The 72,089-nt window shown below is 36.8% G+C and overlaps 2 long non-coding RNA genes and 1 pseudogene across 2 annotated transcripts; 2 read left to right on the top strand and 1 right to left on the bottom strand.

The window, feature by feature from the left end:
- Window positions 1–14,646: 14,646 nt before the first annotated feature.
- Window positions 14,647–15,528, top strand: LOC149234285 (LEAF RUST 10 DISEASE-RESISTANCE LOCUS RECEPTOR-LIKE PROTEIN KINASE-like 1.4 pseudogene; annotated as a pseudogene).
- Window positions 15,529–33,541: 18,013 nt separating this feature from the next.
- Window positions 33,542–34,356, top strand: LOC149234284 (uncharacterized). The gene is made up of 2 exons (XR_016268213.1): window positions 33,542–33,878; window positions 33,965–34,356. It is a non-coding gene; the product is annotated as an uncharacterized LOC149234284 (long non-coding RNA).
- An 18,279-nt stretch (window positions 34,357–52,635) lies between these two features.
- Window positions 52,636–53,600, bottom strand: LOC149234283 (uncharacterized). The gene is made up of 2 exons (XR_016268212.1): window positions 53,262–53,600; window positions 52,636–53,133 (listed from the first exon to the last, which is right to left on the bottom strand). It is a non-coding gene; the product is annotated as an uncharacterized LOC149234283 (long non-coding RNA).
- Between the last annotated feature and the right edge of the window lie 18,489 nt (window positions 53,601–72,089).

Genomic DNA, 72,089 nt, shown 5'->3' with positions numbered 1-72,089 from the left:
TTTGGTTAAGAGCTTATATATATTTGAGATATCTTCGATATATAACAGATACAAATTTACTATAACCAATGTACAGCAAGCAAAAGTCCATTCCAAATTTGCTACCAACAATGTACACAAGTCAAAGTCCATTGCACCGGAAATGGATATCTCCTCACCCACTACTTAGTGGAGGTTGCTTCTACCTTAAAAAAAACAAAACATAAGATATTTGGGGGAAGAAATGAAGCGTAAGATATTTGGATTGTTTCCTTTTTGTGCTTGCTTGGTATATTTGGGTTCAAATTTTGTTGGGAAGTCAGAATTTTCCTCAACTTTCTGCATATTCTTTTTAAGAATTCAGTTGATTAAAAACACACACACATAATTGAAAATATCGAAACCACAAAAATAATCCTCACCTACTCCCCGAAAAAACTGAGTCAATCTAAGATACCCCAATACAATTCTCCCGCATTATATGTTGGTCCGAAGTTGACGAAGCTGTCGGTCATTCTGGTCCGATGTTCACGAAGCAAAGGATAGACTGGCCCGAAGTTCACGAAGCTGTCGGTCATTCTGTGAAAATGGTTATTGTCCTCAAAGACTTTTTCATGGCTTTTCGAAAAGATTTATCAATAACCATCATCTTCGTGGTAAAATTCCGCTAATATCTACCGTCTCGTCGATATCACAGAATATCTTATGACAGAAAATCCCAATACTGCTTTTCACAGCATCTTCTGTAGATGTTTTCTTTCAAACTTACCTCTTGAAGTGATTAATTTATGGAATGTTAACGAGCCAGCGAAAGATTGGGATCCTCTTGTTGGGAAGGGGGAAGAGATGGATCTAAATTAAATTATTTGGGGTTTATGTTAAAAACTAATTCAAATGATTAAGTCGATCTCGTTGAGTTTAACAGACTAGATAACACTACCTACGCTTCATTGTCGTTCATTCCCAAAACTGATTCTATGCTTATCATCGCATCTTCTTCCGATGGAATTATATGCTCGTCGCCTTCATCCGTCTATGGATGGAACCCTGTTCGTCGTCATCCTTAATGCCTGCTGTGCCTCTCTATTCCCCTGCTACTTATGCTTGGACCTGCAATACCAGTATTGCCAAAGTACTAGTAGATGTGGTGTTACAGATATATCGTATCCTTTAGGTGTAGGAAAGCATGGATGCGGTGACCCTAACTTTCAGATCGACTGTGTGCAGAAGCTAACTCCAATAATCACAATTCAGGGCCAGAAATACACAATATTAAAATTTTTCCACCGTTATAAGATCTTCTGTATTGTCTGGGGCAACAAGTGTAAATTCTTAGAAGATCCGATTGACATGGAGATACCGTATCCGAGACGTACAGATACCGCCAAGATAATGTAAAATTTAGCTACTAACAACTAACAGCCCAATGATCATCAATACCGAATATTTCACAAATAGAACTTTATATGAGATGACATACCTTGATTAATCGCGGAAGATGTAATGGCTGTCATTTACTTTGATCTGACTCCTGACTATTCCTCTTCTTCAGAATTCGGTTTCTCTCCTCTTGCCCTCACTTCCTTTATGTGCTTCTTGATGGAGAAGAATGCAACTCTTGTGTGTGGGAGAGAGAGGACCCAATTCTTTATATATATCATTTAACTCTTAATCTGGTACGTCCATCATATACCAACTCAACGCTTTAATGCTTTAATGCATGCTTTAATGCTTTAATGCTTTTAACGCTTTAATGCTTTAATTATAGCATGATTTATTTATGACTTAATTAATCGGGTCACATTCAGATTTAGAAACTGCAGATTTCTAACATTCTCCCACTTGACCCGACTATTCATAATATTAAGCGTTGAACATCATACTATGATAAATTGCTGAGAGTTATGGCGGTTGTGCACTATTAATTCAATGCATTCCCTTCCATATACTACAATACCAGCAATCCATCAATTCATACTCATAATTTATATAAAACAGCATAATGGTCCACATAATGTCTTATATCATAATGATTAAACATAATATCTTTATAAGACTCTCTCTTGTTTAAAATTACATAAAATACGTACTACTTCATTAAAACAAGAGACGCATAATTGTATATTAGAAACACATAAAAGAGCTCAGAATGTCACACATCAATTATCATTAATACAACCAAGACCCATTCTTTGAACATGTTCCTTAAATTGTCTTGGTTGTAACCCTTTCGTCAAAGGGTCTGTAATCATAAGTTATGTCCTGATGTGCATGATTGACATTCTTTGTTTCTGAACCTCATCTTTCACAACAAGATACTTCAGTTCTATATGTTTGGCACCTTTAGAGTACTTGTCGTTCTTTGAGAAAAATACTGCTGCAGAGTTATCACAATAAATTTTCAGCGGCTTGCTAATGGTGTTGACAACCGCAAGTCCTGAAATAAAGTTCTGCAACCATAATGCATGAATTGTGGCTTCAAAACATGCCACAAATTCTGCCTCCATAGTGGATGAAGCAACGATAGTCTGTTTCGCACTTTTCCATGATATGGCACCTTGAGCAAACATAAACAGGTAACCAAAAGTCGATTTTCTAGTATCGATGCATCCAGCAAAATCTGAATCGCTATATCCAATCACTTCCGATTCATTGGATGAGCATGTAATCTTTCGTTGAGAGAAATTCCTTAGTCTCATGCAATATACTTAAATTATTTGCAGCAAGCAAGACGTCATGAACATAAAGGACCAGAAAAATAAACTTGCTCCCACTGATCTTTTGGTATATACAGTGATCAACCGTATTTTCCTTAAAACCAAAAGATGTAATAATGGTATTGAACTTAATATACCATTTCCGGGATGCTTGTTTAAGCCCATATATTGACTTCTTAAGTTTACACACCAATTGTTCTTTATTGACTTCTTAAGTTTACACACCAATTGTTCTTTACCTTCTACAGAAAAACCCTCAGGTTGATCCATATAAACATCCTCATCAAGATCTCCATTCAGAAAGGCTGTTTTCACATCCATTTGATGCAACTGCAAATCATAATGAGCTACTAATGCCATTATTATTCTTAGTGAGTCCTTTTTCGAAACTGGAGAAAATGTCTCCTTGTAATCAACACCATCTTTCTGAGTGTAACCCTTAGCAACAAGTCTAGCTTTATACCGTTCGATATTACCACTAGAGTCGTGTTTGGTTTTAAAAACCCATTTTCATCCGACTCTTTTACAGCCATGTGGTAATTCAATGAGATCCCAAACTTCACTATGTTGCATGGATTTCATTTCTTCTTTCATGGCATTAATCCATTCTTTTGACTCTTTACTTTCTGTAGCATGTGAAAACGAAACTGGATCCTTATTGATTCCAATATCATAATCTGATTCTTGCATATAAACCACATAATCATCAGAAATAGCTGACCTACAATTTCTTTGAGGTCTTCTTAATGCTACTTGTTGTGGTTCATGCATATCAGTATTATGTAAGTCATTTCCTTCAGGAAGTACTTCTTCATTTATATGTTGTTCATTATCATCATGCTGTTCTACAACAGCTGGAACAACATTTGGAGTAATAGTAGATGGAGGAACTATTCTAGGCAATGTAACATTTACCCTTGTTTCCTTTATTTCTACTATTTCTCTTCTAGTACTCCCACTGACTTCACCATTCTCAATGAATCTTGCATTACCAGTTTCTACAATTCTTGGACTATGATTAGGACAGTAAAACACATACCCTTTAGATTTCTCAGGGTAACCTAAAATTACCCACTGATCGTTCGAGAATCTAATTTCTTTTCATGTGGATTATAAATTCTCGCTTCCGCTGGACAACCCCAAACATGCAGGTGTCTTAAGCTAGGTTTCCTGTTAGTCCATAACTCAAAAGGAGTCTTTTGAACAACTTTACTAGGAACCCTATTCAACAAATAGTTAGCAGTTTTGAGAGCATACGACCACAAATTCTTAGGTAGTGTAGAATCTGACATCATACTCCTAATCATATCCATTAATGTCCTATTGCGCCTTTCTGCTACACCATTTTGCTGTGGTGTACCTAGCATTGTGTATTGCGCACATATGCCATGACTTTCGAGGAATTTTGCAAATGGACCTGGACACTGGCCTGACTCATTATATTTACCATAATATTCACCACCTCTATCAAACCTTATGATTTTCACCTTTTATCTAATTGCCTCTCAACTTCCTTTACAAACGTCTCAAGGACATTCACAGATTGAGACTTTTCATGGAGCAAATAGACATAACCATAACGGGAAAAATCGTCAATGAAAGTGATGAAATACTTTTCTCCATTAAAGGCTGGAGTGTCCATAGGTCCGCAAATATCAGTGTGTATTATTTCAAGAAGCTAGCTGCTTCTAGTGGCTCCTTTCTTATTATGTTTGGTTTGTTTACCTTTAATACAATCCACACATAATTCTAGATCACTAAAGTCCAAATTTGACAAAATTTCATTACTTACTAATCTCATCATTCTTTCTTTGGATATATGACCTAGTCGTTTATGCCACAAGAAAGCAGAATTTTCATTCAACCTGCTACGTTTACATCCAACATTATTTACTACATTCAACAAGGAATTTGCATAAGTGTCATTCAGTTTCAATTTATATAAACCATCAATTAGAATACCAGAACCAACATTATCAGTATTCTTATATAAATCAAAACAGCCAGATCCAAACATACATCTAAAACCAAAATTATCCAACTTACTTACGGAAATAAGATTTCTAGATAATGAAGGTACATAAAGGGTACTGTATAAGTCTAATAAATATCCACTTTCTAGAATTAGACGATAAGTCCCAATGCCTTCAATTGAAGATTTCATTCCGTTTCCCATAAAGAGAAAACGATCTTCATTTGGATTTATATTAGACATAATAGTATAATATAGCACTCCTTTGGGTAGATACTATCTTATACTTAACATAATTAAATACCAAAACATAAGTAGGTAATAAATATATTCAATTAAATAGAACTGACATCTTTGGATGATCAATATTTATTTAATCAAAATATCTATCAAACCTCATCATGTCAACTAGTTATAGAACAAGACTTTCCTTTGGGTAAGTTCTCAGGTTCTATCATTAGTGACGCCAGTTTTTAATTGGTATTATTATAACTGGCAATTTCTATAAATAATCATTATGTCACTTATGCACTAAATGATTATTCTGATTTTGACCACTTTGGTGATTAACAAAATCATAAATCTCATGTGCACAAATAACTTATAACACATACCTTATGCAAAACAACATTCTGATTTTGACCACTTTGGTGATTAACAAAATCATAAATCTCATGTGCATAAACAATCATTAATGTACGCAAAACAATCATTCATAGAGCAATTACTTTTATGCCCAAATTTCAAACAAGGTCGAAAACTTCATATCCGACGGTAATATCTACCATGGTTGACATGCAACCTCAAAATTTCCAGAATCCGGATCATCAATGTATCATTATATCATATAAAACATGAACTCTACACTCAATAGAGTAAACAAGGCCATATGCTAATCTTGAATCACTTTCGGCATTCTTCTACATTGATAATTCTCTAATATTTTGTGCATGAGTAAAGCGTTGGAAAGGTTGAAACATTTAAATATACATGTTAGCGTTCAATTAACCGGGGCGTATCTTCCCTTCACAACGCTCTTTGATTAGCAAACAATTATTTTGGATTTCCATTACTGGAAAGGCATACGAATGCGTCATTTAAACAACAGATTGGACTTTCATTACCGGATCGGGATTCTTTATGCCGGAAACACATGAACGGTTCATTCAAACAACATATTGGACATGCATTTCCGAAAAGGCATTCTTTATTCCACTGCAAGTGTAACACTGTCCAGATAAAGGCAAATTTTATGCAGCCTTTTGTGCTCTTTCTAATTATCGGATAACTACCCCACATGAAATTCAAAGAATTGTGGTGGATCGATAAGGTACTATGATAAATACGAATATTCCGTAACCTAAAAACTCCATTCACTAATATTTCCGTCAACTCACGGCTTTGTTGAAATCTTGATGGAAATCGCGTATTCGAAAGACCAGTGGGCAACATGCATGCAGGGAAGACCGGGCATTATTCTCTTAAAGCTTTGTAATCCTTTATATAAATACCAGTGATCAGTTTTAATATGAGTCTTCACTCCCAGACTAGCGTCTGATTCGGTTTTATTCATTACTGTGTTTTAGATTGCTCATTGCCAAGATCTGAAATTATGAAATTCTTGTTAAACCAGAAAGACACGTTAAGTTCAATAACTTGAATATGTGAGTGATAATTTTACTCAGGGAAACGATGCCCTTTCTTTAAATTAATGAATATTCGGTTTGTTATTCCATCACATTAATGAATAATTAGCCGTTTAACAAGACGGAATCCTAATGGTCTTCACCTAACGGCGGCGTAACCTTTCAGTTTTGCCTTCCCAATGACATGAAAAATTGCGGTTCTTCACATTTAGTGAGAGGAAAGAAGGCTGTAATGGCGATGGTCACGTTTAACGAGAGGTCCCGGGTTCGAACTTGAGAATCCGAGAAGGCAGGCAGAGACAGAGGCTAACCCAGGTCAGAGGATCGAATCCATTGCATGGTTCGATTGTGGATTTCGATATTGCTTGCGGTGGATTTGTTTCATTTCATGAAACCCCCACAATTTCCCGAAGGCTCAATCATATGAGTAAAGCACAGAACAGATCAATTGCAATCATAGGAAATATTCAGTTATTGATTGTGGCTCTGATACCAAATGTAAAATTTAGCTACTAACAGCTAACAGCCCAATGATCATCAATACCGAATATTTCACAAACAGAACTTTATATGAGATGACATACCTTGATTAATCGCGGAAGATGTAATGGCTGTCATCTACTTTGATCTGACTCCTGACTGTTCCTCTTCTTCAGAATTCGGTTTCTCTCCTCTTGCCCTCACTTCCTTTATGTGCTTCTTGATGGAGAAGAATGCAACTCTTGTGTGTGGGAGAGAGAGGACCCAATTCTTTATATATATCATTTAACTCTTAATCTGGTATGTCCATCATATACCAACTCAACGCTTTAATGCTTTAATGCATGCTTTACTGCTTTAATGCTTTTAACGCTTTAATGCTTTAATTATAGCATGATTTATTTATGACTTAATTAATCGGGTCACATTCAGATTTAGAAACTGCAGATTTCTAACAGATAATTGGTAGAGAGAACATGACTTTGTACCTGTACAAGTGTAATAAGCAGGGTCAATTGAACTATGCAACAATGCTTGACAGGAAATGCAATTCTAGTGTTTATTACAGTTTGTTCGACAGCGGGAGTTCGATTCCGGGATGTTTCAAGACACAACTAATGGTTGATGTGCTATTAATGCAACCCGGTTACAATGATACAAAGAGAGATGAAAGCTGTAGATCATGTCACCAAAGTCAAGGGATATGTGGTTACCGTTACAACACTTCGGATTCAACTGTACCGTTCGTGTGTTATTGCAAGGATGGACCCCGTACAGACAACTGCCACAGCCACGGTATGTTCTATTTTTAAATTTTCGGAAAACTGCATGCAACTGCTGCTTCATATGTTATGAATTTAATGATAGGCACCTAAGAAGTAGAGTTGTTATAGGTACAAGTGTATGCCCAATCTTCATAAACACGAATATATTGTTATCTGTATATGTGAATCCTTCCCGTTATTTACGATAGTTGTGTTATGGCCGCATTAGAGGTCACCAAACAGCTATCATGATAGGTAAATTCATGAGTTCTTCCTATTATGTTTCTCCGCTTTAACTCTAGGGTGAATCAGTGTGTATATATATGTGAATCCTTCCTGTTACTTATGATAGCTGTGTTATGGTCGTGTTACAGGTCGCCGAACAGCTATTATAATAGGTAAATTCATGATTTCTTCCGATTCAGTTTTTCCGATTTAACAATACTGTGCATTTATTTCATATTCTTTTCGGGGTAGGACAAAGACCACATTGATATCAATCCCTTCCTTCCAACGCAAGTTGTGCCGTTGGAGGCGCTGCACTACTAGCGGTACTGTCCTTGACATATCATCTGAAGAACAGAAAACCTCCTCCTTGCGAGGCTCTTCCTAGACATTTGCTTGGGCGTGAGATGGGCAATTTGCCAATATTCTCTTACGAAGCACTTCGTTAGTCTACAAACGGGTTTCACGAGGAGAATGAACTTGGGGTTGGAGGGTTCGGGTCGGTGTATATCGGTAAACTTTGGGACGGACGAATTGTTGCCGTAAAGAGACTTTATCAGGATAACTCTAGGAGACTCGACCAGTTCATCAATGAGGTGCAGATATTTTCGACCTTGAATCATCTACACGTTGTTCGTCTTTATGGTTGCACTCTGTTGGGAATTTATGAAAATTCTATAACAGACAGACAACAAAAATGCTCTGTTTTTATACTCTGTTTTAACACAGAAAACTCAAAAAAACAGAAAAAAATCGTTCTCTGCCCTGGTGTTGCAGCAACGTAGTTTGGTGTTGCAGCAACGTTGTAACTGGTGTTGCAGCAACGCAAAAAAAAAAAAAATTCTGAAAACTGAATTTCAACAGTGCACAGCAAAAGGGTAGTTGTATTCATGTATAATACTTCCTCTAACAGAGGGATTTCTACAAGGCTACTTTAAAGAAAGTTCAAAACTTAAAAAAAGACTTCAAGCTGTAAACAGAAAATACATTACTGTGTCTGCACTGCTGTACATCACAGAAAACAAAATACTCTGTCTCCTCTGAAAAATCAACAGGCTGTTTTTCACTGTTGTGTCTGCACTCTGCATTACTGTGACTGCACTCTTGTGCATCTACAAAACACTCTGTTTCTGGTCAGAGCTAATGTTGCTGTAACACTCTGTTTCAGCTCAGAACGCTGCTGTAACACGCTGTTTTTTCCTTGAAACATTTTACACTGCTGTGTGTAAATTACATTCATACATTCACGCTGCTGGATACAAAAAAAAACTTCTACACTGCTGTGCATTACAAAGAGAGCTCTGTCTCTGTTCCAAAAAAAAACTAACACACTGCTGTGTCTACATACATTTTTCAGATTCAACAGAAAACTGAACTTCACTTTTTTTTTACTTGCCGTAAAAGCAAAACTATACCTGTGAATTAAAATAAAATAAAATTAAAAATCCTACCTACATTTACCAACTACAGCAATAAATTACCATCATTCCGTGAGTGACCACCATTCCGTAATAAATTGCTGTGTAATAGCTGATTCAGGAAAAGACTGGAGCTGCGGCTGTTTAATGGCAGATTCATCAATGTAGAGGTTTGGCTGTTGATTCATCAGTACAGGAGTATGGCAAAGGACAAGCCTTGCAGTTGAAAATAATATTTCAACACTCCTCTTTAGTTTCAACTGCTGGGTTATCAGTCATACCCAAACATTTCCTCAAAAATTCAAAACTTTTCTGTCCCAAAGGCTTGGTTAGAATGTCTGCAACCTGCTCCTGAGTTTTGCAATGTACTAAGACAATTTCTCCATTATTTACCAACTCTCTGATATAATGAAACCTTGTGTCAATGTGTTTCGTTCTCTTATGAAACACAAAATTTTTGGATAATGCAATAGCAGAACTGTTGTCACAATAAATCACAGTTCCTTTTACCTACTCTTGGCCTAAGCTCCTTAACATCCTTCTCATCCAAACTGCTTGACATGCTGCTGCTGTAGCTGCCACGTACTCTGCTTCTGCTGTAGACAATGCCACAATTGGTTGTTTCTTGGAAGCCCATGAAATGGCTCCTGAACCCATATGAAAAACATAACCAGAAGTGCTTTTCCGATCATCTACACTTCCAGCCCAATCACTATCAGTGTATCCTACTAAATTTGAACATTCTGAAGTAGTATATAAAATTCCAAACCTTTTGGTACCTTTGACATACCTCAGAATTCTTTTTGCTGCCTGCCAATGTGCTTCCTTTGGCCTCTCCATGAATCTGGAAATTAAACTAACAGCAAACATAATGTCAGGCCTAGTAGTTGTTAAATACATAAGGCTGCCAACAATACTCTTGTACAAACTAGGATCAAATCCTTGCTGCTATCCTCTCTGCTGAGTTTTAATCCCATTACTGTGGGAGTGATCGCTGTTTTTCATTCTTGCATGTTAAATCTGTCCAACACTTGATTTACATATCTAGCTTGTGAGATAAAAATTCCTTTTTCATTTTGATCTACTTCTATGCCTAAGAAGTATCTCAAGAAACCCATGTCAATCATTTCAAATTCCTCTCTTATGACTGATTTAAAATTCTCAATGAGCTGATCATCATTACCTGTGAAAATAACATCATCAACATATAAAACAACAATTAAAATTTTACCATCTTTTTCTTTGATGTAGACGGTGGGTTCTCCTTCACAATTGTCAAATTCATTATCCAATAGATAGGAATCTATCCTGCTGTACCATGCTCTTGGCGCTTGCTTCAGCCCATAAAGAGCTTTCTTCAATTTGCACACTTTGTGCTCTTCACCTTTCTTCTTATAGCCTAGAGGCTGTTCAATGTAAACCTCTTCCTTTAACACTCCATTTAGGAATGCTGACTTCACATCCATTTGGTAAACTTTCCACTTGTTTTGAGCTGCTATGGATAGCACTGCTCTCACGGTTTCCATTCTTGCAACTGGTGCGAAAGTTTCCTCATAATCTCTCCCATATTGCTGCTTGTACCCTTTGACAACCAGCCTTGCCTTGTGTCTTTCTATTTTACCTTCAGCATTGCTCTTGGTCTTGTAAACCCATTTCACTCCAATGACTTCTTTGCCTTTTGGTAGCTCAACCAAATCCCATGTTTTGTTTCTCTCTATGGCATTCATCTCCTCATCGATAGCTTCTATCTATTTCTTATCTTTAATTGCATCTTCGAAATGAATAGGGTCTTCAACATGACAATATAAAGCAAATAAAGAATTCATACCTTCATTTGCTGCTTCGTGTTCATAAATTTCATTTAAATTTCTGAACTTCTTACCTCTTTCATTTGGTGTATAAGTGCTTGAAGAAGCACTTGAATTTCCTCCTTGTGGTGTGCTTGAAGAAGCACTTTCATTTCTTCTCAAGGGTGTCTCTTGCTATTCTGTTGTTGGTGCTGCTGTTTGGAGTGTTTCAGCCACTTCCTCATCATCATCATCATGAGACAAACAATTTTTAACATTCATTGTTTTCTCTATGCTTCCATCCCAAGCTTCCTCTTCAATGAATTGAGCATCTCTGCTGACAAAAAATTTCTTGGTAGATGGGATATACAACCTGTAAGCTTTGGATTCCTCACTGTATCCAATGAAGATACATTTCTCCCCTTTGCTGTCCAACTTCCTCCTTAGTTGATCTGGGATGTGTGCATAGGCCACACATCCAAAAACTTTCAAGTGCGTGACACCTTGCTTTCTCCCACTCCATGCTTCTTCCGGCACTTTGTTCAACACTGCTTTTGTAGGACACCTGTTCAAAATATACACTGCACAATTTACAACTTCAGCCCAATAATCATTTGGCAAATGCTTTGCCTTCAGCATGCTCCTCGCCATATCCATGATGGTCCGATTCTTCCTTTCAGCAACTCCATTTTGCTGTGGGGTGTACCTAGCTGTAAACTGTTTGTGAATTCCATTTTCTCTACAAAATCGTAGGAATTCCTTGGAGATATACTCACCTCCTTTGTCAGTTCTCAAAACTTTTATATGCAGCCCGCTTTGGTTCTCCACAAGTGCTTTGAAATTTCGAAATTTCTCAAACACTTCACTTTTGTTCTTAAGGAAATATACCCAAGTTTTTCTTGTGAAGTCATCAATAAATGTTAGGAAATATTGGCTGCCTGCTAATGATGGAGCTTGCATCGGTCCACATAAATATGAGTGGATGATCTCTGAGGGTGCCTTTGCCCTTATGCTTTTACCTGATGGAAAACTTTCTCTATGTTGTTTCCCCAAAATGCAACATTCACAAAGGCTGTCCGGTTTCTCTATCAATGGCAATCCTCTTACCATTCCTTTTCTGCGTAACAAGTTTAGACCTCCAAAATTGAGATGTCCAAATCTCAAGTGCTACAACCAATTTTCATCCTTTGGCACGCTTTGGAAAGCCTCTTGTGTCACTGCTGCAATTTCTTCTTTATTTTTCAAATCTGCTCTTATTCTAAGAGGGAACATTCTGTTCCTTGTCATCTTCACTTCAGCAATGCATCGCTTGCTGGGTGCTCTGTCCATGATGGTGCATACATCATTCTTAAAGAAAACATTGTACCCCTTATGGACAAGCTGTCCAATACTCAAGAGGTTACACCTCATTCCAGGGACATAGTAGACATCTGCTATGGTTTTCTTTTCTCCTTGCTTTGTAAATATTTTAACTTCTCCTTTTCCCATAACAGAAATTTTGCTATCAGTTCCTAGTGTGACTTCTGATTTCACATTTTTATCTAGGGCAAAAAAGAAGGCTATGTTTCCTGTCATATGGTTGCTGCAACCTGAGTCTAAAAACCATATGTCTTCACTGTTTGTTTCAACCATATTACAAGCTAGCAGCACATTATTTTGGCTCATATTTTCACTAGTAATGTTTGCATTAGATCTATTGATCATATCATGCTGCTTCTTTTTACATTCACTGGCATAATGCTCATATTTTTTACAATAATAGCATTGGACATTGGATTTTTCATACTTTTGTCCTTGAGCATGATGTTGTCCTCTTTGCTGACTGTTGCTTTGGCCTTGGTTCTGATTTGGATTGCTGCCTCTTCCTTGAGCATTTGCTGGGCTGTTCCTTCCACCTCTGTTTTGACCTCTGCCTCTTCCTCTCTTGTTTCCTCTGCCTTGACCTCTTCCTCTTCCAAAAGACATCTGGGTCTTGAAGGCTTGCTCTAGAGATGAGTTTTCATTTCTACTCAACCTCTGCTCATGTGTTATCAGTGATGCATGTAGCTCATCAACTGAAAAGTTTGAGAGATCCTTTGTCTCTTCAATGGTGGTGACAATCGCATCAAACTTTGAGGGTAAGACCCTCAATATTTTCTCCACAATCCTCCTTTCTTCAATGGTTTCTCCATGAGTCCTCATCTGTGTGATCAGACCAATCACATGTGTGAAGAATGAGTCAATGTTGTCTGACTCCTTCATGTTCAGATTCTCAAAATCCTTCCTGAGCAATTGTAGTTTTGCTGTCTTCACTCTCTCCATGCCTTGATAGGCTGTCTTGAGAGTTTGCCATGCTTCATTGGATGTCTTAGCTGCTGCTATTCTTGGAAATACACTCTGTTCCACTGCTTGATACGACAATACAATGGCTTTTGCATCCTTCTTCCTATTGCTCTTCAGCATTTCTTTCTCTCCCTGAGTTAAGTTGTTAAATTGATTTTCATCCGCTGGTTCTGCAAACCCAGATTCAATTAATTCCCATAAATCTTGAGAGATAAACACGGCTCTCATGGTTATGGCCCAATAGTCATAGTTTTTCCCATTAAACTGTGGGAGCTGGGTGTTAAACATACCCATACTAGTGCTGGTGCTAGCCATTCTTTCAATACTTGACTGTGTAAAAAAATTCACTGACTCTCTTCACTCTGCTGGTGAAGTTGCTACAGCAATAAACCCTTCCTTCAACTTCTTTGACACTTCAAAGAGCCTGGACTAGCTCTGATACCATGTTAGGAATTTATGAAAATTCCATAACAGACAGACAACAAAAATGCTCTGTTTTTATACTCTGTTTTAACACAGAAAACTCAGAAAAACAGAAAAAAAATCGTTCTCTACCCTGGTGTTGCAGCAACGCAAAAAAAAAATATTTTCTGAAAACTGAATTTCAACAGTGCACAGCAAAAGGGTAGTTGTATTCATGTATAATAGTTCCTCTAACATAGGGATTTCTACAAGGCTACTTTAAAGACAGTTCAAAACTTAAAAAAGGACTTCAAGCTGTAAACAGAAAATACATTACTGTGTCTGCACTGTTGTACATTACAGAAAACAAAATACTCTGTCTCCTCTGAAAAATCAACAGGCTGTTTTTCACTGCTGTGTCTGCACTCTGCATTGCTGTGACTGCACTCCTGTGCATCTACAAAACACTCTGTTTCTGGTCAGAACTAATGTTGCTGTAACACTCTGTTTCAGCTCAGAACGCTGCTGTAACACGCTGTTTTTTCCTTGAAACATTTTACACTGCTGTGTGTAAATTACATTCATACATTCACGCTGCTGGATACAAAAAAAAACTTCTGCACTGCTGTGCATTACAAAGAGAGCTCTGTCTCTGTTCCAAAAAAAACTAACACACTGCTGTGTCTACATACATTTTTCAGATTCAACAGAAAACTGAACTTCACGTTTTTTTTACTTGCCGTAAAAGAAAAACTATACCTATGAATTAAAATAAAATAAAATTAAAAATCCTACCTACATTTACCAACTACAGCAATAAATTACGATCATTCCGTGAGTGACCACCATTCCGTAATAAATTGCTGTGTAATGACTGATTCAGGAAAAGACTGGAGCTGCGGCTGTTTAATGGCAGATTCATCAATGTAGAGGTATGGCTGTTGATTCATCAGTACAGGAGTATGGCAAAGGACAAGCCCTGCAGTTGAAAATAATATTTCAACACACTCCTGCAGACAGTCCAGAGCTACTGCTTGTATATGAGTTGGTCCCAAATGGAACCCTGGCCGATCATCTTCATGGCGATCGCAAAACGCCCGAGGGATTACCTTGGAATACTCGCTTGAACATTGCTATTCGAACTGCCCATGCCTTCACTTTTCTTCACGCCCTTGATCCGCCTATAATCCACAGAGATGTGAAATCCTCTAACATTCTATTGGATGAGAATTTGGATACAAAGTTGGCTAATTTTGGGCTTTGCAGGCTTGTTCCTGTGGATGCATCACATGTGACTACTATCCCACAAGGCACACCAGGGTATGTTGACCCAGAGTACTATCAGTGCTATCAGCTGACTGAGAAATCCGATGTCTACAACTTTGGCGTCGTTTTGATGGAGATCGTCTCCCCGAAAATAGCGATGGACATAAATCGGAACAGAAGGGAAATAAACCTTGCTAACTTGGCGATAACGAAGATTCAGGAAGGGGCTTTGCATGAACTAGTGGATCCGCAGCTGGAAATTGAAGTGAATCATGAGGTGAAGGTAATGGCAAGAGCAGTTGTAGAATTGGCGTTGAGATGCCTAGCGTTCGAGAGGGATGACAGACCGGATATGGAGGAAGTCGTTGCTGAGCTTGAAAAAATCGGACGTTCCAGTGTTACGTCAAACGGTGCAGGTGAAGAACAGTGGAGGTCGTTTTCCAAGATCAACCAGCAAAACACAGCACCGTTATCCCCCTCCTCTGTGCAGGACAGGTGGCCCAGTATAAACTCCACTCCAAACATAAGCACATCAACTTTTCCTTGGTAGTCTTATCTACAACTTTAGGCTTTACGGATATACACTATGAGCTTTAATACTCGGGAGTCGCAGCTAGTGATCGTTTTTGTATTTTCTGATGTTTTATCAATTTAATAGAATTAGTTTGGATTAAAATGTAAAGTAAAAGACTTTATATTGATATTTTTTTATTATAACTCTCGATTTAATAAAATTAGTTTAGATTAAAATATAAAGTAAAAGTGGGTAAAATATTGTGTACCATCAACCTTTCCTTATAGTTTAATCTTAATTTTCCATTTAATAAATATCCAGTATATTAAGTATACAGTATCCGATTTAGTGTTTTCTTTTGTATTTTAATCCTAATTTTCCATTTACGGATTGATTTTGTATTTTATAATAATTTTTCTATTTTACTTGATTTAATAAATTAACTTTTATTTGATAATGTTTTATTTATTTTATTGTGTTTAATAAATTTAATTTGGAATTTTAGGTTTTTTTTGGACTCTGACATTTGTATTTAAACATTCTCGTGGCAGACCTACCAATTAATGTGGACATTAAAAAGGAAACAAATAATTTGAAATCTTATTTTTAATATTAAAATAGATTAGTTTTCCCATCGAGCATTAAAAAATCTACTGAAAATTGAATAATTTACCAATTCACAATTAGTAATGGATTATAGGCCAATGGTGATTTGGTGTTTTTCATTATAATTAAAAAGTAAATTTAAAATTTTTACTAATAAATTTTATTTATTTAATTAAATTTTTAATAAATATTAATTATGAGATTTGAAAGATGTTTATCTACCATATAAATCCTAAGAATTTCAGATTTAAAATTATAATTTTTTTAATAAATATTAATTATGAAAATAAAATTGTTATTTAAAATTTAAAATAAATTTAATAAATAAATTATTTATAATTTTATTACTATAAAATTTCTAAAAATGTTAAAATTAAAAATTAGAATTAGAATTTTACAAATACAAATAAATGGTTTCTATCCTATCCTAATATGATGCATGTCTCAAATACACTTAAATCTGCTGCTGCTTAACGTTGTCAATAAAAATGTTAAAACCGAAGGGTTATTGAATTTCCAATTCCTGTACTGCTTAGAATTCGATTGATTAAACATTTTCATAAATATTAATTATGAAAATAAATTATTATCCTGTAGTCCTGACCGTATGATGCAATCGATTTTGCGTTGACGGACTATTGGTTAGGGCAATAATGTGATTTTTTTTAATTTATCAAAGTTTAACTTTATAATTAGTTTTTTATTTTTTATAAAAAAATTAATAATATTTATATTTGTTACTATTGGTTGAAATTTTAGTAATGTTATTGTTGTGGTGGTGGTGGTGGTGATGATGATGATGATGGTAGTTAACGTCCACTCAGACCAAATTGATCTATCAGACCTATAATTTCTTCTTTCTTGGCGAGATTGGTGTTGTAGCTTTCTTTTTTTTTCTCTACGGTCTTCCAACTTCCTTTGTCTTGCATCTCCTTCATCTCTTTTGGTTCTTGGGACATTGGTGCCTTAGCTTCGCGATCTATTGTGTTAGTCCTTATGAAGATAGTCGGAGAAGAAGTTTGGTCTAGGAAATCTGCTTTGCTGTTAAATGAAGATTTATTTTGTGTAGTATTAGAATCCTCATAAATGTTGATGCATCGTAATTCGCTTACCATTGTTTGCCGTCATCATATTTATTGGATGTCATATCTCCACATGCTTATAGAAATGTAAGATAAAAAAAAATAGAAAAAATCAAATGTTTTCCAATGGTCATAATTAAGCATTGACTAGAACCTAAGTATGTTTATCATTGTATTAATTATTGGCTCATGAGAGTTTTTATTATGGGAACTCTCATTATGGGTGAATTCTTGATTCTTTAGCATGCTATGGTTATTGTTTTCGTTGGTTAATTATTAGTTTCTTTTTAATCATTATGTAGGTCAATTATATATACAGTTCATGGAAATAAACCTTAATATACTTAGGATTTTCTATACAATTGTTGGCATGTATTAATTTATATCACTCATTAGCTATACCACACCCCCTTTAGGTTTGGCGGGACCGGGCCTTTGGAGTCTTCCTATGCATTACAGTTTGTAAAAAATTTGTATGTAGGTTAACCCAATAATGCAATATAAATCAAAGCAAAATACTATAACCTATTTCTACTATCAATTTGCAGAAGCTTTAAAAATCGAGCTGAATAATATAACCAGAAGAAGAAGAATCAATCACACAATACACATGAAAATACTTTGGAGAAAGCCTCAGCTAAAAACCCCACTATCTGTATTGTCATACATGGTGGAAATACATAGGAATTATACAAAGCCTTAGCTCTCATAGCTAGCCAGCTCTCAGTACGATCCTCACATATGCTCACAGGAAATCCTGGCTTCTCTCAAGCCTTCCTCTTTGCCCTCCAAGCTCCTATTTCCTTACGTTGTTCCTCTGGGATGATTCTCCTTCAACCAAGTGGAAAACCTCTTCTACCTAGTGGATGATCACCTAATCGCACACACTGTTAGAACTGTGCAATCATCAAGGAATGATTCCTTTACTGCATGCATGAGTTTTATTTATAAGAAAACACATGCAACTGATAGTACACTGTCCTTGACTTGAATCTCAACTAGATCTTTCTCAGAATAGACATGCATGAGTTTCTGATGATGGAATCTTCAGTTAGCTGGAGTACACTAGTTGAGTGCATGCATGCATCAACTGTCTGTTAACTCTCTATTAGTTCCTCAAACAGTTTGGAACTAATTTAACTAGACTTAACTCAGTAAACTGAGTTAACTAATTACAACTCAAATACAACTCAATCTTATCTCCTTAATTTAAGGGATAATTGTTGCATGACTTCAGAAAGACTTCTAACTTGAATTTCTCCAACTAATTAATTCAAAATGAATTAATAAATTATTTCCAAGTAGCTGTTAAGACTAAATTCGATTTTAATTCACAATTTAATTCAAGGACAAATTAAATTGGAATATTCTTGTTGCCACATTTCAACACTCCCTCTCAACAAGAAAGGGATTATCTGCCACCTCAATCCTGTCTCTGTGGAACTCGAATTTACACTTTGACAATGCCTTTGTCAAAATTTGAGCATCCTGCTCCTCTGTCGAAACATACTGCAGCAACATGATCCTCCCATCATCAGCAGCTTGCTTTACCTTGTAAAGCCAATGGGAACTCACAATTGACTTATTCTCTGGTATCAGAACCATGTCCCAAACACTGTTACGAACTATGGAGTCATACTCCTCCACCATAGCATCAACCCAAATTGGCTGCTGCACTGCTTCCTCAAAGGAAGATGGCTCGGTCTCAATGCACTCCCCAACAAGGGCTATGTATCCAGTGTATCTCTCAAGTGACCTCCTCTATCTGCGCTGAGAAGATGGTGCTCCCACATTCTCTCTCGCGTCCTTCAACAATCTGTCAGCTTTTCTTGTGCGCTTTTGTCCATCTCTTGAAGACTTTACTTGAGTGGATGTCTCCACTCCTGGAACCTCTGCATGCAGCTGCTTTGCATCAATCTGAGGCTCTTCCTCCTTAGGAAACAACAGTTTCTCCACAGCTTGTAGTGGGAGCTCCCTCTCAACGGAAACTCGCATGGTGATGCCAACTAAGCCTAAAATACCCACAATATGCATATAAAATTCATAATCTCATTCATCCCAGGAATTTCAATCTCCCTGCCTAGTCAACCCTTCATGAATTACGGGTTAATGCCCCTTAATAATGTCTCATGTGGAAATGTTTTGAAGACTATTCAACAATCTAATCCTTAATTACCCTCTCCAACGAAATCTTGTTCAACCTCATAAACTTTCGTTAATTCTTAAACTCGCGCATATTAACCATACCCTCTTACTCTAGTCTCGGATTTACTCAACACTAATCATACCATGGTTAATTTCCCTTAACCCACTTTATTTCTATAATAACCTCATATAATAGAAATATACATAAACCGCATTAACCTTACCTTTCCACTTTTTCCACAGCCTTGACACATTTTCCGAGGCCCACCTTTATCGGTTCAATCTCCACCATCGATTTCATTCCATCAGATCAATGGTTGTCGCGTGATCTCCACTCGTCCTCTGGAACTCAAATAACTTTAACTCACATCTATAAACTTCTCGGGTCCGCTCTGCAATTGAACAACAATTGAACAACAACTGAACAACAATTGAACATAAATTGAACAGCAACTGAACAACAATTGAACAACAATTGAACAGCAACTGAACATCAACTAAACAACAATTGGTATTTGAACAACAACCGGTCCTGTTACCAGGCATCTCTGAGCTACAACCTAGGAGAGCTTCAATATTGTTCTCTGAACTATTGGAATGGATGATGGTTTGGATCAAGTTAGATGACTGTTTCAACTCTGTTTTCACTCAAGACATGCATGAACACCCTCAGATTTAAAAGGCTTTAGACCACTAATGCTCAATAATTTATAGATTTAATGGATAGATGGAGAATACTAACTATACCAATAGATGCATACATAAACACATATGAATGGCTAGCTATAGAAAGTAAATGAAGCTTGCAAATCTAATTTATCAATGCAGAGATAAGATGATAGTTATCTGACATTAAACACAGAAGAAAACATGAATAACCTATTCAAGTGCAAGCTTAGAACAGAAGAGAAAATGGGAATTGAACATGTAACAGCAATAGAAGCTTATATTGTTGGAATGAAGATGAGAAGCTAGAGTAGCAGAGTATCCACAGTCTCCAAAAGTTGAACCTTTGATCCTCTAAACTTTCAACCTTTTATAGGCCTTTTACAATGCTCTCGAACCCTCTGAGGCTCGAGAGGTCTTAATCTATCCTCTCTGTCTTTTTAACGACTTGATGCCATGACTAGACATGCATGAGCTCGGAGGTCTCTTTTTTCTAACAGCAGTAACCAAATTCTGGTAATTTTTCCTTGCTGTCCAATAGCTTGCTTGTGCCAGCGATGCTCCATGACCATTGTTGTTGGTTTGGCTGTGTTGCGTTATTGTTTTTCCCTTTTTTGACTTTTTGTCTGCTCGAATCCCTGAAACGGCTGCTTTCTGTTTTACACAGAGAAACGCATTCAAACTGTGAAAATCCGCCGCGAACACTGCTCATCCGGACTTCAAAAGTCCTTAAATTTGGTCTATTCTCCTATCGGGTCCATCCTCAATCGTTGTCGCAAGTCGCTTCGGCCTTGTTCCAAGGCTTCCCTTTGTATTTTGGAAATATGTTTAAAACATTGAAAATAACATGAAAATTGGCTCCCTCCGGAATTCAAATATTATATATTTCCCTTCACGAACCCTTTCGGGTCTGGGTCTTATTGCATCGGTGTTGTTTCTTTGTATTTTGTTAAATAACAAAATATGCGAAAATGCATTAACAAATGTCTTTCGACGGATCTGAAAATCTATGCAATAATGCCTATATAGCCATCAGGTCCAACTAATCACATCGCACATATACATGTATAAAGGCCCTGCTCCATAATGTTTCCTTGATTGCGATCTGCCGATGCGATTGATTGCAATCGCATATCGCTCATGCCCCGAGCCAATGGTGAGTGCTCTGTTGTGTTCTCCGATAGCGATCCTGCGATGCAACATGGGCCATCGATCTACGCGCTTGATCAACGGTCCATGTTGACTCTGTCGATCACCATCGCCAGTTCCACATAGTCTGCGCCGATATCCGCTGATTGCCACCGTTGATTGCGATCCACTGATCAGATCTGGACTGTTGATCAGCCATATCTGACGGTTGCTATGCATTTCACTGTTCAGACCTCCTATACTCAGTTTTTTCACTGTTTCCTTGGGTTTTTGCCTCCCGATAGTGTTTTTTCGCCATTCTAAGGGTTCTTCTCTTGCGATGGTTTTGATCGTTGGCATGATTTTACTAGCTTTTGAAGACTTAGAGAGCATATTTGGATCCATTTGGATCAGGACCCGATGCAATTATATATGCGAGAGTAATCTTTTGAATTCTAGCTTATGGCCAAAGCGGAGCAAAGGAGATGTGGCTATCAGAGCTTAAACATAGGACATTTCCGCTAAAAATAGCAGCACTGCACCTCAGGGGCTAACACTGGCTCCTTCTGGGGATGAAAGCCTCCTTGTGAGGTTTCAAGAACCACAGACCAATGCCTTTCCTATAAAACCAAAATCAAATCTATCTCCTAGTGTTCCATTGGGCATGGAGTTTATTTTGCATAGAAAATAAAAACTGAGAAACATGTTTACAATATCAAGGATTTAAAGCCTTAAATGAAATAAAGTTTCAAGAACTGCCCATTAACTGGGCCACCAAAAACATATTCTCTTTCCAGACTGTGCAGAATAAAGGTATTGTTCTGTTGAATTTGAGTGATGACAAACAGACCTGTCCATAAGGAGTCAAACTTGCCATGATTCCCTTTCTTTTCCTTCAATGAATCCCATTTGAGAACCCAGTCACCAACTTGGAAATTGTCCACTTTTGCCTTCCTGTCAAAGGTTTCTTTGATTTTATTTTGATGAAATTTTGACTTCTCAACGAGCTGCTCTCTAATCTGTTGTAATTCAACTAGGTTATTCATTCTCCTTACCATGTCATTCGTTTCATCCTATTCTTCTTGAAAGAATTTGGCCACAGGGAGAATCAGCTGGATAGGAAAAACAACATCAGCGCCATAAACCAGCTTAAATGGAGAATTTCCTATGGACTTCTTGTTGGTAACTCTGTCAGCCCATAGTGCAAACTTCAACTTGGAATCCCAGCTCTTTTTGTTGTCCTCCAACAATTTTTTGATTATCCTTACAAGACTCTTGTTAGATGATTCTGCCAGGCCATTTCCTTGAGGATAATATGAAGTAGAATGCACCAATTGAATGCCCATGGATTCACACATGTCCACCAATTCTTCTTCCCTGAAAGCTGCTGCATTATCAGTGACTAGTTTGGTTGGGCACCAAATCTAGTGAAAATATTCTCATTCAAGAACTTTATGATAAGATGATGATTAGCATTTTTAGTGGGTACGACCTCAATCGATTTGGTGAAATAATCAGTGGCTACCAAGATCCATTTGTGATGGCCACTGGAATGTGGATTAATCTGACCTATGAAGTCTAAGCCCCACTCATGGAAGGGACCATTAACATGTACTGGCTTCAAGGGTAGAGATTTTAGCTGTTGTCTTCCTACAAACCTCTAACATTTGTCACAAGATTTCACAAAAGAAAACACATCAGAGAAAAGAGTAGGCCAATAATACCCAGCTCTCAGGATTTTGTGGGCTGTGGTTTTCTAATAATGATGCCCTCCACAGATGCTAGAATGGAACTGGTGCATGACTTCCACAGATTGTCCTTTATCCAGACATCTCAAGAGGATTCCTAATGGGTCTTTTCAATAGAGCAGGTTCTCATTAATGCAGAATTTGGCTAATCTGAGATTAATGGCCCAGGCTTGACTTGAGCTAAGCCCTGGAGGGACTTCTAGCTTCTACAAAAAATGAACTATACTGGAATACCATTCATAGGTGGCTAGATTTTCAGCCGAAGGCTGATTCTGCTCTTACTCTTCTGCTGCTTCCTCTGTCTGCTCATCACCTGAATTTGAACCCATGCAATTGGTGTCTAACAAACTGCAATTTTCCTCAGCCATAAGTTTAGCCAAGCCCTGGCCTTTGACAAGCTCAGTGAGCTTCACCTATGTGTTAAACTCTATGAATTTTGCAATCCATTTAGCTCTCTTTCCATCAATATCTGGATGAGTTAGGACATCTTTTACTGAGGCTGACAGTACATATGCAGTCACTTTGGAATGCAGAATATAAACTTTGAAAGCCTTTAAAGATTTTATGAGAGCATAAGCTTGCTTTTCAATAAGGTCGTACCTTAGTTCAGCATCCCTCAGAGTTTTTCTGAAAAAGGCCACGGGGTGCTCTACGCCTTCATCATTTTTCAGCAATAGAACTACTGCAAGTGTATCATAAGAGGCAAAAGAGAAGATACAAAACTCCTTGGTGTAATCTGGGTTGATTAGAGTGGGAGCTTCCATGATAGCTTGTTTGATGGCTTCAAAAGAGCTTCTTGTAGCATCTGTCCATTTTATTTCTGATCCTTTCTTTAGCATGGAAGTGATGTGCTTCACTAGTTCTGCAAAGTTTGGAATAAACCTCCTCACAAATTTGATCTTACCCAGGAAAGATTGTATGTCCCTTTTTGACCTTGGGATGGACAATGTCTGAATTGCTTGAACTCTTGCTGGATTGATCTTCACACCTTTGGCATAAACAATATGTCCTAGTAGTTTGCCTTCTTCTAGAGCATACTGTGACTTCTTTGGGTTCACGGAAATCCAAACTGTCTGCACTTTAGAAACACCTTCTTCAAATGCTGCAAATGGTCCTTGTGAGTGCTGGGAAAGACTGTTATGTCATCAAGGTAAGTAAGGAAAAACTTGTCCTTCTCTCCCACAAAGGCTATGTCCATGGCCCTCTTAAAAGTAGCCCCAACATTCATCAGTTTGAAAGGCATCTTGGAGTACATGAAAGTGCCCCAAGGAGTAGTGAAGGCGGTCTTTTCCTGATCTTCTGGATGTACAACAATCTGATTGTAACCTGAAAATCCATCTAGGAAAGACATGACTCTAGCCCCTAAAACTTTTTGCAGCAAGTGTTCCATCTTAGGTAGGGGGTAGTTGTCATTTTTAGAGCATTTGTTGAGATTCTTGAAGTCAACACAAAGCCTGATTTCTCCATTCTTCTTTCTTACTACCACAAGGTTAGCTATCCACTTTGAATACCTTAGGGGAACTATGATCTTGGCATCCAGTAGCTTCTTGATTTCCTTTTCAATCAAAGGCAATAAGAGAGGGCTGATAGGTCTTAATTTCTGCTTAAAAGGGATGGTGTTCTTCTTCAGTGGAACCTTATGTTGAATGATGTTGGTGTCATAGGTCCTAAGATCACTGTATTCCCAAGAACAAATATCAGCAAATTGTTTCATCAGGGTGCAATACTCAGAACTCTGGGCAGAAGACAAGTGAGTGGACAGATTTATGTACTTTGGATGGGCTAGACTCCCTACATTATGTTTATGAATAGTAGACTCATTTTCTTTTTTGGCAGGCTTATAAGGTACATCATTATGATCAAACAGCTTCTCTAGGGGCACCAATCCTTTGGGTATATGGTTACTAGGCAGTTGAACAATGTTGTCTTGACCAATCTCATCATTTAGCTTGGACTCGTTGCATTCTTTAATGGTTTCATTTTATTGGTCGATGTGCATTTCAGAAAATTCATTAACGAATTGTAAAAACCTATTAATTTCATCATCATCTTCAAAAACTTTCCAGTATTTGACATTGTTAGGCAGAGATGGTCTATATTTCACCTGAACTTGATAAGTCAACTTAGGAGGCAAAGGAGGAATAAACGTGCTAGCAGACACAACAAGGGAATCAACAAGCTGGTTCTTCATTCTCGGGATGTAAGAAATGTTGAAAATATTAAAAGAGCCCTTAAGCTTCCATACCTCATCTCTGTATGCTTTCAACCTTGGATGCTTCTCTTGGAAAGTTTTGTTCACCTGCTGAATGATAAGGTTTGCGTCTCCAAACACTTTCAGAACTTTGATGCCTATTTCTTTAGCAGCGTTTAAGCGCAATATCAAGGCTTTGTACTATGCTATGTTATTTGTGACCTGAAAATTTAATTTGAAAGAAAATGAATGCATTCCTGTGTGGGGGACACAAGGACTACACCTGCTCCTGCAGCTTCCTTAGAGCAAGCTCCATCAAAGAATATGTCCCAAATTTGTGGGGCTTCTTCTTTTGTGATTTGGCGAACTGGTTACTTAAGCTGCGTGGAGGCCAACTGGGATTCTTCAATCTGAAGAATACAGGCTCCAAAATTAGTGTCGATATCATAGATGGGATGATTAGCGGGATTTCTTTCATCACTGATGATATAAGCCAACTGAGCTTATTTGTATAATGTCCTACTCTCACCTCCAAAAACTGGGACAGTAGCATAGGATAGATCATTTTGCAATGTTCCACCTAATCTCTTCATCCAACCTCTGGAGAGAACCATGCCAAACTTGGGGGGTACATCTACTACCACAATATCCATCACCATGCTCTTCATGGGCAGCTGAGACAAGGTGATGACTAGGTCTTTGATTAATCCCAAACATTTCACTTTTCTAGAGTCAAAAGAAAATAGGTCATGATAAGACTTGGTAATGTCAAGACCCAACTCATCCATGATAGCCTTGGGCATTAGATTATGGCTGGCTCCTGTGTCCAGAAGGCAGTTGTGAAGGATTTTGTCATGAATAGTCAAAGAGACATAGAATGATGGGGAGCTGTCATCACAATTTTCAATCATTGGGCTGAGAACAACAATTGGTTTGTCGTCTTGCAGATTTACATAGTCAGTGGAGGCTTGGATGGCTTTATGCTCAAGGGCCTCAAGGATAGATCTCTTGATGGACTCATTCTTCACTAGTTCAATCAGAGGTATAGGTATTCTTAGCTTTTGAATTTCTGATTGAAAACTGAAAGGAGAAGGAGACTTGTCCAGGCCTCTTACCTCATGAGCTAGAGCTTTGAGGATGATGGGATCAATTGCCGGTCACTTCTTCTTATTATCTTGCTGTATTACAGGGACAACAGCTCTCTGAACAGGAGTTTCCTTGGCATTATTCATCTTCAACCTCAGATTATATATGTGCTGATCAGAAATTTGGAGAACAACTTCACCATCCCATTCTTGGTTGATCTGGTCATTGAATAATGACTTTTCATAGGCAGCTGAGGTCAAAAAGGAGGCACTACCTTTGTCTTACAAACAATGGATCTTGTCATCTTCTTCAAACTGCTCTTCTTCCATGACTACATTCTGGAAAGGGGTCTTCACCCTTTGCTCTTCATTGGCATCTTTGCTTCTTTGCAAAATCTGCAACTGCTCATTAGCTCTTCCATATGGATTTGGATTTCTAGGAGCAAAGGTATTAGACACCCTTCCTTTCCTAGGGTGTTGCTCAACCTTTAATTTGGAGATTTCAGAGGCTAATGACTCTGTCATCTTGGTCATTTTATCTATCTTGGGATTTGAAGATGATGAAGACTCACCCCTTTATCTCCTTCTATCAACATTTCCCTTGAGCTTCTCTGCAGCCATGATGTTTGATTCTACTTCCAAGGCTGCATCCTGCATATCAGCCAAAGTAGCACATTGCCTCTCCCTCAACAGTAGACATAAGTTAGAATCAAAGGCACTGGCATAGGTGAGTTTAGCAGAGGTAGTGGTGGGTTTTACTTCAGCTGGTATCTTGCTGTACATGCGGTTAAACCTCTTATTAAAATCAAACAACAACTCATTGTTTTCCCTCTTTAAGTTCCTAAACTTGGTGTGGTAGTAGAGTAGATCCTTCTTATCCCCCCAATGCTTTAGGAATGCATAATCTAAAGCCTCAATATCTGCTATAGACCTTGGGGCTAGTTCTCTGAACCATTTTCTAGCCTCTCCATCTAGACCTTGGACAAAAACTCTCATCCATACATCATCTTCACTAATGTCAAGGTTATCAACATAGCGATAGAATGATTCAAGATGTTCTTCAGCTGTAACACCTTCAGTCCCAATGAACTTAGGCATATACTTTTGATATTCTCCAATAGGCATGGGATTCAAAGGAGTGGGTAGTACTAGAGGTCCATACCTAGCAACTATGATTCTTTCTATTTTGGTAGGTGCTTGTGGTCCTGCCATAGTTGTGGTGTCTATAAGGGTACTGGAAGTCTGAATGCCAGAGGGTTGATGAGTGACTGATAGGACTAAAGGAGTATGATGGATAGGAGGTGATATTTCCTTTGGGCTTACAACAAAAGGAGAACCTAAAGAATAAGGAGCTTTATGAATTTCAGAGATTTTTTCTTCACTACTAGTATTAGATGCTATACTCTCAACATGTATTTGTTCTATTACAAGATTTTCTTGAAGAGGTATAGAATATTGTTTAGAGCTACCTGAACCTGATGCTCCTTTTTGCAATGCCTTTCTTTCTTTGATGATTTTTTCAGGGTTAGATGTTGGGTTAGCGTGTGGTTGCTGAGGATTTCTTTGAGTATGCCTCACAAATTGAGCCAGAACTATGAAGTGGAGTCGCCAAGAGGTTCGTCCTCCAGTAGAGTCGCTAGATAGATGATTACAACCGAAAAAGTGCCCAGTCTTTGTCTATCATCAAATTTGGATCTGTGTTGTCTCCCAGGAGAAGCTGAGCTTCAGTCTTCGATCCCTAGAAATGGCACCATTTATGTTAGCACTCCAGGAAGCTCTCCTAGGTTGTAGCTCGGAGATGCCTAGTAACATATAAATCTTCAATATTGTTCTCTGAACTATAAGAATGGATGATGGTTTGGATCAAGTCAGAGGACTATTTCAACTCTGTTTTCACTCAAGACATGCATGAACACCCTCACCTTTACAAGGCTTTAGACCACTAATGCTCAATAGTTTATAGATTCAATGGATAGATGGAGAATATTGACTATACTAGCAGATGCATACATAAACACATATGAATGGCTAGCTACAGGAAGTAAATGAAGCTTGCAAATCTAATTTATCAACGCAGAGATAAGATGATAGTTCTCTGGCAATAGACACAAAAGAAAAAATGAATAACCTATTCAAGTGCAAGCTTAGAACAGAAGAGAAAATGGGAATTGGACATGTAACAACAAAAGAAGCTTATATTGCTGGAATGAAGATGAGAAGCTAGAGTAGCAGAGTATCCACAGTCTCCAAAAGTTGAACCTTTGATCCTGTGAACTTTCAACCTTTTATAGGCCTTTTACAATGCTCTCGAACCCTCTGAGGTTTGAGAGGTCTTAATCTATCCTCTCTGTCCTTTTAACACTTGATGCCATGACTAGACATGCATGAGCTCGGAGGTCTCCTTTTTCTAACATAAGTAACCAAATTCTGGTAATTTTTCCTTGTTGTCCGGTAGCTTGCTCGTGCCAGCGATGGTTCAGCTGTGTTACGCTGTTGTTTTTCCCTTTTTTTGCTTTCTGTCTACTCGAATCCATGAAATGGTCGCTTTCTGTTTTACACAGAGAAACATGTTCAAACTATGAAAATCTGCCACGAACATTGCTCATCCAGACTTCAAAAGTCCTTAAATCTGGTATATTCTCCTATTGGGTCCATCTTCAATCGTTGTCGCAGGTCGCTTCGACCTTGTTCCAAGGCTTCCCTTTGTATTTTGGAAATACGTTTAAACATTGAAAATAACGTGAAAATTGGCTCCCTCAGGACTTCAAATATTATATATTTCCCTTCACGAACCCTTTCGGGTCCGGGTCTTATCGCATCGGTGTCGTTTCTTTGTTTTTTGTTAAATAACAAAATATGCGAAAATACATTAACAAATGCCTTTCGGTGGATCTGAAAATCTATGCAATAATGGCTATATAGCCATCGGGTCTGACTAATCACATCGCACATATACATGTTTAAAGGCCCCGCTCCATAATGTTTCCCCGACTACGATTCGCCGATGTGATTGATTGCAATTCCATATCACTCATGCCCTGAGCCAATGGTGAGCGCTTTGTTGTGTTCTCTGATAGCGATCCTGTGACGCAACATGGGCCGTCAATCTGCGCGCTTGATCGACGGTCCACGTTGACTCCACCGATCGCGATCACGAGTTCCACATAGTCTGCACCGATATCCGCCGATTGCGACCCGCCAATCAGATCTGGACCGTTGATCAGCTAGATCTAGTGGCTGCTGTGCATTTCACTGTTCAGACCTCCTATTCTCAGTTTTTTCACTGTTTCCTTGGGTTTTTGCCTCCCGATAGTGTTTTTTCGCCATTCTAAGGGTTCTTCTCCTGCGATGGTTTTGATCTTTGACATGATTTTACTAGCTTTTGAAGACTTAGAGAGCATATTTGGATCCATTTGGATCAGGACCTGATGCAATTATATATGCGAGAGTGATCTTTTGAAGTCTGGATTATGGCCAAAGCGAAGCAGAGGAGATGTGGCCGTTGGAGCTGAAACAGGGGACATTTCCGCTAAAAATAGCACCACTGCACCTCAGGGGCTAACAGGTCCCACGTTGACTTCCACGTTGACTTTTCCTTTTTGTACGGACGCTCCACTCTACGCCATTGATCTTACCATTCAATCCGATGGTCGTTGATCCACTCGATCAACAAACCCAAACGAAATCCTCCACCATTGATTTCCTCATTAATCTGACGGTTGATGGTTCACCCGATAATCGTACATTACATATCACAATTTCTTCCGGCCAAGGTCCATTCACTCCTAAATGATGCGATGCGATATTAATCCAATGGTCAGCATCAGCGATGATCCAACGGTCAGCATCAATGACGATCCAATGGTCTGCATCCCTTCAACTAACACGCGGATTTCTAAATGCTCAACCCCCATAGTTGACTTCACATAAGAATTTGAATTTGTGATCGACGGCTAAGATCGATTACGGGCCTTCAACCGCGATCAAGAACTTTCGCACTCTCCTATCCCCGCGGTCTAGTCCTCCACCATTCTTCTTCCGCCATTCATATCCATCAATCTAAAAGATCTGATGATTCTCGTTTATTTCTACCTACTCCACATTTAGGTTGTTTGTTGTGGTATGGAGAGCATTGTGTATCGGATGAGAAGTCATCATCTTCACCGTGTTCTCTGTCCCCTTCGCCCTGTTTCCTTTTCCTGTCCCTGTTGCCGTCCGTTTTTTGTTGTGTTCCCATGGTTTCAGGTTTCTTCCAGGGTTCTGGTCTTTAGTTGTTCTGCATCACAACTTCCTCCTTAACTCTGCTCGCGCCTTTATGCTTCCTTCACCTTCATTGTAACATTAAAGGCTTCCTCCTGTACTATTGATGTGTACAAAGCCATAACACCTCTCTGTCACTCTTCTCTGTATTTTGCCTCTGATTCTGCACATGCAACTTCTGTTACATAGAACTACTCTAGTTCACACACAGATTATAGCTAAATTACTCCACACACACACATAAACTCAGAATCGAGTTGTTTGTATTAATAAATAGGTATTTACACAGTTTCTTCTCTACGACCTAATTTCCAATATCAGTGGCCTCTGTTTCACAATCTTCCCGTAGGCTTACAATCAAACTCTTCACACTCTAACTCCTAACTAACTAGCTAACCCCTGACTATGCCTTTTAGGCTTACATTTATACAAAAGGATTCTACAACCAATTCCTGGTTTAGATCCATAAACTTCTCAACAAAACCCTAAAATCTCTTCCTTATCTCTAAGGATCCTCTCTAATCCACAAAATCATGAACTAACTCCTAATCTAAGATTTGCAATTAATTCTCAAATCTCTCAATCTCTCAACTATCATGATTCTCTCATGTTCTCCTACATTCGAGAACATTTACAATATGCTTCACAATACTTAATTAATTCCTATTTTCATTAAAATCACTCAAAACCTAAGTAATTACATTAATTCAACACTTAGGAAACCAAATGCCTTAAAATACAAGACCCCCTATGTCTACTAAAATACAATGATATTGTTGAGTTGAATGCTCCTGCATCAGACTCCCAAAGTAGAAAATGTTCATGATCTCCTGATCATGTGTCTTCATATGTTGATAGAAAACCTCCAGGGTCCCAAACTTTAGTTTGTAGTTGTCTGAATGCTCTGCGCCTTTGCTACTGCTATATGTCTACTGTCTTCTATTTTATTTTCCTCTCCTTGTCAATCAGTTTCAAGTTCTGATTGATCATCCTTCCTGTTGCTATCAATCTTCTCCATATGGATTGTTTCATCATCAACTGCCATAGTTTTTCAATTTCCATTTCCAGCACATCCTTGGGCTGGTCCATACTTTGCCACTTACTGTTACCTCTTTCTCTTTGTTTCAGGTTGTTGCTGCTATCTACTAACTCTTCAAACTTTTGTTCTTCACTTTGAAGTTGTCGAATTCTATCACTTACTCTTTCTCCTATGCTTACTTTTTCTTCGCTTATTTTTACTTTTTCTCTCATTCTTACTTGTTCTGTCTCCCTTTCATCCTTACCCTCTTTCATTTTTATTTGGCTGCTCATCTGTGCCAAATTTTCTCCAGCATCTGCAACTAAACCTGCACTCACCAAACAATTATAAAAATAAAAATCATAAGGCTTCTGTGCCTTTTATTCCTTTGGCAACACATATTTTTGCTGCTCTAATTCTTCCTCCTCTATCAGCACATCAGTATGCTGATTTGAATTCTCAACAGAATTCACGAGACTATCAGCTAGTCTCTCCTCCACACCATCTGTTTTAATAATGTATTCCTGTCCTTGTCCACTGTAGTGAACTTCTTCATTCTCATTCAGTTCTGATTTTACAACCTGAACACTTACTTTTTGGTTTTCTAGCCTTTTCTCCAAAAGACTTAACTCATGCCATAAATTTGCCATCTCACTTGGAATTTCTCCTAAAAGCTCTGTACAATCCTCACTATCTTCTTCTTTGTCACAAGTATAACTTCTTGTTGACACTAATTCTTCATTCTTGATTAGAATAAAATTATGATCCTCCATCTCTGTGATAGTTTTTGGATTGTCGAATTGTAGACATTCTTTCATAAATAAGGGCAAACTACTGATAAATATTTGTTCCTTTTCTTTTTCTTCTCGTATGTAGGGAACATATAACAACAAGGATGTGAACTTAGTTATGAATTCATCCATAGTCAACTTTCCTAATCAAAGGTCATGAAACTCTTTTTCCTTCTCATCATAAAATATTTCAGTTAAATACTTTTCCTTGAAGTACTTTGAAAATTTTCCCAAGTTACATTCTGTTCATTAACTTCACGTACTGTTTTCACATCTTTGCACCATAAGCTGACTTTTCCTTGCAATTGGTAGATAGCTAAGTGAGGTTTTAGATTGTGATCATATTCATATAATTGAAAATAATTATTCATATTAATAAGCCAGGATTTAACAACCTCTTCCTGTTCACCATCAAAGATGGGAGGTTTTATTTTTTGGAATTCCCCCTACAACTCAATTTCCCGTCGTTTATGATTTTTATGGTTGATACATTGTCCGATTCTTCTTCTTGATTTTCTTCACCACCTTCTGTTTCCGGATATTCATTTCTTAACTCTTGGTCACCAGTCATGTTTCCATGTTCAGGACTGGGAAATGGTTATTGCTATTTCTATCTATCGGAAAAACTTTTCATAATATTCTTCTATTCCTGCATCAATCTCTCGTTGTCTGTCCGCAACCTGGCCATCTCATTCTTCAATTCTTATACAATTTCCAGTATAGCAGCGTTGGTGGTGCATGGTTCCTCTCCCAAATGTACCCATACTTCAGGGTTAGTTTCTAGAAAAGGTGTCGATCCTGCTCCCATAATGGGTCTTAATGGTGTAAGTCTAGTTCTCCTCATAATGAATTCTTTTCCTTCTAAATTTTTTCTCTGCACATCACAATCGTTGTTATTCATTTATCATCCAGAGGCCTCAATTTTGAAACCTGGGGCTCTGATACCACTTATGATATCTCCACATGCTTAAAACAATATAAGATAAAAAAAAAAAAAATGTTTTCTAATGGTCATAATTAAGCATTGACCATAACCTAAGTATGTTTATCATTGCATTAGTTATTCGCTCATGAGAGTTTTTACTATGGGTGAATTCTTGATTCTTTAGAATGCTATGGTTATTGTCTTAATTTCTTAATTATTATCTCCCCTTTTATCATATATAGGTCAACAATATATATACAACCCACGACATTAAACATTAATATACCTAGGATTTTCTATACAATTGTTGGCATGTATTAATTTATACCACCCATTAACTATACCACACCCCCCTTAGGTTTGGCGAGACCGGGATTTTGGAGCCTTCCTATGTGTTACAATTGTGTGCCTTCAACCTTGGGATGTGTTCCTCATCCACGGTCCTCTGTAAGGCATCTGCATCATACGGTGGACAATAGAACCCTATCGCCTTTGGTAACTTCTCCCTACCCCAGTAGGGTCTCGAAGATGTTCATTCTTCACCCGAAGGGTTTATTTTCTTGGAGTTTTTACAGGTGGTGTTTTATGATGAGCGTTCTTTACTAGTTATAGATTTCGCAGTGTATACACCTCAAAAACATGGCAGAAAACTTGATTTACCCATTCCTGTATAGATTTGTTGAAGAATTTAATGTTTGGCACCTAAAGCAAGGACTGATATGGTTCAAATGCCATTCACAGGTATTTGATGCCTCTGTATGGATTTTTTTTTTTTGTGTTTTCACACTAAACACTTATTTCCTAACATATGGGTTGTTCTGGCATAGGTTTGGTGGCCGACAGAGGCAAAGAATTTGAATCCTTCTCTACTCTAGATGGTATGGCTCGAGGTTCTATTTCAATTGCTGTCCAAAAGTTCACATCAAGATTACACCGCGGCTCCATCGATGTACTAGGTAATATGGTTACTCATGATTCTTTTGATAGTGTGAGTGTTTGAACTAAGTTGTTTGGTTTCTGGCCCATCGTTTTTCCAGTTATATGAGTGTCTGGTTTGTTACTTTTACAGTATAGCATTGTATTGCTTAATTCACACGGGTTTTGAGAGACTGTAACTTATTTGTTAACTTATCTCTTCTTGAGATAGTTCTTTTTTGCATAATTTTTCTATGGTTATTCCAAGTGTTGGAAAACCTGTTCTAATAGTTTAAGTTATGGATTGCTCTCTGTTCTTATTGTTACATCGTTTTGGAAGTATAGGCCGAGGATTCTCGATGCATGATACTTTTATGTTATGGGTTTTTCCTCGTTGAGGTTCTATGTTAGTTACAACACAGTTTCTTGGTAATAATCTTCTTTGTTTATAATATCCTTGATTCTCTAAAAGTTAATCATTTCAGTATTTGCTATAAGCACCATCTAATTTATATGATATTCTTCTTTTAACACATTGTGATAGAACTAGGTTTGCATCGTCTTAGTTTATCTAAGCTAGGCACATTCCTTTTTCCAATTTTCCTTAAATAATGAAAGAGTTCCCCTATGTCAATGCATCAAGTATTCATTTATAATGATGGTTTTATCTTGAGAGTAATATGGATTTTCCGACTTATTTTATAGTTATGTATATTTATGAATGCAGAGGCTCTGAATTTTCTTTTGTAAGAAATTAGTGCAAGTTTTCTACGGGCTCTGAATGTTTACTTTCTAAGAGAATTACATAGATATGGATAGACTCAGGTTTTATTTTCTTAAAGAAATTACACAGTTAGGAACAAACTCTGAGTTATTTACTTTCTTCGTGTCAAGACTATTTTTCTGCCCTTCCTAGTTTTGTTTATAATTCCTAATTCCTCTATTACTGGAGAAGCAAGAATAAATCATTTCAATTAATTCATTCAATTGTTCATAAGGAAAAGTAAAATAATTATCTGTTTCCTGTACTGGTTAGTACCGAAACTCAGTCCAATCCTTGGAAATGAAGCCAAACGCCTCCCAACCATGACATCAATAACTTCAGGCTAAATCTCCCCCGAGCTACTTCTCACATGCAGAAATTTCATAACTGTTAGCTATTTTACACTGCAGCTATCCGGTCCTAACCAGACTTAGCTCAGTTTAGCCTGAAGCTATCTGGTCCTAACTAGACTTAGTCTAGTTTAGCCTGAAACAACCCATTAACCTTTTAGCATGGACACCTTTGTTCCAGTTCTTTTTCTTTCTTAACCTCAGGTAGAAAATACCCTCTTGGTCTTTTCCTTGAGAATAAATCTTCAAGGAGTAGTTATGGGTAGGTAACTGCCTGCCCTAACTACCTGACATGTGAGAAATATGTAATTGGCATTATTCAAGATATTTACTTCTTGCATAGCTTAATCATATTATTTAACATAAACAAATATCAAACTATTGTTTTAGACTTCCTAAGTCAATTAACAATATCAAGTTTGTTTGACTGCGATAATTAATATTTGCAATTATCGGGGACATCACATTCGATTGACTAAACATTTTCATAAATATTAATTATGAAAATAAATTATTAATAAATGAAATTGTCTGGTTGAAATTTGGATTTTGATGGATAGAAATTTGATAAGTTTATTCTTGAAGTCTTATTAAAAAACAACCTAGATCCTTCTTAACTCTGGATCTATCAAGCACCGAGAGGGATCAAATCTCTTGAGGTGCAAACCTCTTTTTTGAGTGCAAAACTTGAGGTAAGGTTTGGACCTAGTGAGATTTGATCCCTCTTGGTGCTTGATAGATCCGGAGTTAAGATGGATCTAAGCTAGTTTCAGTCGTGTGTAGCCAAGGAAAATCTATCGAAGATATGATTAATTTGATCAAATAATATGTAAATACATCTAATATTAATATAATCATTTTAAGTATGCTAAATATGTCTGAGATTATTTTAATTTTAATTTTTCTTAGTTACCTCATTTTGTCGATGATAAATATTGTTAATAACTTTAATGATGAAAAATGCTGAAATAAAATTTTTGAATGCAAAGTGACAATGTAATAGTGTTGAATGATAGAAAATGTGAATAATAAGAATGTAGTGAGTTACAAATAGTCTTTATTGTGATCAATCTCAAACTATTTTATTATACTATTCTTGTTTTCACCCTTATTAGTTTTGTCATCTTTTCATATTGATTATATGAAAAGGATAGTTGAAATCGTAAACCATTTAAATATTTAGCTCGAGTTGTTGTACTAAACATCATACCTTGTCTCTCTTTCTCTCCAATATTAATAAGTTGAATTAGTATAACACGAAAATGAATGTACATTGCCAATGATTTTTTATGCTTACACTGAAATCAATGAATCTAATGCAACCAATCAAATAAGATTAGAAAATAAATTCTACACTGAAATCAATGCATCTAATGAAAATAATCAAATAAGATTAGAAATCAACATCTACACTCAAATCAACACATCCAGTGCAAGTAAGAAAACAGGATTAGAAAACAACATCTACACTGAAATCAATGCATTTAGTGTGAGCAATAAAATAAGATTAGAAATCACTATCTACACTGAAATCAATGCATTTAGTGAAAGTAATCAAATAGGATTAGAAATCATCTACATTGAAATAATTGCATCTAGGGAAAGTAATCAAATATCATTATAAATTAACATCTACATTGAAATCTATGCATCTAGTGCAAGCAACCGAATAGGCTTAGAAGTTACCATCTACACTAAAATATATCCATTTAGTGCAAGAAATCAAATAGGATTAGAAATCATCTACATTGAAATTAATGAATCTAGTGCAAGCAATCAAATATGATTAGAAATCAACACCTACACTGAAATCAATGCATCTAGTGCAAGAAATCTTCTTATATCTATATCTCCCTACATCTTTCTTTATTTGTCTCTCTATCTAGCCCCCCCAAACACACACGCTCTCTCACTCCATCTATATCTCCCTCCATCTCTCCTTACTTGTCTCTCTATCTCACCCCTGCAAACACACACGCTCCCTCACTCCATATTTATCAATCTCTCTATCCCTCCCTCTCTCTGTATCTCTCTTCTTCCCTTTCTTCATTGTCCATCAATATCTCTATCTCCCTTTGTCTCTCTATATCACCCCCAAAACATACATTCTCTTTCTCCAATCTATCTATCTATCCCTCCCTCCTCTCCCTCACTCTCCCCGTTTCCTCCTATTGTCCTCTCTCCCTCTCTCTCCATCTTCCTTATCACTCCCTCTCTCTCTCCACCTTTCTCTCTCTATGTATTTCTTCTTACCTCCCTCTCTCCACTCTCTCACATCCTCTCTCTTCCTTCCTCTCTCTCCCTTTCTCTCCCACCTCTCTCTCTCTCTTTACCCTCCAACTCTATTACTATATCCCTTCCTCTCTCACTTTCTCCCCCCTTCTCTCCATCTCTCCTTATTTGTCTCTTTCTCTCACCCCAAAACATACATACTCTCTAACCATCTCTCCCTTGTCACTCACTCTCTCTCTCCATTTCTTTCCTCTTCCCTCCCTCTCTCCCCTTCCAACTCATTCTCTGTATCCCTCCCTCCATGTTCCTCTCTCTCACCCTCTCTCCTCCTCTCCCTTGTCCTTATTCTATCTTCCTTTCTCTCATACCTCCCTCTCTCTCACCCCATCACTCTCTCTCTCTCTCCCTCCCTCCCTCTCTCTCTCTCTCTCTCTCTTCCCTCCAATCCTCTCTCTTCCCCCATCACTCTACTCCTCCCTATCCCTTTCTCTCCTACCCCTCTCTCTCTCCCCCCATCTTTCTCTCTCTCTCTCTCTCTCTATCACTCTCTCTTTTCCCTCCAATCCTCTTTCTTCCCCCATCTCTCTCTCTCTCTCTCTCTCTTTTCCCTCCAATCCTCTCTCTTCCCCCATCTCTCTCTCTCTCTCTCTCTCTCTCTCTCTCTCTCTCTCCAACTATGTTACTTTATCCCTCCCTCTCTCCCCCTTTTCTCATTCTCTCCTTCTTTGTCTCTTTGTCTCACCCCTAAACATACACACTCTCTCTCTATCTCTCCTTTGTCACTCCCTCTCTCTCTCCACTTCTTACTCTATATGTCTTTACTCTTCCCTCCCTCTAACCTCCTCTCTCTCATCCTTCCTCTCTCCCCCTTTCTATCCTACCTCCCTCTCTCTTCCCCCATCTCTCTCTCTCTCTCTACCCTCGAATCCTCTCATTATCTCCCTCCCTATCTCCTTCTCTCTCTCCCCTCTCCATCTTTGTGTCTCCCTCTCACTCTCTTACTCTTTTCTACCTCTCTCAATCCTCTCCTTCTCTCTCTTCATTCCTAATCTCCCATCTCCTTTAGTTTATCTCCATCTCTCCCTTGTGACTCCCCCTATCTCTCCACCTCTATCACTCTATGTCTTTGTTCTTCCCTCCCATATATATCTAGAGTTAATATATATCATGATATATTAATATATATTATAATATAAAAATTTAATGTTGTATTAATCTAAATTTATTAAATTTAATAATATTAATATTATAATATATTAATATGAATATTTGATTTAATAATAATAAAAATATTAATCTTTTATATTAATATTAGGGTTAATAATGTTTTTTTGCATGGTATTAATAATAATTTGGCCCATGGTATTTCACCCATAGGCTTCCCCTAAACAAAACCTCTTTTTTGAGTGTTCATAAATATAAAGTGGATTATGGAGTAAATATAAAAAGAGGTTTATCTTTATTTTTATTTATTTACCATACCTCTTTTATTTACCATGGTATTTGGCTCATAGACTTGGTATATAATTAGATGTTGATTTCTAATCATATTTGATATATTTTTATTTATTTACCATACAGTTTTATACCTTTTTATATTTATTTATTTACTATACCTCTTTTATAAATATGGTATTGAGCCCATGGTATTTGACTCATAGACTTCACTTAAATAATTTTATTTTATTTTTTATTTTTTGAAAGTTTTATTTTTTATATTTTAAATTTATATTGTGCTTGTACATAATAATAATTAGATTGATTTTTAAATAGGGCCGACATTAGATTCAAAATGTTAAATGTTTATGTTTACATGTTTACGTGACATCATCTTAAAAGAAATATTAAAATTGATTTAAGAAATGACATTGACTATAGTAGAGTAAAATTGTTCAAAATTTTACTTATTAATGTGGTAAATTTTAAATGTTTATGTTTACATGTTTACGTGACATTATCTTAAAAGAAATATTAAAATTGATTTAAGAAATGACATTGACTATAGTAAAGAGTAAAATTGTTCAAAATTTTACTTAATTTGGAACTTTAATTTGGTAATTTTTTTTCTTAAAGGTAAATTTATTATCCATTCAAATTTACATGTATGATAAAGGAACTCCTAAAAGCATGAGATAATTTATTATCCATTCAAATACATAGTTATATTTCAATAATTAATCTTAGTCCATTAATAAGATTAAAAAGTTATATATAATTCAAGATTGGCAACATTAGCTAAAATTATTTTTATTATTTTTCGAGGCCGTGACATACTTACACATCGGGGTGCACCTAAAGAGATTTGATCCCTCTGAGGACTTGATAGATCTAGAGTTAAAATGGATCTATGCTAGTATTTATATAACTTTCACATTTATATACATAAAAATATTCTTACTTTTAATTTTATTAAAATATTGAAAATACATATGAGTTACTTATATATGCAACCTTTTTCTTCAACATGTCTTATAATTTTTATAATTTAATTTTTTTATTGTGATATGCACAACATTGATGACATAGATAAATAGAAAAATAACATAGGAAAAACACGTATTTTAATAATTGTTTTTTATATGCTTATTGACTAAATTTAAATATGAATTTCAAAGAGTTACCCATATATATCATTAATTTAATTTGTATGGTCAAAATAGATCTTAATGTATGTTTTCTCTCTTGTCTTTGATAGTTTTATCTTCCCTCATCCCTGGGTAATCTTCCCACCCAGTCTTACGTTCTTTTCCTCAAATTTTCCATTTAACCCATTTCTTTTGCTTTTGCTTTTTATTTTTATTTATATATATATATATATATATATATATATATATATATATTTACATAATTATTTACCATTTTTACTTCTTTTCCTTTCTTTTGTAATTTACATATTTATTTTTAATTATCCCCATTTTTTCCATAGTCTCAATTTTCTTTTTAATTTCTCAAATCTCTCAAACTCCTTCCCCCTTCTTATTATCTCTCCTTCCCCCTTCTTATTATCTCAATATAATTTTTTTTCTAGCCTCCATTCAACAAGTATTTGTTCATTTTTTCTTCTTATTTCTCTCATCCTTTGTATTCAAATCCCATCACTCTTTTCTACCATCCTTATTTCTTATATGCTTGAGGATAAGTGTAATCTACCTTATATATGTGTTTATTTTTATTAATTAGATGTTTTAAAATATAGTAGTAGTTATATGTTCATAGATCCATTATAATTACGGAAAAAAAAATTTCATGTGCAAATATTTTTAGATTGCAACATATAATGTGTTATTTTTCATTGTTTAAATTTTAATTTTGAATGCTAAATAAAATGTATATAGGACCAAATACAAATTTTAACTATAAAAACTTAATTTTTTTTCTATATATAGATATATATGAATTTGACATAGATATAAATTAGTTAACAAAAATCTTAAATAGTTTATTTAAATCTCTTGTTGAAATATTTTTGAAAAATACAAGATTTAAACATTTTCGACATCATTTTTCTATTTAGAACATATTTTTTATTTTTTATTTTTATTTTAAAGGGACACAGAAATGAACAAACTTACACAACCTCTCGTACTAAACTGTAAAATAAACTCTCAACTAAATGAATGTGATCCATCAATAATTAAAAAAAATAAAATAATCCACATTCAAAATAACCCAATAAAAACGAAATCCACCAAGATGTCTTTTCCTTCAATCTAAACACAGCACCAGAACCGGATGGTGTCTTTATTACTAACAGTTTCGGGAGGTATTAAAATTTGTTTTATGAAAAATGGTGAGCTATACAACAAAGAACTGTTGTATGGGGTGGAATTAATTCCTTCTTTTTATCCTTGATCCCGAAGGATCTAAATCCTGTTTCCTTTTCAATATTACGGCCATACCACTCTGTAATGTCCCTTATAAAATAATTTCAAAGATTTTGGCTAAAATTCTTAATCGTGTTTAGAGTATAGCTTTTTTAAGTATCAATTATACAATAATATTGGAAGATACCAAATGCATTTGATATTTCTATATGTGTTTAAAAGATTCATCTTAAGTATGGATGTAACTTGAGTTTAGAGGAATGAAATTATTTGACGTGCAAATTTCGTTAAAGTGTAAAATATAATGTGTTTTTTTTATTGTTTAAATTGTATTTTTGAATGCTAAATAGAATATATATAGAATCGAATAAAAGTTTTAATTTTTTACTTTTAGAATATAATTTTTAACTTTTATTTTTATTTGAAAGGGAAACTGATGGATGGACAAACTTATTGTAACATCCTATCCATATATAAAAAAAATTAATTCCTTTACCTATCATACAATAATCATTATGAAAATTATTTCTTACATTCACTTGGTCCATCACTTCATGGACCCATATGATTGAACCTTATGAACAAAGTTTGATGGTATTATGGTTTTGGGTTAGAGATTGTGTTGCGGCGTTGGTACGTGATCTCCACGCTGGCAGCCTATGTGGTTCACTCCACAACTACATATATTGATTTCACGCGCCTTGATCAACCTCAGGCAAGCTTCCCTCCATTAATGTGAAAGAGTCCCGAGGTCTCCTCCTACCTCGTTCATGCATGCTTGTACTCGACACCTGTGATGGTGTTAATGACCCTACCTACCCTACCTTGGAAGAGTCTCAAAACTGCGTTGGCTGCCTATCTGTCGTTCGATCTGCTATGATTTACGGTCTTGATTGTTCGAGTTTGGCTGGAGGGTTTATTGACTCTTTTGGCAGAAAAATTGGTTCATTTGGCTATGCTCTGTCTCGACGCTCTACTCTATTATGGTGACCCTGTGAAAAGCTTCGGCCATTTCGCCTCTGAAGCTTCAGGTGCCTATCTTTGTCCCGCTTGCTGCTCACATTATTCTGTTAAGTTATTTTCCTCTACTGCGATGGTATGTTGTAATAGTTCTTGAGTTACTTGACGGGTTCTTGGGCATTTTGGAACAATGATGGAGGGCACGACTTGGTCTTTAGCAATCTCGAGGAGAAAGTTGCTGCCACGACAACCTGAGGTAAACATTGTTCAACTGATGATTTAATGTCTTTAAGTTTATATGATTTCCATTTCTCCCTCGGCTGAGGTATTCTGGTTCTATGCAGGCTAGGTCATGACTTCGATGGCTACCCAGCTCCCGCACAGGTAAGCCATCCCTATCTCCCATGGTTTGTCGATATGGACCAAGTTATTATAGAGGTTGTTTTTCTCATAGTTGATTTGTTGTGCAAGTAAGGTCTATGAAGCTGGTTTGAAACCCTCGTTTGTTCTATGCATGTTCGAGAGCGAACTTCTTGCTTCTTTCTTCACTTTCCAGGGGTGTTGGAATATATGCTTGTGCGCCTTGGTTTTGTGAACTGGTTTCTGAGACAGATGGTTTAAGGAGTTGTAGTAGTTGGTGTTTGAGGCTACAGCTAGGGTGTGCTGTTAATTATGATTTGTAGCAATATTTGTTGTTTTGGGATATTATCGACTTATATAAGCCATCCTAGGTTTATATTACTCAGGTCTTTTCCCGCGTGTTTTCTTTGAAAGCTTCATAGAACTTATTTATGAATTTTTGTATAATATTTCAAAACTAGACTGTTCCCAATGAGATAAAGTTATAATTTGATATGTTAATGAATTTTGGGTTTTAATATATATTCCAGTTTACTGTAGAATCAGTGATCGAGTTTGGAAATAGTTGATTGTAATTACCCAAAGGGTATTTGTTTTCTATGATTTTATCAGCAGCTTTGGTGAAATACACCATTCGTTTTAAGTGAATTTAACAGATAGCTTAAATGTAATTGTGATAGGTATGATTAGAAATCATGGAATCCGGTTAAATGAACTAGGGTACACGGCTTTGGATGAGTTCTTTTTGAGGTCGTCTAAGGCTACAAACCCTAGGTGTATGTCGAAATGAAATGTGACTATAGATTTAATCTGAATGTGTAGAGAAAGGTTATCCATGTTGACTTCATTCTATATTTTGAGGAAAGATTTCCTGAGTATATTGAAGTACCGATATTTAGACATATATTGCAATATGAATAATTTTACAGTCTCATACAATTCATTTATTTATAACCTACAGAGAACAGATAGGGTATTTGCTTTACTGTTTCCACTTATATGTTTTTGGGTTAAATTAACAACTGTCTTTAACACTATCTTCCTATTAAATCAGCGTTCTTGCTAATTGGAAGTTTAGATTTATATATATCAGTAACCATTAGTAATGCATATTATCATCCAGTTTTACTATTCTACTCAGAAATTAATAGATGTCATTTACTAATGCTAAATCATTTCTATACTTTCTACTTACAGTAAACATTCTATCTTCTCTGGTGATAATAATTAACATGATAGTATCACTTATCTATCTTTAGTAATGCACAACTAGATATTTGGAAGATCTCACCACCTAGCCTCGGAACTGGAAATTATGTCCAGATTCCCCCTCTGAGCCCTTCCACTTTTGTCAATCAGGAACAACTGGGTACCTTGGGCGTCCAGACTCTGTCCAGCCTCAAGTCTCGTATCCCACAACTGTTACCACAATTTTCTTTCCCACTGGTTAGGTTTTCCAGCTCAAGGAAGAATTCTTCACAGTCCTCTTTTCCTTCCCCCCCCAGGGTTCTGCCCTTTTTCCTCTTAAGGAAAAGGGTGAAGGAACAGTTGTAACTGTTCTCAAAAGTTAATTCAATTGTTTCTTTGATCTTTTAACAATTTGGTCCAAAGTCTTTTAATTAATAATTAACAATATTTGTTCTCGCTATTTAAGCCCAATAGTTTTAATAGTTTAAATAAAACATAAATGAAATTAAACTTGGTAAAAACAATTCATGATGTCTCGTTGTATGTTACAACTCCCTCCCCTCGAGAGGAACACCATCCCTGGTGTTCTTCCTCTATGTAAACAGTGCAGGATAAGATTTTTGCATGGCCTCCTCTTCTTCCCAAGTAGCCTCATCCGAGCCAAAGTGCTTCCACTGCACTTTAACTTGGATGATGGCTCGCCTCCACAAGGTGGTTTCTCTCCGATCGAGGATACGAAGAGGCTCTGCCAGAAATTCTCCCTCGGGTTCTACCTGCACATTCATAATCTGCTGTCAGAACATTCCAAAACAACAACTCTTTAACATATTGCTTTCTATTTTATCATTACCTGAATGCTTTCCCAGTTAATAATATGTCGAGGGTTGTAAATATACTTTTTTAATAAGGACACATGAAAGACATTGTGTACTCAGATGTGGCCTGGTAGTGCTAGTTTATATGCCATGGGCCCAATCCATTCCAAAATTTGGAAAGGTCCACAGTATCATGGTGCCAATTTTTCACAACCTTTCCATTGCAAGGTGCTCTTCCAAGGTTTCACCTTTAGATACACGTGATCGCCCAACTGGAATTCTTTATGAGTTCTCTTCTTGTTTGCATACACTTTTTTCCTATCCTGTGCCGCCTTTAAGTTCTAGCGAACCTTCTTAATGGTAGCCTCCATTTCCGCTAGCATATCGGGACCTAATGCTAATTTATTATCTGGACTATTCCAGTCCGTGGGTACCCAACACTTTCTTCCATAAAGTACTTTGAAAGGACTCATACCCAAAGATTCATGATGCCCATTATTGTAGGCAAATTCTACCAAGTGGAGGTAATCTTCCCACTTCTGCGGTTGTTGCATTACAAACATTCACAACATATCTTCCATGACTTGATTTACTCACTTTATCTGACCATCTGTCTGCGGATGGTAAGTAGTGCTGAAATGGATTTGGGTACCTAGTCCTGCAAAGAGAGTTTTCCAGAAAGTGGATGTAAATTTTACATCCCTATCAGAGATCACCACTCGGGGTATCTCGTGTAGGTGGAAGATTTCTCTCATAAATATGTTCGCAATCTCCACCGTTTTATAGGTGGATTTTACAGGAATGAAATGAGCAGTCTTGCTCAGCTTGTCTATGACCACCATGATTGAGTCGTGTTGCTTTTTGGTACGAGGCAATCTAGTGATAAAGTCTAGAGTGATGGTCTCCCATTTCCATTCCGGAATGGGTAGCAGTTGCAACAGACCCACAGGATGCTGATGTTCTGCTTTCACCAATTGGCACTCTAAGCACTTGGATAAATACTCAGCCACATATTTTCGTAAACCGGGCCAGAAATAACTTTTCTTAATGGAAGAATACAATTTCTGGTATCCTGGGTGGGCAGCATAAGGTTTCCTATGAAACTCATCTAATAACATCTGCTTCACGGAAATTTGGTTAGGAATGTAAATCATATTTCTCAATGTTAACATTTGATCTTAATTAATTGAATACTCACATTGTTTCTCTCTTTCTTGAGCTTCCAAAGGTTTCTTCCATAAGAATGCAAATTCTAGATCCTTGAGGGATGCCTCTCGAATAACCTCCGGTAGATTAGATTGTGCTTGACTGAAATGTACTTCGTAGATGCAATGTAATTTTTTGCTTAAGCATCAATGTTAGGCCCCTACACTAGTAGTATAGGCCCCTATACTACTAGTGTAACCCCTTATTGTTATTAGTAGTATAGGGGCCTAACAATCAACTACTCGGTTTTCTTTTCCTTCAATGTGTTTCAAGTCAAAATCAAATTCACTCAGGAACACGGTCCATCTAGCCTAGCATGCATTTAACTTAGACTGATTAAAGAAATTTGTCCAACAACTATGGTTAGTTAACAGCAGAAATTTCTTTCCCAGAAGATAGTGCCACCAGATCTTTAGTGCATGCACTACTGTGGTCAACTCCAAATCATAAGCAGAGTAGCACTGCTCATAATCCTTCAGTTTTCGTGACTCATAGGCAATGACCTTTCCCTCCTGAGTTAATACTCCACCGACGCCTTCTTTGCTTGCATCTGTACATACTACAAAGGATTTTTCCGGATCTGCTACCTTTAGCACTGGAGCGGTTGTAAGCAGTTGTTTTAGCTGCTCAAAACTTTGTTGGCATTCTGTTGTCGAGTGGAAAGCTCGTCCCTTTTTCTGAAGTGAATTCATTGGGAAGGCTATTTTTGAAAAGCCCTTAATAAATTGGCTGTAGTACCCCGCCAACCCTAAGAAGGATCTTATGTCGGCCACATTTTTTGGTGTGGTCCATTCCATAATAGTTTTGATTTTCTCTGGATCCACTGCTATCCCTTCTACTGATATAACATGGCCTAGGTACTGGATTTGATCTTTGTAAAAATCGCACTTGCTAAACTTCGGTAAAACTAGTTTTCTCGCAAAATCTACAGTACCGTTCTCAAGTGTTGCTCATGTTCCTCCTGGTTTTTAGAGTAGATTAGTATATCATCGATAAAAATTAGTACAAATTTATCTAGAAATGGCTGGAAAATATCGTGCATTAGGCTCATGAATGTGGCTAGTGCATTGGTAAGGCAAAAAGGAAGTACCACGAACTCGTAATTTCCATAACGAGTTCAGAATGTAGTTTTACAGATGTCTTCATCCTTTATTATGATTTGGTGGTATCCGGACCTTAAATTGATTTGCGAGAACACACTAGCTCCCTGCACTTGATCAAATAAGTCCTCGATGCGAGGTAGCAGGGACTTGTTCTTGATGGTCAACTTATTTAGCTGACGATAGTCAATGCATAATCGTAAGGTTCTGTCCTTTTTGCAGACAAATAGCACTGGGGCTCCCCAAGGAGACACAGTTAGGCATATGTACCCTTTATCTAACAGCTCCTACAGTGGCATTTTAAGTTAAGTCAACTCTGGAACACTCATATGATAAGGGGCTTTCGAAACAGGGGCTATTCCAGGCACTATCTCAATGGTAAAATCGATATCTCGCCTTGGCAATAATCTAGGAATAGATTTAGGAAATATGTCTAAGAAATCCTGGATTACAGGGATATTCTCTAAAGAGGTCATTTTATTTTTATCATTGCAGTACCCTACTTGGAAAACATAAATCTGGCAACCTTTCCTTATACATCTTCCGAGCTGATTGGTTGTAATAGGGCACAACTTGATATTTTTCTTGATTCCTTGAATTTCCTTTCGTTGTCCTGACTCGGTAAGATAACTTACAGACTTTTATTTGCAATCCACCAGGGACCAGTGAACTTCTAACTAGTCCATCCCTATTAATACATCATATGAGCCCAGGGAAAGAATATTCAGGTTAACCCGAATAGGCTGTCCTGAAACTATTATAGGGCAATTTTCTGTTTTAGCTGACACCTTTCTTTTTGTTCCAGTAGCTAGTTGAACTAGCCACGACTGCTTATATTTACTGCTTTGCAGTTGACATCTTTCTACCACTTTAGGACTAATGTAACTTAGGCTAGCACCTGGATCAAATAAAACAGAAATAGATTGATCAACAATCATACCTTCGCATTCGATCATGGTGGGCTGATATTCCGCCTGATGATCGTCCAAGGTAGCATTAATTCTAGGCATGCTCCTTGCGATATCCCCTACCGTAGAGGCTTCTTGCATGTTAGAAAGTTGCTCAGTTTGAGCTTTGTGCGGGCAATTTTTGTAATAATGCGCTTCTCTGCATCCCCAACATTGTAGTGGCGGTTTTGGTGGCTGTTCAGTAGCAGTTTTGCTAATTCCTTCATGTTGTCTATTCTCAGTGAATGTCTGAGTTCTGGGCGGATTTCTTGCAAATTTTCCGAAGGTCCTTTGCTGATTGTTTCTGCCATGTATGGCTTTCTGATGCCTGTTTGGTGGTAAATTCCTCATTTTCTTTGCAGTAGCTCCTTTAGATCCCTCATTTTTCTGCTTCATCTACTGATAACAGATGTGGGCCTTCCGGACTGCATCGTCCATGGTTCTGGGATAGTCGAATTCTAGTTTTTCCTTCATGAAGTTGGGCAAACTGCTAATAAACCACTGGATCTTAGCTTTCTCTTCTTGCATATATGGGATGTATCGCAATAGGGAAGTAAAGCGTGCTACATATTCATCCATGGTCAGGGTTCCCAGTCTTAACTCATGGAACTCTTTTTCCTTTTCATCATAATAACGTTCTGTTAAATATTTATCTTTAAAGTGTTTCTGGAATTCTTGCCATGTTACTTGTTCCTCATCAATCTTTCTTACAGTTTTAATTTCTTCCCACCAGAGGGTGGCTTTTCCTCGTAATTGGTAAACTGCCAACCTTGCTTTAAGTTTGTCAGTATATTCATAAATCTGGAAGTATTTACCCATGTCTATCAGCCAAGCTTCTACTGCTTCTTCTGACTCTCCTTCGAACAATGAGGGTTTGATTTTCTTGAACTCGCCTTGTAACTCTGTCTTCAACCTTTTTGGCTTCCTTTGGTAAAAAACGTTATCTGAACACCCTTCATCTTATTCTTTATGACCTTCTACGGATTCTGCATTATCTTCCTCATTATGAGCAGTTGGGGTCTTTTCTCTATTTTCTATACTGGGGTCTGGTCCTCTCTGATTTTGTCGATCTGACAGACTTTTAAGGATCTTCTCCTGCTCCTATCTTAATCGTTCATTGTCCATTCTGAGGTTCATCATCTCTACTCGAAGTTGTTGTACTGTTTCGAGCAGGGTAGCATTAGCCTGTCTCGATTCTTCTCCCAATTGCACCCATAATTCTAGGTTGGTCTCTACATAAGGCACCTCTGGCTGGCTCGACGATCTGGGGCTCCTACGCATTTTACCCTTGGTGCTGATAACAATTCCCACTTTCACCTTCTTTGTGTTCATATTCAACCAAAACTCAGTTTATTTTATTTCATATATATAGAAGTATCACAACTTAATTGACTGTTAGAATAACCCAGAAGTCTCAGTATGCGAGCCTGGGCTCTGATACCATTTGTAACATCCTATCTATATAAAAAAAAAAATTAATTCCTTTACCTATCATACAATAATCATTATGAAAATAATTTCTTACATTCACTTGGTCCATCACTTTGTGGACCCATATGATTGAACCGTATTAACAAAGTTTGATGGTATTATGATTTGGGGTTAGAGATTGTGCTGCAGGGTTGGTACGTGATCTCCACGCTGGCAGCCTACGTGGTTCACTCCACAGCTACATGTATTGATTTCATGCGCCTTGATCAACCTTAGGCAGGCTTCCCTCCATTAATGTGGAAGAGTCCCGAGGTCTCCTCCTACCTGGTTCATGCATGCTTGTACTCGCCACCTGTGATGGCGTTAATGACCCTACCTACCCTACCTTGGAAGAGTCTCGAAACTGTGTTCGCTGCCTGTTTGTCATTCGATCTGCTATGATTTACGGTCTTGATTGTTCGAGTTTGGCTAGAGGCTTTATTGAATCTTTTTGCGGAAAAACTGGTTCATTTGGCTATGCTCTGTCTCGGCACTCTTCCCAGTTATGGCGACCCTATGAAAAGCCTTTTCCATTTCGTCTCTGAAGCTTTAGGTGCCTATATTTGTCCCTCTTGCTACTCATGTTATTCTGTTAAGTTCTTTTCTTCCACTGAGATGGTATGCTGTAATAGCTCTTGAGTTACTTTATAGGTTCTTAGGCATTTTGGAACAACAATGGAGGGCACGACCTGGTCTTTAGCAATCTCGAGGAGAAAGTTGCTGAAAGTTGCTGCCATGACAACCTGAGGTAAACATTGTTCAACTGATGATTTAATGTCTTTAAGTTTATATGATTTCCATTTCTCCCTCGGCTGAGGTATTCTGGTTCTATGCAAGCTAGGTCACAGCTTCAATGGCTACCCATATTCCGCACAGGTAAGTCATCCCTATCTCCCATGGTTTGTCGATATGGACTGAGTTATTACAGAGGCTGTTTTTCTCATAGTTGATTTGTTGTGTAGGTAAGGTCTCCGAAGCTGGTTCGAAACCCTCGTTTATTCTGTGCATGTTCGAGAGCGAACTCCTTGCTAAGCTCCACTTCTTTCCTCGCTTTCCAGGTGTGTTGGAATCTACGCTTGTGTGCCTTGGTTCTGTGAATTGGTTTTTGAGACAGAGGGTTTCAGGAGTTGTAGTAGTTGGTGTTTGAGGCCACGACCAGGATGTGTTGTTAATTATGATTTGTAGCAATATTTGTTGTTTTGGGATATTATCGGCTTATATAAGCCATCCCAGGTTTATATCGCTCAGGTCTTTTCCTGCGTGTTCTCTTCGAACACTTCACAAAACTTATTTATGAATTTTTGTACAGTATTTCAAAACTAGACTGTTCCCAACGAGATACAGTTATAATTTGATCTGTTAATGAATTTTGTGTTTTAATATATATTCCAGTTTACTGTAGAATCAGTGATTGAGTTTGGAAATGGTTGATTGTAATTACCTGAAGGGTATTTGTTTTGTATGATTTTCTCAGCAGCTTTGGTGAACTACGCCATTCGTTTTAAGTGAATTTAACAGATAGCTTAAATGTAATTGTGATAGGTATGATTAGAAATCATGGAATTTGGTTAAAGGAACCGGGGTACACGGCTCTGGATGAGTTCTTTCCGAACTCGTCCAAGGCTACAAACCCTAGGTGTATGTCGAAATGCAATGCGACTATAGATTTAATCTGAATGTGTAGAGAAAGGTTCTCCATGTTGACTTCATTCTACAGTTTGAGGAAAGATTTCCTGAGTATATTGAAGTACTGATATTTAGACATATATTGCAATATGAATAATTTTACAGTCTCATACAATTCATTTATTTATAACCTACATAGAACAGATATGGTATTTGCTTTACTATTTCCACTTTGTATTGCCCCCAGGAAAATGTAAATATTTTATTTTACCGCAGTAAGAACAAACTGATTATTTAGTGTTGTTATCTATTTGAATTAAATAATATTTTAATTACTGAAAATGAGAAATGTTTTAAGCATCAACAGAACTGGCAACTTTTGAAGAGGGAAGTTAGAAAAGACAGTTGCTGGAAATACAACACTAACTACCTCCCCTAACTGGAAGGGCTTCCAAAGAAAAGGAAGAGGGGGGAGGGAAAAAATTGTGCTGTAGGGATAGGCAGGAAGAGGGGAAAAGGCTAAGTTTGGTGATGACCAGATAGCGATGCACGATGTGCGAGCAACTTGCTAAGGACGGTGGTCCTGCAAGTAAGCTAGGGGGGAGATTCTGGTCCTGAAAGATGAATCTCAAGGACGGGTGGTAGACTCGCAGTGGGAGAACAGAGGTGATCCCGACTTCTGGAAAGTTTCATAAGCTACAACAACACAAGTAAGTGGAAAACACTTAAAAGGCATTTTGAAGTATAAATGAGGTAGATAATGTTAGTATGTTGTACTACATTGATACATTATCTAGTGGTATGAAGGACCTGAGCAAACAAAGAGTTTCTTTGTACTATGTTCATGATATAACAAGTAAACTGATAAAAGTTATCCTTTATTTATACTTATTAAAAACTGAGAACGGAAACAATGGAATCAAAACAAAATAACTGATAGACAATCGTTCAAATACTCTATTATAATGGTAGCAGTTAACTGTAGCCGGACCATTTCAAGCGTAGGAAAGATTGCATGAGGAAACGACTCAAAAAAAAAAAAATACTAAATTGATGGAAACCTTCTAATATATATATTTGCAAAACAAAGAAAACCGACTATATGATACCCTGAAACTCTTGGAAACTGGAAAACATTGTAGCCTTAAATCTAGATGTGCTCAGAACCATTCAGAAAAAGGACAGACTATTTTTCTTATTTAAGAAAAGAAACACCAAGTCATAATGGTGAAGAAATAGAGAAATACTTCCTACTGACTAGGAACTGGTTATGGCTTTGCATCAAAGAATTTAAACTAGTTTTTAAAACAAAAAAAAAGCGCTTACAGTGGTGTGACCATGACCCTGAGATTGATGACTCAGGCCTAAACCCTGTCACGCGTAGCAAAATCAACTTAGAGGGTTATACAATAATTCCTTTAAACCTACGTTCAACCCCGTTACCGAGTGGACGAATTTCTAAACCCCAACTGGGATCAAACCCTCAAACGACTATCGACAGGAATAACTTCCAGCCATGTAGCACGCCAAGAACTAAATAAATAAACACTGCAAGAAACAAAGGTGACAACCATTCTAAAACTATTACAGAATAGCGTATCCAGGTAGCCATAGAAATAGACGAAAAGCCAACAATTTAAGGCAGAATCGCATAAATCTAGTTTAATCATTCTCTGTTGTACATAACCCAGGAAATGTAAAACATGAAAGATTGCAGAAACGACAATTTATATACACATAAATAAGCTCAAGGTGTAAATCCAGATGAAGTGTCATTCAGAACCGAAAGTAAAAACAAGAGAAATAGTCTTACAGAGTTTGTAATTGCAATTACAGAAATGGCCAGAGTGGCTCAATAATTCTACCGAGAGGTGAAACCTCCTCAAATTAATACGCTTAATGTAAACATATGACATGTCCAAACCTCCGAACCATAACCACAGGGTTAATGCCTCTCCATGGAAATGTACTCAAGCGTTTCCCTAACCTTTGAAGTTATGCTCAAGTGAACAACTAGCTCACACAGGAAAGGAGGATAAACCCTTCTGCGAAAGAAATCTAAAACCCTAGCCATAACACCTAAACAACTAGAACCATGTCCAATGAAAAACCAGGGTGGAAAAACCCTCATACTCGGTGGAAACCCTCAGGGGTTACCCCTGTCCGAGAAAGGCAGAACTCCCATCTGGTAGCATCCACAAACTTGGAACCGGTGGCAGAGTGTACCTACGAACAATACACTGTAAAAAGGTTAAAGACCCAGAGATTACCATAGCTAGTAAATGCTTAACCTGCTGTTAGGAAAATGAATAAACATAGCTGAGAGAAAGGAAAGCAAAACAGGGAAACAATTCCACCACTAACTCACCTAGGATGCTAACTCTGGCGGCGATATCAAGAACTGGAACCTCGAACACCTTCCATCCTCAACAGAACTCTGGAACGAAGACTGAATGAGACCGCAGACGTAAGCAGGAGGCAAAGCAGGTGTCATGAGCACTAGCGGGAGAATGAGACTTCATTTCTGCGCCAAGGGTGGAGTAAGTCCACTGAACCAACTCTGGCTATTGGATCGCCCATCAGGCCTCATTACCATCGATACAAGGAGGATCCCGAGGTGGCAGCTGTAGCAGGTCAGATCTGCCCACACCACGTACAGGGGAAGGTGCAGGCATTCAATGCACATTCAGAGTTATCCAGATTACCAAAGCAGCTAACAAAAGACTATAGGACTATAAAATCAACAAGTCATAATGCTCATGTGTTTAACATATAATCCAAAAGATTAAGATTGGGTGTATCAACAATGGAGTCATGTCACAAATTACGCAGCTGTACAACTCAATAAGTGTTATGAGTTAATAAATTTGTAATGGTAAATTTGTAGTTCCGTGAACATATTCAAATTTTTTATTTATTATTATAATGTTGTTACCAAATAAATTAACAGGGGTTATGACACACTTATATGTTTTTGAGTTAAATTAACAACTGTCTTTAACACTGTCTTCTTATTAAATCAACGTTCTTGCTAATTGGAAGTTTACATTTATATATATCAGTGACCATTGGTAATGCATATTATCATCCAGTTTTACTATTCTACTAAATTAATAGATGTCATTTACTAATGTTAAATCATCTCTATACCTTCTACTTACAGTAAACATTCTATCTTCTCTCGTGATAATAATTAACATGATAGTGTCACTTATCTGTCTTTAATAATGCACGACTAGATATTTGGAAGATCTCACCACCCTTTATCTTCTCTCGTGATAATAATTAACATGATAGTATCACTTATCTGTCTTTAATAATGCACGACTAGATATTTGGAAGATCTCACCACCCTTTACTATCTTCTCTCGTGGTAATAATTAACATGATAGTATCACTTATCTGTCTTTAGTAATGCACTACTAGATATTTGGAAGATCTCACCACCCAGCCTTAGAACTGGCAATTATGTCCAGATTCCCCTTTCGAGTCCCACTTCTTTCAATCAAGAACAACTGGGTACCTTGGGCATCCAGACTCTATCCAGCCTTAAGTCTCATATCCCACAACTGTTACCACAATTTTCTTTCCCACTCCCCCTCCGAGCCCCACTTCTGTCAATCAAGAACCACTGGGTACCTTGGGCGTCCGGACTCTGTCCAGCCTCAAGTCTCATATCCCATAATTGTTACCACAATTTTCTTTCCCACTCCCCCTTCGAGCCTCACTTATGTCAATCAAGAACAATTGGGTACCTTGGGTGTCCGAACTTTGTCCAACCTCAAGTCTCATATCCCACAACTGTTACCACAATTTTCTTTCCCAGTGGTTAGGTTTGCCAGCTCAAGGAATAATTCTTCACAGTCCTCTTTTCCTTCCCCCAGGGTTCTGCCCTTTTTTCTCTTAAGGAAAAGGGTGAAGGAACAGTGGTAACTGTTCTCAGAAGTTAATTCAATTGTTTCTTTGATCGTTTAACAATATGGTCCAAAGTCTCTTAATTAATAATTAAGAGTGTTTGTTCTAGCTGTTTAAGCCCAATAGTTTTAATAGTTTAAATAAAACATAAATGAAATTAAAATTGGTAAAAACAATTCATGATGTCTCGTTGTATGCTACACTTACACATCCCTCTCATACTAAGCTCTAGAATAATCCTCTAGGCTCAATAATATTATTTTTACATCCTCTCATACTAAGCTGTAGAATGAGCCTCTAGACTTAATAATATTATTTTTACATATAATTTATTTCAAAAAATTACATAACTCTAAAAGTTAAATTTATTTTTTTATACTTTAAATTAATTCATTTTTATATAAAATTAGGCCAGAAATTGATTTTTAATTTTATTTTTTATAACTTGTGACTTTGGAGCGTGGAAAACTGGCGAATACACATTCCGTCCCGAATATGCAGCTATCCCCAAAGGCAGCGGCTAACCAGCCTGCCATAGGGCATTAAATGCCCGGGGAGATGCACGCTGGATAACCCACTAACACGCGAATTTGGAAACTAGACATTAAATAAGAAATAGGAATTATCCAACCTGCATCTCCCCGAACATTTAATACCCTATGGCAGGCTGGTTAGCCGCTGCCATCACCAAAAACCTCATAAATTCTCGTCTCTCGCTTAAAAAAGACATGGTAGCAAGTGTCGCATACAATAAATACACGCACACGGAGATGGAAATTAAGCGAAACGCACTGCTTCAAAATTTAACGAAATTACAGACTGTGGCCCCTCAGGTTTGACGGAGGTCGGCCTGATGTTTACATTGTACTGGCCCCCTTCGCCCTGATTTTACGTTCTACTGGCCGCCTTCTCCGGCCTAATTTACATTTTTCTGAGGAATCCCGTCCTGTTAATTTAATGTTTTCAAAGGTATGCTAAAATCTTAGTTGTATGATTCTAGTATTATGACACGTTGCACAGTTTAGTAATGCTATTGCAAAGATTATTGCATTGCTACTTTGATTTAACCTGCATACCCTGGTGCGAATTGGAGCCTCACTGCTTTCTGGTCATTTTCATTCTATTCCTCCCTCTTTCCATATTTTTTGAACATGTATTAAAAAGCGATATGAACAAAGAAGTAACAACCAGCTTTGTATTTCTTATTTATATTATTTAAATTTCACATTAAAAATTAAAATTATAAATGTATTTCTTAAAGATCGGCATAATAATGGTTATATTACGTATAATTTTTCCATATATTAAAAAGTGATACGAATAAAGAAGTAATAAGCAATTTTCTGTTTCCCTATTTTGTGAACCTATATTAAAAAAGAATACGTACTAATAGAATAAAAAATTAATAATCAATTTTGTAATTTTATGTAGATGTAAATGTAAAGACTAAATGTATTTTGAAATTTTTTTGGTAAAAAATTATATTTAGAATTATTGTGTCCGTGTATTTAGAGTCACTCAATGTGTGGTTCATTGATAAAGATGGAGAGTTTCATCACGGTAAGAGAATAAATAATGAAATGATATAGATATAAATAATTTTAACGAATAGAATATAATGGTAATAATGATAAATTAATGAAAATTTTCAATTAATATTTAATTAATAAATTAGTTAATGATTTTAAATATTCTAAGAATAAAAATATTAAGGTTGTTTCAACTTTTAAGCCTCTTAACACCATTTGAAACTCAAGATTAGTTAAAGACCCAATGGACCCTAAGAGTATGAAAGGTGTTTATGTAATCTCATGTCTATGTGAGACCCCTACATTGAGGAAATTGACTGCTCAATAAAAAATGAAATGAAATGAAATGGTATTTTAATGTCCACTACACTAAAAATAGTCTATGGGACAATCGGTTCTGCTTTTGGCATTTTGCAATTCAATCCTTTTCTTATTCAAATTAATGATGAGTTGACCCAACTTTCCAACAATCCCCTCCTTAAAAAGATAATACCAAGAAACCGATTCTAACATATTCCCATAACTTTTTATGATGTCTAACATATTCCCATAACTTTCTCTCATAACTTTTTCTGATGTCTAACATATTCCCATCACTTTCTCTCATGTCTTTGAACGCATCACATTCACATTCCAAAATGATTGCCCCATGCAAAATGTACACACTTCATTTTCCACCATCTTGTTTCACATCAAAGTTGATGCGAGTTGGTTCTTAATTGAGCAATAACAACCTTTGCTCTCGAATGAATGCTAGCTCCAATGAACTCTTTTTGTTGTGTATCATACATAGAGTTGAATTCATCAATGTATTACTTCTTCTTTCTACCCAACTATGAACTCTTTTTGTTGATGCCAGTTGGTTCTTAATTGAGCAATAACAACCTTTGCTCTCGAATGAATGCTAGGTTAATTGAGCAATAACAACCTTTGCTCTCGAATGAATGCTAGCTCCAATGAACTCTTTTTGTTGTTGATCATACATAGAGTTGAATCCATCAATGTATTACTTCTTCTTTCTACCCAACTATGAACTCTTTTTGTTGTAGATCACACTTAGAGTTGAATTCATCAATGTAGTACTTATTCTTTCTACCTAATTCTTTTCTCCATACCTGTTTACCAAACTTCTCCATAACAAAATTCTTTAGCTCCTTGCTATTTGTGGGACATGCATTGAGGTAGATATTCCATTTTTGCATCCATGTGTAGTTTTGTGTCATCCATGTTTTCATCAACACTGAATGGACATCAAACATGGTAGAACCCCTCCTTAACTTTGAAAGAACATGTGAAAAAATTGAAACACCATATCTATATTAAAAAAGCATAGAAATTAAAAAAAGACCAAATAATTTGAAAAAAATCTGTATCTTTTATTCTTAAATTTTCTTTTATGTTCTTCTCTTGGATTCCGTTCTTTATTTATTTCCTTTTGAGATTCTATTTTGAGTTTTCTTTTCGTGAAAATCCTAATTCTTTTCATCTGTATTATCATGTTTTTCCATAATTCTATTTTGCTTAATTAAATATTATTCTTTATTCTTTTAACTCAAGTTTTTGTTTTTTATGTTTATATTATTTTATTATGGTTTTACTTTTTTTATTTCACTTTTCTAAGAGCTTTGTTGAATTATAGATTTTCAATATTTTATTTTATTTAGATATATTAAGTTTATATACACTATATTATAAATATATTTAATTATATCAAATTTAAATATACTATTACCCCACATATATATATATATATATATATATTGTTTTTTATTATATTTATATTTATTTTTTAGTTTATCTTTTCTTTTTAGTTTATTTATTGCTTTTGACCCTCATATAATTTTTTCTTCTTTATTCTTTCACCATGTTATTTCGTTTTGACTTTTATGATGGTCCTTTCCTTTTCTTATTTAATTTATTTTTATATTTTATTTTTTGATTATGTGAAATCATTAATTATTTTATTAATTAAACATGTATTATCAATTGAAATAACTTAATTAATTTATTAATCAAAAAGAGTTTTTGAACATTAATTAAAATAATCGTTGGGAATTATTTCTGTCTACATCGTTTCATTCTTTGGCCATGATTATTCTCTTGGCATGATCGAACTCTCTATCTGTGTAGTGACGACACTGGGTGGCTCGAAAGACATTAGCACAATAACTTCGAATGTAAGTTTTTAAGCCTATATTCAAAAATTATAAATGTATTTCATAATAGTAACTATTTTATTCCTAATATGAAGAACGATGAGGAAGAGAAAATCTAAGAGATTATTTTATTAAAATAATTGTTGAACTAAGATGCATAGCAATACAATTGTTTATGTAAACATATATGTCTATATAGGTTAGGATAAATATCATTTACCTACCAAAAAGTCATAGCTAACTTTTGTGGTTTACTATATAAAGGATGTTGATGTATAATTAAGAGTTAGATAAGTGTTAAAATTAGTTTAAACAAGGGAGGCTGCGAGGTAGCAAGTTCCTGCATTGAGAACCGAACTAGATGTTGATTCTGTCAAACTGAATTGGTCATCCTACAAAACCTAGCCGGTCTTGCCACAGTTGCTTCTAGCTGATAGCTTTGTGACTGGTCCTGGGGATGCTACTGGTGCTTTCATTTGGTCAAATGCACCTGCATTGAGTAGGCTCAGTTAAGATCCAATGCAAAACCTAGCCGGCCTTGCCACAGTTGCTTCCTGAGCAGATTTAAGTGCCTGCATTGAGTAGGTTCAGCCTGAGAATGCACTTGAGAATGCACCTGCATTGAGTAGGCTCAGTTAACATCCAATGCACAGTTTTGATACCAGAGTTCAAAATACGACTGCCAAGATAAAAAAGAATTTCTCAGACATAGGAAACATGATGACGACTAAGTGTTCGATGCAATATTATGTTTAGTGATGCAATGCAACTACAAGTCACAAAATCATAATATGTCTACTGAGTTGCTCAGACTGCTTATGTCAGTTAACATCGAATGCACAGTGTTGACACCAGAGTTCAAAATACCACTGCCAAGATAAAAAATAACCTACTGTACGTTAGGATCAGTCATTGTAAATGTATATCAATCCACTGACCAGTCAAAGACATCTTAACCTAGGCTTGTTATTATGATATTAAGTATGGCCAGGTTTTGCAATCCAAATGCCCAATACTGCATAATCAAACTAATGATCAAGAATATCAGTCCACTGTACCACTGAGCCGGAGCAGGGTCTATGTGCTTTTGTACCGTAGTGCACAGTATGTGCTTTTGTACCATAGTGCACGGTGCTCACGGTCCCTTTTATTCAAGTAATACATGCTTTATAATGTTACACTATAGAAACTCATGAATTCAACAGAACCGCATGTGCAGATAGCAGAAGAATTCCTCACCTTAAATGTTACCATGTTGAACAGGGACACTCTCCCACCCCAAGCAGACATTATATATGAATCATTCTTTGACAAAGCTAACCAAGGGACAACCTCTTCTAGGCTTCTGTCACTGGTATCATTTTTCATAAGGGTGCTATTGGGTGGTTGCAAAATGTGTGGTTGAACATTTGCTTTAACCTGTAAAGTAAGTTCCAAAGATTAATTGAACTTAAATCGACAATGGAAGAGGCATTCAACTACTTCAAGTGAAACCGAAGTTGAAGACACACCTTGCCAGATGGATTCAAAGCATTACATTGCCACATCCATAGCTTATGTGCAGCATTGCTATTCAAATGCGTTATGCAATTGGGCTGAATTACATACACACGTGCAGGGGAATGTGTGAAAGGGTTGGTTGCATGGATTTGTTTGTGCAAATTGAGTCTGATAGGAGAAGAATCTCAACCTGCAAGGGAAGTCTGATCCTTACGGCACATGCAAAGTCATTGATAAGAAACTTTTCAGCGGGAAGAGAAAACAATCACTGGAAAGATGAATTCTTCTGTGGTGAGCACGGGATAATCTACATAACACCATTCTTTGTTAAAGTCTTGCATATGTTTTCTAGTAAAAGTGTTGCAAACAGTTAGTAACCAATTCTTGCCTATAATTCCTAATAAATTTGTAGTCACGTCCCCACTTGAACTTTTCCATTAGGTAACCGTAAAGAAACATTATTCTACTATTTGTCACTTGCATAATGGTTTGTTATTTTGTTGGCTATGCTTTATCATTCTTGAAATTCGTTAAGCTTTGCCAGTTACATTTCAAATTCTCATAGGCACTATTTTATCTGTTTGAATACTCTGTTTGCTCTCTAATTTATGCAATATCAAATGATTTCTAGTCTATTTTAAAGCACGAAACCATATTCTTTTAAGGTATTCCCTAATTTTCCAAGTGAAGATGTTGTAAATAGCTCTGTTACCAGAAACAACAGCTATGTCACTTCTGGCTGAAACCTGTCCAAACTGAGAAACGTGTCATAAAAGCCATTTCTGGAAACCATTTCCTGTTTCTTGATGGAAATTTTTAACACAAGAAACAGGTGCTTCTTGAGCAACACTGATCATTTCTGAAGCAGTGCTGGTCGTTTCTCAAGCAAAACAGGCCTTTTCTAGAGTAACAGCCAACATGGCAACCTGAACAGAGGTTAAATATTTTTTTCCTTAAGTTTGTGTCATCTTGAAATCCTTCGTAATTTGTTTCAATTCTGCCCCCACATTTCAAGCAGTTGGTCATATCCTTTAAGAAAGCTTAAATATGTCTAGCAGGGGCAGAAAGAGATTTGAACAAATTTGTCAATCTAAAGCCTTGTTTTTTTTTTCCTAGACTATAAGATATGGTGTCTCTCAAAGAATAATACTACTTTTGTATGCAGTAGAAATACAGTTTTTGATAAAAAAGAAAGTCCATGTGAGTTTACCAGCCTTGGAAAAGTAGACCTAGATCAATTTTGGGAAGGCCTCAGAGTTGGTTTTGTTTGGTTGATAAATGTCAATAGGTGTGTTTTACTTTGGAGGAATCAATATGTTTTCAATGGGGTACAAACCTATTAATAAAAGGGGTTTATTGGATTCAAAAGATGGAAATCCAGGACACAACATTATTCACTGCTTCCCATAAGTTCCATTGAAATAATCACAAGAATTGGCAATTTAGCATAAGCGCAAAAGCTTTGAAATTTGTGGAAAGTAATCTTAGGAAAGGAGACTACACCAGTAATCATCAATTCAGCTTCACTAGAAGCCCAATTGGGTGATGGAGGATGATTACTGAGGAAAGGTGAAGGATCAACCTGAAGATAGATCAAATAGACTGGTGCTTCAACAGACAACAGAGTTTCTTACAAAAGCAGGGTTTAGTATGACACTAGTTAGTGGTGATCTTGCAGAGTGATTGGGAGCATTAAGAGAACATGAAAATCAGTAGTTTCAAACTACTATATATAAGAAGAGAACTTGCCTTTCCTATTGGCAGTGTATCTATTAATCTAATAGACTTACAATGGGCTGGTTGCATTACCTCAGTGAACTTCCAGTTTGTGCTCTCATTCTCACATGTACTGTCACCTTGAAGCCTCTGTTTGACATGGTTCCATTACCTCAGTGAACTTCCAGTTTGTGCTCTCGTTCTCACCTGTATTGTCACCTTGAAGCCTCTGTTTGACATTGAACACCGATGAGCTAGAACAACATTCTACAGTTGTGTGTTGATCATTACAGTTAATATTTAATTAAAACAAATATTACTGAAAGTTTATCTATTACTTTTTCTACTAACTAGTGTAAAGATATTCACAAGAACCAAATATAGTGAGCTTTGTACCAAAATCACTTACCAACAATAATGCTGATGGAATCTTTTCTAAATTTGCTGCTGAATTATCTTTGAAAACGAAGGCTACATTTCAGAGATGCCAAATTAGGTTTTTGCCATTATTTAAAGATTTTTTCAAAAAGGAACTACGAAAAAATGTTTTATCTGTTCGCTTTCATTATATTGAGAAAAACGAGATGTATTTTACAATCAAGAAATGTAGCATAATCTATTTTACAATTTACGCAATGTAATCTAGTCTACAAATTACACAAAATGTGATGCGATTAATAGTATGCATACCGGTAATAATGTAATGGTGGACATGTAGGCGTGGGAATTCCGTTACCCAACCCCTTTTGGGCGGTCTATTTTCCGATGGGAAATGCTGCTACAGACTTCCTGGTCATCTTTGCGCTGATAGCAGGAGTAGTGGGAGCGACTACTTGGCTTCTTGTATTTTTTGGATGCATCATATGAGGTTATGGTCAGAGCAGAGTTTGGCATGCTAAGTTGTATCAATGAGATCAGATTTGAAGATTGCTTTCACCAGACCTTAGAGAATTGAAGATACACAGTTCATTGCAGAGGACTATCCACACATTACACACAATTCACTCCATTAGAATTATTTGTTATCCAAGCAAAGTATAAATCAATTCAAGATAATTCAATCTAGTTACTGCCAATAAAACATTTTTACAAAAGAGCCTAATAATTACAAGAACAAAAACATTAGTTGTAACCCTTAAATGTGCATCTGAAAGTCACTCTATACATCAACTGGGTTTATGAAGCCATCAAGGAGATGAGGCACTCCTTTATGTACTTCATATTAGAGAAGAATTATATTTCCCTAACCGAGCCTTCAAGCAGTTGCGCGAGGGACAGTTGGAACGCCAACGACAGAGAGCAACTGCGTGATTTTACTTAAAGTGCTTAAAAAACTAAAAATAAAAACACAGTAGGCATGCTCTACTATTTTTACAATGCTCTTGTCTACAATGCAAAGAAGAGCAGGAACTTCAGAATTGTATTTGAAATGAAAGTTCAAGTTCAAAACTAACACAAATGTTTATGCTTTCCAGGAACAGGAGAAGCCCATGATGCTCAGTAGCATACCATGATTTAATAGAATTGAGCTGGAGCCCCTTTTAAACGAATTCTTCCAATATATAAAAAAAAAACCTAAAAGCGTTACCTATCCTTTGTGCTCCAAGACTTTGTTTTGAAGGTGGAAATTCTTTCCACAGTTGTACACAACAAGTGAAGATGATTCAAGCCATTTTCCTTTCTACAATATTCAGCCAGCAAGTCCAACTCCTATTACAAGTGTATAACTAAGCTATGTAGTACAAGTTATTACTTATTAGCCAATCACTTAATTACCGGATATAATCAGGAAATAAACTGACAGTTATTGCAAAAGAAACCAACATCACCAGTTTATACAATAGAGATTATAATCACATAAAACAAAAATAGTCAATAGTTTAGCAAACAAGCAGTTTTAAAAAGAAAGACCTGGTGGCCATTCTGCTCATCAAGGTTGGTAGGTGCTAAGCTAGTTCGAGCAGGTATCTACAATCCAACAGACATATCAGAAGGCATTCAACAATTAAACTCCATTTAATGTGCGCTAATTAAGATCACCAGGATAGATAGAAAAAATAATACATAATTATTGACGAACCTGCAAGCCATTTACAAACCCAGGACTTATGCTGCCAAGAACAACAGAAGTTGCAAAATAAAAATTACTTAGCGCTACAAGAGAACATAATGAATCTAACAATCACTGTCAGGATATAGTTGCAGAGGAAGAAGCGAGAGTAGCTGAAGCAGAGCAAAAGGTTTGGATCCTCTACCTGATTCAGCAGATACCCCAACCAACGAAAAAAAGAAAAGCGCCCAGGAAAATTTATTAAAAAAAATAGATATAAATTAAATTAAATTAAATATTGGAAATGAAACTTGGACGTGGGAATGCAAGGCTTACACGTACCCCACTTATCGCCTCTCCACACTCTAGGACTTGTCTCAACCTCGTATAGAGACGTGGCATACTAGAGACAGTGCTACTGTTGTCGTGGAGCGTAATAGCTATCTCGATCCTGACCACTAATGTTCACGTGCCGCTACGCCCTACTTATTATTTGTTATCTGTAGAACCCACCTGCCTTCACAGAAGCTACAGGGTGGATAAAAATGCTACGATTGCTCAGATTGATGCTCTGCGCTTGCTGCTACAGCTTGATGGGATCAATGGCTTTTACGCTGAGCGACTGCTAGCTCGCTTGCTTGCTTTTAGAAATGGAAGGCAGGGGTGAAAGGTTCACAGCGATAATGCCTATGTTATGCTAGACTCCGTTGGGTGAAGAGGCATTAAGTAAAGGGTGAAAGCAAGGTGCCGACCGATGGTTTTAAGAGAGGGTAATGAGGCTTGGGCATAAGTCTTTGTGACCTGTTTTTACTGACATTGTGCTCAGGGCAGACATTGTGCTCAGGGTGGCAAGAAAACTTCGTGCAACGAAGTGCAAAAACTTTGTGCGTTGGCTATTAAGAAAATTGGTAAACTCCAAAACCTGACTGTGCGTCACAATTCCATTATAAAGGCTTCAACCACTCAGGTAAACTCCAAAACCGCACTGTAGTAGCGCAAATCCATTGTAAGGACGCTCACGTAAACTCCAAAACCTGACTGTAGTGTTGCCAATCCAGTGTAAGGACATTGCATTGCATTGTAGAGCTTAGGATAATGTCACCAAAATAATCTTTGAAGCTATTATTTGTTCTAAGAATAAATGATTAGATTGCTTAAGTTTATGCAGTCTCTGGCACTATTTTATAATGCCTGTGAGTTAAATGCAATTCTGACATTTTCTCATTGTGAATATATGGATGCAGCCTCCGTAATCAAACAAAAGGTAGGCACATTCTAGAAATAAGGGGAGCACACCTACCTTTATACTTACCGGAACAAGGGCAGAGCACAATGCAAAGCCTCGGAACCAAAGAGCAGGGCATGCGACGAAGCCCTCAGTACTATAAAAAGTAAAGAAATCCATTTATGTGCCCCGCCTGGTATCCCAGCCTGGGCTGACGCTGAAGAACTCAGTGGTCTGTCTGCCAAACCCTGCAGTCACTCTTCCTTGCCACCCGGGCTGTGAACTTGCGAAGGTGAAGACTCTGGTGTTGCAGACTCTCGTATGTTGTTGGTGTTCACAGTTAAGTAAGTGGCTGACTTCTTATGCGAATAGAAGAAATTGGGGGCTTGTTCTTTGCCCTTTCCGTATCGCTTCCTGTAGTTCACCATGTCTTAATATGAATGAACGACGCTCTCATGCATAGTGTAGTATTCTGCATATGAATTCACTGGCTCAATTCAATTTCATTTCATTAATTAGTATTCCTTTATGTGATAGCGCAAGATACCTATTCGATCCCGGGTTAGCCATTAAGACAGGTATTCAATTTTCTGAGCCATCTATGCAACTGTCGTCCTAGATCTTGGATTTGAAAGGGAAGTTTCTTGCGCCTCAGAGCTCTCAGCGGGCCATTCCAAACTAGCCTGCCTCATAATATGCCTGACATTTCGTGTCCCACATACTGGTTTCTTGGCCGAATCATCCATAGTGTATCGACTGCTATCTCCTCGAGATCTCCTCTGACCGACATGAAAGACCATCCAATTTCCAATTGAGGAAAGGCTTTGCCAACCCAATCAGTTCAGTTAGGAAACAAGGGAGGGAGGCCAGCAGAACACCTGCACCACCATGCATGGACACCTACACCACTTGCATGCACAACACCTGCCAATATGCTCAATCCTGCTAATATACTAGCCAACCTGCAAACAAACCTACAAACAAACGCAAACTAATGTTAACATTACTATGAACTCTTTGACCGCCACAGATAATAAATAGGGTAAAGAAAAATAAACCTATGGTCCAGCCTCTTCCGCCTCGGGAAGACGCCAAATAAGATGGCAAATACGGTCACTTTTCAAAACTTTGGTTATCCCGACAATGGTAAACACCGTCGCATTTGAAAACTTTGGTCACCCTACAATAATCGCGTAAATTAATAACATAGCGCTTTGAATTAATGCTACAGCATCGCATATGGATTACTATAGTCCCTGGCCATTGCCAGATGGTAGGGACTAAAAAGTTGAAAAGATGAATTTGGATTAGTATGTAGATGAGAAGGAAAAATAATAATATTAAACAAATTTTAACGTTTAAAATAAGTTTTTGAAAAATTAATTAATATTATCTAGTTAGTGAAAGATCATTATGAAGTGAAAACTTGGTGGACATTTATACCATGCCAATCTATGAGTTGATCTTCACATGCTTTAAGTGACTTTAAAGCTCTTTTGTTTTTTCATAAGATATGGGGAATGAAATATTTCTAGTTACACATTACATTTACTACATTTCATAATGTACTAAATTAGGTAAAAAGCACTTGAAGAACATCATATTTCTTTTATTATTGTAAATTAAATGAAAAAATACTTAACGAACATCATGCTTCGATTAAGGAAAAGGTATAATTAGCAAGCATATGAAGTTGCAAGGGAAATTTGTTTGTGCAACACCAATAAGTAGGGATGTTGAAACATTGTTACAATAAGTTACATGAAATTCTAATATATTAAGATGATGGTTACTATTTATTGCGATATGAAAATTAGGAAGCTAAGAGATGATATTTGAAATTAAACTAGTAAAAAATGACAAATTCATGATTACATTACCAAAATATCAACATTTTTTATAAGCTAAATACTAGAAAAAATGAGCAATTTTATGTGATGTAGCTATAAATGGCTAACCTAAATTACTAATATAGACCAGAGATAAATATATATATCTCAATAATAACTATATGACTATAAATTAATGGTTTTTCTTATTTCTATGCTTTAAGATACCACACCCAAGAACATGTATAGTATACTTATTTATATCATGAATTATAACTTGATTGTAGCCCACAGTTAAAAATACTACCAGCTTAATATCCACCACACCAAAAACATATGCTATTTCTAAGTTATTTTTATGGTTTACAATTTTTCATATATTTTCAATGTGATTTGTTCATTAATTCTCAACAATGAATGAATTAATATATAATTACAATGAATATGAATAATTAATAATTATATTGTGAACAATATGAATATATTGTTGAATTGTGAAAATTAAGGTCAATATATTGTAGGTATGAGAATGATAGGTATTGAGCGGGAGCTATAAAACGTTGTATTTAATAAAAATATAGGATATCTATTAAAAAAGAGGGGGTTACCTTTTTATAAAGATGAATTGAGAGGGATTTCAATAAAATGATTTTGGGAGTTTTTTCGAATATCTAGTGAGAGGGGGTATTCTTCACATCTAGTGAATGTAGGTGCTATGACATAGGTTGACTAAGTGGAGGCCCTATAGTCCATTTACCTCATATTAACTGTGCATGGTTATGAAATATTAAGTAGGTGGATGTGGAGTTACAGTGTAGTACTTCAATTTTCACCCAAAATTAAGAGGCTTTTGGATGAAAAAGTTGGCCTAAGAGGAAATCAACAGTTTCAATTTTGGATTAAGGGGTGTAATTTGTTAAAAATAAAGGGACCTTTTGAGGTAAATTTGAGAGACATCAGTGGGTAGTGGATTATTATTATTAAATAGTTTGGAGGGAGGGAAATATTCTCTCTCTCTCTCTCTCTCTCTCTCTCTCTCTCACACACACACACACACACACACACACACACACACACACACACACATGGATAGAGCATGGAGGCTTTTCAAAGGCTGGACAAAGAATTTAGAATTGGAGATATATTTCCCAATATATATTTTGTTTGTTAAGTGTTGAGAGTATTAGTGTTTTTTTTTCAGGTTATTTAGCGTTATCATTTTTATTTAGGGTGTAGTGAAGCCAATTTTGCTATGTGGTTCAAATAATTAAAAACCAAAGTAAAATTAAAAAATAATGAATATGTTTTTTTGTTAGTTGAATGTATACATTTTTTTTGTTTTGGGGGAATTATTGAGAGTTAACATTTTCATTGAAGGTTCATTGGAGCCTTGTTTGATAGATTGTTTGAAACACACACACACACACACACACACAGAGGAATTTTTAGGTGAGGCTTATTAAAAGCAAACATTATTCTTGACAATATAGAGGTGATAACTAGTCAATCCTAAAACTCCTCTAGGCTTCCTTAACATTTGGGGATTTGTCATTCCATTATAGCTTTAGCCTTTTTAGGGTCCATTTTGACACCTTTATGAGATAATTTTTCCATGCATGGGTGGCCAAGGGTTCAAAGTTGAGCAACAAAACCCTCACAGACACCAACATTTTCAACACTTGTGAGAAGGTGAGACCTAACCCAAGGTATACTGATGGGTTTTCAAGAACCTTTGAATATTATACAAGGGAAAGGGGGAATTAAATATGACTATGGTTTTCAATAATGCAACCCAAACCATGGTATTCACCGTATATCACAATTATACCCATTAAATAGAATTACATTTGAACACATTTACAATGTGAATTGAAACATTCATAATAAACTATGACATACATCAGTTAAGAGAAAACAAATTGTCCAACCTATAAAGCAACCACTTGATAAGAGTTCATTATAGGAGTGCAAAACTAACCCCGACACGAGATACAAAAATGCATATTTTCTCATACACTAACATGATTATTGACATTATATTTTAGCTAGAAACTATCAATTGAGAGTATTCACCAAAACCATTTGTACAAAACGTGTATACCACAGAACCATGAGAAACTGACATAACACCTCTAGATACGTCATATTAAGAGCTAATAACTGCAATAAACATTACAACGAGTTATAATACACCCAAATAAAATAAATAATATCATTATTTTTCATGTTGTTTTAACCTTCCAACCCAAGTACAATCAATAGAGTAAGTGTTTAGAAAAGTATCAAAGAGAAATATCATTGAAAGAACTAAAATTTGACCGAACATAGTATACATATAACATCATCAAACTAGCAATAGACTAACACAAACTGATAACAAAACAATAGCAACAAAACATAATAGAGCAGGACCATTCATAACCTACAATATCTCTTTGTATAACTTCCATCCTCAACATTATGCTCTTGGGAATCTTAAAACAATTTCAACCTAGCTAGCTCACCCTGATGAGTTGTCCATATGCGTAACAAGCCACAACCGACTACTTACCCATAATAGGCCAAATCACAACCAAATGCTTGCCCACCACTAATTGAACCATACAGCTAGAGAGTGTGATATCAACTATTGAATATTTCTATTACGTTGTGGTCTTCGTGTGATCCAAAATGGATCCAAGAACTCTCTAGGTCTTAAAAATCCTTTAAAGGATCAAAACTATCGCATGAGTAAAAACCCTTAGAACGGGTGGAAAACACTATCGGCAGCCAAAACCACGAAGAAATGATCAAAAACAGGCTTATTGGCGGAGAAAGGAGCAACACACAGGAGTCGTCGGATCTGGCTGATCAACGGTCTAGATACGATCGGAAAATCGCAAATTGGCGGAGGCGATTGGAGGCCATCGGTTCTGACCACATGGAAAATGTGACAGCGATCGGTGCGATCAACGAGGACCATCGATCAAGCGCGGAGATCGACATCCCAAGTTGAATCGTGATATCGCATCGATGAAACACCAAGGGGAGGGCTTATGGAGACCGAAGACCGGGCGACTTGCGATTGCGATATTGCAATATTGCATCGGAGCTACACTGAAGAGCGAGGCTACACACATATATATGTATGTGATCCGATCGCTGGACCCGATAACACTTTAAACGATATTCTATATAAATTCAAATCCGTCAAACAATAGTTTCTATGTGTCTTCGCATATTTCATTTATTAAATGAAATACGACAGGAAGCACCGATGTGATGAAACCCGGACCTGAAAGGGTTGCGAATGAAAATATATATTATTTCGAATCCATCTAAAAGCCATTATTACGGGATTTTTGCAATATTTTAATGTATTTAAAAAATACAAAGGGGAAGCCATGGAACGGGCAGTTGCAATATGCGATAGTGATTGAGGGCAGACCCGATAGGAATATAGTGGGGATTTATGAATGTTTGAAGTCTGAAAGACTGTGTTGTGGCGGATTTTCTCAAGTTTGAAGGCATTTCTCTATGTAACCAAATAATGGCTGTTTCAGGGATTTTAACGGCCAGATGGACTCTTCCATTGCAGAACAGGTGGCCACCTCACATAAAAGCATTAGCAATGATTATTTAATGCCCAGAAGGGGGATTCGAGCAGACAGAGGCTGGGAGCCAGAAAGCCCGAGAAGAGGAAATGAATAGACAACGAAGATTGTATTTAAATCCACATATTGGCAAAAAATAGGGCAAGCACTGCTAAGACAGAGATCAAATAGAGATAGAGAGTCAGTGAGGAGAGTCTGTGTACACAAAGGAGACTTGGGGGATCCAAGTAAAGCCTTATTGTTTTGTATTTGTTGTGTGAGGCTCAATCTGAGTCCACTGTTGTAAAACTCTGCTTCTGAAGACATAATAGAGAGGCCACCACTGAAGGATGGACCAGGAGATGTAGCCCGAGAGTTTTGGGTGAACTCCATATTAAACTTGCTGTGTTTATGTGTGTTGTCTATTATGTTTCTTTAACTGCTTCATTGTCTATGTATTTCACAATCTTATCGATCCATTGCACAAAGTAACATAGGCATATCCATGCACATGAGTTTGTAATACCTTAATAAATGTCTTAGATCTCATTATCAGATCAAGTGGTATCAAAGCTTTAGGTTTGCTAAGGTTGGACAAGCTTGTGGTGGATTGTTGAATGCTAACTAGGTCAAAGCTCAAATTAGGAGAAGGAGAATTGGTTGAGACTAACCCAAAAATAGGAAGAATCTATCCCAAGAGGAAAATGGCAGAAGAAATTCCCTCAGAATCAGACTCTCAGTTCATGGACAGTTTCATGACCATGAGAGCCATGGTAGAAGAGATGTATCGAGAATTTAAGAAAGGTTGAGGTGAAGATACTTCAACCTCCAAACAAGACAAAGGAATAGAAGAACCTCTTCTAGATGGCCATTTTGAAGGCAAAGGGAAAGGAAAAGAGCCTCCTCTATCAACACCTCCTTCTAGCCCTTTGATTAAATTATATGTAAAATTTGATTTGCCAATATATGATGGAGAATTAAATGCAGAAAAGCTAGATAACTGGATTAGACAGATTGATGTATATTGCAGGGTGTAGAACATTGATTCAGAAAGGAGAAAGATTCAGCTGGCTAGTCTTCGCCTTGGAGGAACTGCCCTAGTGTGGTGGGAAGGCAGGACCCAAGCTGATTTGAAGAAGCATGGTAAAATTCTTTCTACCTGGAGTGAATTTGTTTCTGCCATTAAAAAACAATTCTATCCACTAGCTTATATGCAGCAAGCCATGATGAGTTGGCAAACTCTTCGCCAATTAAAGAGGCAAAGTGTACACAGCTACACCCAGGAATTTAGAAAGGGAGATTTAATTCTAGGCATTTCTCTAGACTCACCTGAAACTTTGTTGAAGTATATAGGTGGTCTACATAGCTATTTGAGGCACACCATTCTCATGTTTAACCCTACTAGCATAGATGAGGTATCAGTTTAGGCTACACATCTAGAGGCTAGAGGTAAGAATGTGAACCCAGAGATTGGGGGATCATCAAAACCCACTGCAAGCAAGAACAAGGAAAAGAGGAAGCATAAATGGAAAGAGAGGAAGGCAAACACTGTACAGAAAGATAAACCTTCATGCACTCACTACACTAAGGATGGACACGATGATGAACATTGTTGGTCTTTGCATTCAGAGCTGAAACCTAAGAAATTCGATGGCAAGAAGAAGAAGATTGATGCTGCTATTCAGAAACATTTGGGGTCAAACT

This window comes from Pinus tabuliformis, chromosome 8, assembly GCF_031772625.1.
Source record: "Pinus tabuliformis cultivar Carrire ecotype Pingquan chromosome 8, CPIR1, whole genome shotgun sequence".
Taxonomy (NCBI): domain Eukaryota; kingdom Viridiplantae; phylum Streptophyta; class Pinopsida; order Pinales; family Pinaceae; genus Pinus; species Pinus tabuliformis.
The sequence above is the reverse complement of the archived record's forward strand: the minus strand, read 5'-3'. Positions and strand labels throughout refer to the sequence as shown.